Genomic DNA, 64,247 nt, shown 5'->3' on the forward strand with positions numbered 1-64,247 from the left:
CTTTTGCATCCCACTGTAAGTACTGCAAAAACATTTTAGAACAACTGAGGTACAACCATTTGTGAAGATGGTAGAAGCTGCTCATATAAATATTTTGCAAGGGAAAAAGTGGAGGAAGAGAGGAAAAGGAGTCAGAATATTTATATTCAATTCCACCATCCGGCTGGGGTCTTTCTGTGTGGAGCTTGCATATTCTCCCGGTGTTTGCATGGGTTCATGCAGACATGCAGTTAGTGGGGATAGGTTAATTGGAAACTCTAAATCGCCCATAGGGTGTGAATGTCTGTGTCTCCTGCGACAGACTGTCCAGGTGTACCCTGCCTCTCCCCCTACGACAGCTGGGATAGGCTCCTGCCCCCCCACGAATCTTGAAAAAGGATAAGCAGCAGAGAATGAATGGATGGATGGATATAGGGAGATGCTGATGGCACAGCCAGAAGCTTCTGGATATGATCCACCAGCTAGCTGGGGTCTTTCTGTGTCCTCCCTGTGCCTGCGTGGGTTCTCTCTGGTTAGGCTTCGTCCTGCAGTCCAGACACATATATGTTAGGTTAAATAGGTGCGACTTGTGAGCGTGAATGTCTGTGACAGACCGGAAATATATCCACAATGTACCTTGCCTCTCGCCCTGTGACAGCTGAGATGAGATGGAGAACAGCAAAGAGTATGGATACAGCATATTGTCTCTTTGTCCACAAACTGAAGCAACAAGAAACCCAGCAACATCTTTTTAATATTATATAGTGTTGTGTGTAGTAGACCCATTGTTTGTTTGTTTTTCCACAGTGCTTGTTGTTGGTACAGATTGTCCACATAGATTTTTAGCATTTTACCCATTAACTTTCATTTCCAGTGATGTGTTGGATGTCCCCTCATTCAGAAATATCCCAGCCAGATGGTGGATTTGAACCCAGGACCTTCTTGCTGTGTGGCTAACCAGCTCCCAGTCTTAAACTCAATATTTAGGTATCCTGTGAAGAATCTGTAGTCTGGTACAGTAAAGTAGGCACTTAAAACATAAAGGGAAAGAATGAGAAACACAGTTGTAAAGTCATTTTAACAAAGTATCCAAACATTTTGACCACGCTGTGAGAGATTTGTCATTAGATTGCTCTCTTCCCCAGCGTGTCGTTTGTCCCGCCTTCTTCCCCTCATGTCAACCGGTCATGGCAGATGGCCCCGCCCCCTCTCTGAACCTGGTTCTACTGGAGGTTTCTTCCTGTTAAAAGGAAGTTTTTCCTTCCAACTGTCGCCAAAGTGCTGGCATGAATGTGGGTGTGAATGAGGCATGCGTTCTGAGTGCTGAATTAGAGCAGAAAAGCACTATGTAAGAAGTCCATTTACCATTTTGGTGGAAATGACTCTTCTGGCAAGTAAATTAAAGGTTTGGAATATGCTAGAACCTTTTGCAGGTATATTTAACTGAATTTAATTAAAATTAAGCGATCACTATTAATTTTACTCAGTGAATTGACAATATTTCTGTCTGTTGGGGTTTAGAATCAGTTGTATAGCGTACAACCAAGCATGCATTTTCTGTTTTCAGTCCCTGCAACACTTTGATAGTCAAATGTGGTTTACATGCATTCAGTAAACTTTATGTAAAACCCATAGACATGAGAATTCACACGTGGACTGCAACTTCAACATCCCCGAGCCGTTTTTTGTTTTAGCTGCTGAAACCGCTGCAAGCTCAGATTTAATAGTGTGAGTGCAGAAACACAACAGTGAAGCTGTTACACTGTCGGAGTGGAAGTTAATAATCTAATGTTTCGTCTCTCGTATACAACAAATTGTCTCATGTCATAAAAAAATGACTCCATAACTTAATTTGAAGCCCTCCAGGATGAGACGTTTTTGCAAAACACTTCTTGACCTAACTCGATTTTAGCCAACCCGTAAGTGGAATACAAAACACTTACACAGCAGAAAGTTCAGACGCATGGAGCATTTGTCAAATTAGTACATTTTTGCACTTTTTTGCAGCTTTTTTTATTTGCTGGAGGGAGAGCCCTGCCATTATGCCATTATGCTATCTTGTTACTAAGCGGCTAAGTGGCTTCTGTAGCCATATTCCCTCCGACTGGGCTTATTATAAAATTCCACAGCACCCTGTTTGAATTAAGAAACAGCAACGAGCAGAGATAAAGTTACTGTTAATGATATTCCCTGACTTGCTTAATGGGGGAGAGGACTTTAAAGTGCCTTAAGGAAGACGAGACTATTTTTCATTCCAGGGGTCCAACGTTTAATTATTTATCCATACGTTAAAAAATGCATTATTAACTGCTGAAATTACAGAATCTGCATCCTTGCCAGAAAGGCACTCCAGCTTTTCAGATATTGTTTTTTTGGGTGATGCTGGGGATTGCTGGTTCAATCCTAAGACCAGCAGGAATAATCATTAATAAAGCCACAAACTCCGAAATGCACCCAGCGGAGCAGCTCAACAGACTTTAGCTGTACCGAGAATCAGTCTCTGTATACCCGTGAGACGTTGTTTCTAGGAAATGTATATTTAAAAAAAACAGTCATTTCAGTTCAGTTCAATCAGTTTTATGTATATAGCGCCAAATCACAATAACAGTCACCTCAATGTGCTTTATATTCTAAGGTAAATACCTTACAGTATTAGAAAGAAACCCCCCAAATCACATGACCCTCTATGAACAACCGCTTGGCGACAGTGGGAAGGAAGAACTCCCTTTATAACAGGAAGAACCAGGGTCAAGGAGAGGCAGCCAATCACCAATATAGGTTGGTTGAGAGGCAGGAAAAAAGAGTCATACAGAGAGAATCTCATCATTAACACATCAACACTTGAAAGATGATCTGTCATCTCCATATCAGCGCTGTTTTTGTGTCTTTGGGCTCTTGGGCTAGATTAGTACACTGGGCCTTAGTGCAGGCTCTCAGACAACTTTCCTTTGATTGGCTGCCCCTTACAAAGAGAAGGTTTAAACAGCACGGCTGCTCATTTACAAAGTCACTGCTCTTTGACATCACTCAGACTCAAGAATAGAAAAAAACTGTGCAAAACAGACTTTTTAGATCTGTCTGAACCCTAAAGATTTGACTCGCATACACTCACCTTGTTATGCAAAACTTTGGACATTGTTTGACATGAGTGTCCAACATTTTAAATTTATGTATGACAGACAATAAGGGAAAGCTCACACATCAGGTGGTATCACACCTGCATACACGCACTGTTTTGCTGTTAAATTGTTTGCTTGTTTTTCTTGGCAGCTGTTTTTGGTGCACTGACATCAGGTGGCATTTCACTTGCATTCAACCTTCAAACACCAGTTCAAATATTCAGCTGGAATTTCAGCTAAACTCTGAGTTTTCAGATGTCAAGATGTGAGATACACCAGCTGGTGTTTTAACTGTTGTTCACTCCTTAAATACCAACAGTGGTCACGCTGAGTTTGTGCTATTCAAACAGTTTAACTTTCAGGTAAACTGATGTGTTAAAGATTTTTTTCAGAGCTCACTCATTAAGACTAGAATAAAACGACTGCTTTGACTCCGGCTCTTTTATAAACCATCTCGGTTGTAAATATTTCACAATATTTTAACCCCTTCAACTATTTCTGGCACTTCCAGCTCCACCTTAAATTTGAGTTTCTGTCATTATTTGCTGATCAGCTTAAATTTCACATGATTTTTTTCCATCTCTAGCTTCTGCCAACATTTCATCTCTTTCCTCTTCCTCTTGATTGAATGCCAATTCAGTTTTGTTCATATAGTGCAAATTCATAACAACAGTTCCCATAAGGTCATTTAAAATATAAGGTAAAGATCACACAGTGTTAGGCACAAATGCTCCATGCATTCTTCAACTATTTTCATTACTTATATACAAACTGTCAGTGCCAGAACCTGAAGTGTTTAAACTTTACATTGTAATTAATTATATTCTTTAAAGCTGCTACTAGAGATACTCAAACCCATTTAGAGCTTCATTGTCAGCTAGCATTTAAAATGCTTTAACTCCATTTGGCACCTTAAAGAAACAATATTGACTTTATATGCTGCTTTTTGGTGGGAGCAAGTGCAGCATTTCTTGATGTATTTATTGGAGATTCTACATACAAATTATTGTCACCTATATGCACAACTCATTTAATCAAAGGTACGCAACATTTCAATCGAGCTGAGGTCTGAAGTTTGACTGGATCATTGCAACATATTGATTATTTTCTTTTTCTGCTACTCTGTTGATTTGCTGTTGTGTTTGAGAGGTCCTGCTGCACGATCAGTTTCAGCTAAGCTTCAGTCGTTGGACAGGTGGTCTGACATTTGAGTTTAAAATACTTTGATGCAAACATTTTCCAAACGTAAGCAGGGTTGCCAGGTTTGCTTGTTTTTTTTAGAGCAAGCCCTCCAAATAAGCCATGCTTGTTCAGTCTTATTCTAATTGTATTGTCATGAACTTTAACATTTAACATGCTAACTGACCCCCTTAGTGTCTGAGATGTAGCTCTCAGGGGTTTTTTTTTTTGCAATTTCTCTGAGTGACTTTGGACTGAATTTGCCGAGACATCCGGGAAGATTGGCAAATGTTTTCCACGTGTAAATAATCTTCCTCACTGCAGAATGATGGATGTCAGACTGTTTGGAAATGGCCTTATAATCCTTCCCAGATTGAAGGGCAGCAACAAGTACTTCTGTATGATCATTGCTAATGTTATTCCTCCTTGGCACCTGAATGCTCCAGCAAACTGCCAAAACGTCTGCTTTTATAGAGGCGCTCACACTTGCTGATGAGCAGTTAAGTGCATTTGATTAGCAGCACCTGGCTGCTGCTTACCCTCTTAATTCTTATGGAAGCAGTAAAGTTGTACTTAGATTTTCACTTAGACTTTCTGTGATAATCATAATGAATACAGTATCTACTTTTAATACTTTTCGTACTGCTGCAATATTTTTCCATGTACAGTAAAAATAAAAACTTGTTTCTTGTGATGAGAGCACAGATATGCGTTGAGGTTGTTGCACTAACTGAAGAATTTGCAGACCAGAATCATCCGAGTGCAAACTTCCTCTTGGGCCAATAGGCTTCTTCTCCTTCGGTTTGTACCACAGTAACAAACTAGTCTGTTGGTAACCACACTCCCCTGCAGTTACACTATCGCCATTCTTCACTTATGTAAATTACCTTCGGACACGGTGTCCCTGCCACTGACCAACAGTTAAGAGACAGTAACCGGCTGTGTGCCTCAGGGAGCTGTTGCTCAATCCTTGTTATGCCTGAGCCTCATGCCAGCTCTGGGACTGTTAGAGAGAGAGCGAGGGAGAACGAACCTCCCGGCCGTCTGCTGCAAACGCTCCCTCAGCTCTAAAAACCCCTCCCTTGCATGTAACTAAGCAACAGGCCTTCAAAACAGGAAACAGAGCAGGGGATTCCGTCACGGCGGTCGAGAAAAAAGGAGAACATTGACGGGAGACAGGAAGTCTGACTGTAAGAAAGAGCGGGCATGGTGGTGGGGTGTGGTGAGGGGTCACCACTCCTCTGACAGGGTGAATGTTGAACAAAGTTTTTATGGTCCAAAAACTCCAAAAATGTTTCTGTTTTTACTCCCTTATAGCTCAAACAGGTGATAATAAGAGTACAGGGTTCACTCAGTACCAATGATTCAACCAGGTGGTGAGACATCTGGCTTCCAATGCTTCATTCTTAAGCAGTTATAAAGCAGAATTGTTCATAGAGTGTTTTCATGGTGATATAATACTTTTACACTCTCACATTTTTGTTTGATCTCAGCTCTGAATACCTTTCTTTTCATCGCTCTCGTGTCTTTTCAGGCCACTGTAAAGCTGTGCCAGTACCAGATTACTTCATGTCCCTTGAAACCAGTTTTCTGGTCACAGTCTGAACTCAACTCTTGGTCACAGGGACTATTTTTAATGTTTTATTATTCTACATCAAGAAACACTTTATAAAATAGCAGTTATGAAAGCACATATGGTGACAGGGGTGTGTGAGGAAGCTTAAAAACACAAAGACCTACAGTATTAATTTTTCACTTTCCTTCCAAATTATTTTTCCAAAACAAACAGGTGATTGAGCAGTGGGAAAGCTGGTATTTTGGGCCAGTTGTTTCTCGGTTTTTGTATAACTTACAATGCCGCCCAATGTTCCATCATGTTTTTGTTCAGACCCAAATAAAGCCGGGCTCTGGAGTTTGAGGGTTAGAACTGTGGAAAGAAAATCCAGTCGAGGTCTTTTCCACCTCGCCGTGTCCAAACCACGTCATACCAGGCAGAGCGCTCGCAAAAATTTGGCAGCGGCCGCGCACGGGATGGCAGATGACAAAAATCTGTGGGTTTGTGATAGGGAGACCACCCCCAACCCCCTGATCGGATTTACCCCTCCCTCTTAGACCCTTAAAATGATATACCACATGAAACTCTGGGAAAAGCAGCTCGGCAGCGCTCCCAGCAGGGAACACAGGGAGACGTGGGGTCAAACATGTATTTAAAAGTTTCCTGGACACAAACATGATTTACAGCCTGATTAAATTAGCAATGTGATTGTGTCACTCATTAGCCGAGAGATTGCACCATAAAGAAAATGTTCAGCGCGCTGCTTTGTGTTTGTGTTTGTGCTGTCCAAACGAAGACACGCCGCTGGCTCACAGCGAAGGTCACACAACCGTGCAGTGCGAAGGCCTCCCTTTAAATGCACTTTAAGTCCAGGGATTCAAACCTGCTGCAGTCATGTCGTGATTTCACATGTACACCACCTTAAGACTTTTAACTGGCTGGCAAACAACTCAAGTGTGCCACAGGGACTGTTCCCTTGTTACAAGATGTTCATTTGGGATTAAAGTTTGAGCCAGCTGCTTGCTGCCAATCTTTATTGCCCAACAAGTGCCCTGTGTTTTACTGCTCTTAACCCTCAATATGCTACTATATTACAAAGTCAATCTTTACATTAAAGAGCAGCCTAACTGCAGCTGAATATCTGTTTTTAACTCACCTACTGTGTTTTGCTTCCTTCTTATGTTGCTGCAGTCAGTGTCAGTGCATTGTGACACAGCAAATGAGTGTGGTTAATGAAACACCCGTAGACCTTAGATAGATGATGGACACAGACACCGTGACATGACCCACTGGTTTTTGACCTCCTGGATTGTAAGATTTTGGCTGTTGGTATGATGTTTTTGTTAGTTTGTTTTTAGCCTGAAGTAACCATGTTTGGTTGTGTGGGTGGATGGTTGATGGGTGGATCCTGAGTTATGCATCCATCGACAGTTTGTTAGTGCAGTTTCGCACACATCCTGACATATCATTGATCAGTGATAACATTTTAAAAAAAGCTACTAAAGGTAAAGTCAGCAGGTCTAAATTGGTGATTTGAATTGTCTGAGTAGGTAATAAGGGCAATCCACAAATAGTGTTAATAGGTGTGGTTAGTTTTATGGGTCATTTACAAAAGTTGTGCTGTTTTCTAAACGCAGTTTAGAGTTCAAGTTCATTTCAACATCAAGCGTAAAAAATAAGACGTGCTTTTTTCCCGGCGTTAAATATTGATGTAATTAACAGTAGATTGCGTGTTGGAAGCAGTGATGCATCAACTCCCAGAAATACATATGCAACAGGTTCAGTTACTCTGAGTTCCCTCCTCTTACGTATAATCTTACTGCTGCGCTCTCTTCGTAAACACCTAAAGTGCTCTTTTTTACGCCAAAACCCAGTTTGGTCTGCGTTAGCAATCTGGCCATATGTTGACACCACGGTTATTATAGATAACTTAAACGAAAAACTAAATGTGAAAAAAACATGTTAAAAAGTAAAAATAAAAGCTAGACTTTTGAAGAAAATAAAAACTAATTGAAATTAGGAAATATCCTTAATTTTAGTATTTGTTAGTTAAAATATTTTCATCAAAAATTGCTTCATGAGAGTTTGATAGATGTATTTATTTAGACCAGTAAGACCTGTACTGGTTTTCACAACTGGAATCACAACAACAGTTGCCTCAAGGTAAAGACCCTACAATAATGCAAAGAAAACAGAGAAAACCCCAACAATTATATGACTCCCTATAAACAAGCACTTTGGCAACAGTGGGAAGGAAAAACTCCCTTTTAACAGGAAGAAACCTCCAGCAGAACCAGGCTCAGGGAGGGGTGAAAAAGACATGAAACTAATAAAAAATAAACTAAAACTAAACATTTTCAAACACTAAAAACTCAAATTAAACAAGAAACAAGAAATCCACTCTGGGAATTAACAGAAATTAAACCAATTTTTTAAAGTCAAAATGAAGACTAATTACAAATTACAAGACTGTAATAACTCTATTATTATTATTATTATTATTATTATTATTATTATTATTACAATGTGGCTAGATTCCTAATAATTTCATCTTTCATGACATGACTTTGGCAGGTTTTTAACATGGGAGTCTATTGGGACTGACCCTGCTGGAGCTAGCCTCAAGTGGCCATTTGAGGAACTGCACTCACAGGCACCTCTATGTTGTTTTTGTAGCCGGGGGGGGGGTTCCTGCTTGGTTCTGCTTTACCAGTAAGGCCTTCGCTACTACACTAAACTAACTCATAGTAAAAAAAAAAAAAATGTTGGATGTCTGCATATCACAAAAATACTCTAAGCCTTGCCAATGGCTGCAGAAATTCATGAATTCATCAGATACCCACCTTAAATATAAAATGTTGTCCACATGCTAGAAAGGAAGCTCCACCTTAAATCAGAGAACTTCAAAAGGGCTTCAGAGGAAATAAATGCCTTGTCATAATAAAAAACCAAACAAACTTGTGAGCAAAGATTTTATTTAGAATCAGATCTGTGTTTGAGACCTGGTTTTTTTTTACCAATGTTTCAAATACCAAGATCTGATGTGGACTTTGATGGTGTCTTAACATATTTGAAGCTTAATTCGGAGCCATCCCATAGAGCTAAAACAGCTCTATGAGTCCATCCGGTCAACATATGTTGCGTCACTTTGCATCAATAGTGACAAGTAGCTTTGCTGATATCAAAGCAGTTCTTCTGTTTGCCATGCTCTGCCTACATTATCAGGGCAGGATGTTGGCGTTGTTTCTCATTATCTGCTGTATTCTTTTTTCAGTTGTGGCTTTGGACCCATCCGGTCTTTAGTGGCCTGTTACTAAGGCTGGTCCACAAACCAACAACAGGCATCGCTGGAAAAACTACGAGCCCCAGCACCTCGCTGACGTAGAAGAGTCCACGAGTCAATCAGCAGCAGAGCTATTTATTAACTGCGGAGTGGTGGAAGTGTTTACTGCAGCACATGTTTCAGTTACACATAGTTGTGGAGTGGCAACCCGACCCCCCTTTTTTGCCCCAGTTAGCCCCCCCCCCCAACAGCCCCACGAGAGCTTTCCATGAGGTCAAAGAAACGAGTGGGGCTCTTTAAATGACTGGAGAGCCACCGAGCCACGTCCCCGTGATGAAACAGACGGCTAGGGTTTCACAAGTGCCGTCACTCCCGCAGATATTCTGGTGAGGAGAGAAAGCTCAGCCAAAATGAGATCCCAGTGGGTGAGGAGGGAATATTGCTTTGGATGTGGGGGCATGCATGCCATGATGTTGCATAATGGAGATAAATGTGGATTAAGAGCTGATTTCTAAAACTGTTTCTCTAACAGCCAGTCGCACAAAGTCCCACAAAGTGCAGGGAAGGAGTCGTACTGTGAGGAAAATTGTGCATGATGTAGTTTGCACCTTGACACAGATAAACTAATGGGTGCGGAACACGCACACAGAAGTAGTGGAGTTTGCACCTTCTGCATTTAATTTAGGAAATGGGCTGCTAACTATATGCAAACTAAGTGAGAACATATTAATTGGCCTATTTTTATTCTAAATATTTCTCTCTGGTGAAATTGAGGCTTTTTACTCCCACTGGTGTTAGTCAGCTCAGACCGACATATCTAAACAGTTGTCAAATGGATTTCTATCAAATGCTCATGTTTCTCACAGGATGAAACCTGTTGACTCTGTTGATCCTCTCACATTTCCCGCAGTACTGCCATGCGATTACTATATCAGAGTTTTTCCTGGCTTAGAGCAGGCCTTTAGACAGGCGGCTGTGTATGTATGTTAGTACAAACAGTTCATGTACAGTAAAGGTAGCAAGTTTGTGTTACCTTGTCTGACAGGAAACTATGCTTTAGAACAGCCTAAAACCTCCTTTGTAGTTTTGAGTGAAATGTCATGACTATTGCCATGAAATCTGGGTGGTAAATGTTCAGACAATGGTTTGGTGAAATCTCTATTTTTTTTTTTTTTTTTAAAGGTTTCCACTCTGAGGAGAGTCTGCAGGATGGCAATATTACATTTTTTCATCTTTGCAGTCAGAAAAAGCAAAAAGCAAATATCAAACAAAGTTATCTGTTACTAGAGTTGCTACTGGCATCAGTTACCATATCTAACTGTGAATTTAAAATGCTTTGTCTCCCAAATTTTGAAACCAGTTGCCTTATTTATGTTAATACAGTATATTTGTGAACAAACTTTTAAAAATGGTGGAATGTAGCTTGGTTGAGCTGCAGTTTTGCTCTTGCACACAGGACTAAAGGGTAGAATCAGTCTGATATAACAATGTCTTGAATGCAAAAAGCATTCTGCAAAAGCCCCCTTTTCTACACACCAACATATTAGATGTGTTACTCGTCGTCACGGTGAGAAATCTTTCAGCAAAGCACACTCCAGGATTACCTGAGAGATGGGTAAAGCGTTCCTGGAAAGATAATGCTTCAGACACTCGAGTTAAAATGAAAAGATAAAAGAGTGACCTTTAAATAAAGGTGCACCATAACACATCCAAACTGAGAATGGCCTTAGCCTGACACCACCAGTATCACACCAAACAGGGCCTGCTGATATGATTCTGTAAAGTAGCTTCCCACCTCCAGGGATGGACAGACCGTTAGAGAGCCTCATGTGACTGTTGTCGTCACAGAAACCTCGGGCCTGCTGCCAGCTACTGGAAGGTCCAGACCTTCCAAAGATAGCAACAACCCAGCCTGCGAGTGCTGAGGATAGGGAAGCCGAATAAGTCTACACCGACCACGGAGCGGCCTGTGGAAAACTCTATGAACATTCTCAGTTCAGCGTGTCAAATGACTGGGTATAGCACTTGATTTTTATATAGTGCTCCTATGCAAGTCCTATGCAAACACATAATTATATGTGTTTGTGCCCCGCAGACCTGCATTCTGTCAGGGAGGGGGAAATGGAAAAACAATTATTTGCCTTTGCAATAACTTCAAAAACCCACGAGAGGCCTAAACAAGATCTCAAGGATTTCTCATGCTTTATATGTTGGTCATGAAAGTGCACAAGGTGGTCACTATATGTTCTTGCATGTACCAGCACACCTGCTCTGCTGCTTCTGCAGCGCCATCTGAAATTCCACAAGCAGGCAGCCTTTAACTTAACATCCTACGCTAACCAGATGATGAATGGCTCTTTCAGGGTGAAAATGGCAGCAGTTTAATGTAAAATGCTCGTGAGGATTAGACTGCACATAAATCTTGATTTCCATGTGCAGTGTCTTACAGCAGCGCGCTGATCACTCCTTTGCAAGTGACGCCAAGAGGAACAGATTCAGCAGATAAAGTGGGTGGAAACTGCAGATTAACGCTGTTTATGCTCATTTAGTCAGTAATAGATGACGAGGGCACAGTTTGAGTTGCACGTTTTCTTTTAAGATCTGTTACCTTAACATTTCATAGCGTGTTGTGCTGTGCTGTGTCATTCCAACTCAAGTTATTCCACTGTTTATATTCAACAGGATGCTCGCCCTGGCTCACGTTGTGCAGGATTAGCTTTTGCATTGGATGTTTCATTCCAATCACTCGGAGCTCGGCAGTTTGGCGTGGCTTGTTTTACTCTCTCGGATCTTTCGAGGTTCTCTGCCAGCTTCTCTAATTGGCCTCTTTTGCCTCTGGAAACCCCCAGTGAGAGAGAGGATCTCCGCTGGACCCGTGCGGTGGTCGGACGCGCAGATGCGTCAGAGCGAAGGAAGGGCGGCGCGTCGGTGCTGAGGTGATCCCCAGCTTTAAAAGCGCACAAGTTCTCTGTGCGCCGAAGCAGTGCGTCACGGAGACCCAACAGAGGCAGGATCCCCCAACAAAGAGTCAGATATCTCAGCACAGCGACGAAGATAGCCTTTCTTAGCGCAAACGTCTGCATCCTAGTCATGACCTTATTCCACGTGTTTTAACATTTCGTCGCTTATTTTTCTTCCCCCCCACTTTGAATGCATTTCCCCCCTCCTGTATCTGAAAGAATAGAGAACCATCGTTTTTCCCTTCCACCGAAATAATTTGTGATTTCTGATCGTGGTGAAACAGCGAGAGAGGATCCTGAGCAACAGCTGGGGGAATTTATCCGCTCCACTATATGGATAAGGAATCGTATCCGCCTGCAGCTGTACTCAGAGTTTGATCTCAGAAGTTGCTCTGCTCAAAGGGGAAAATGAAATCTGCTGAAGAGGGTGAGTTTGACTTTTTGTCTAGGCTTCCCCATCAGAGTGTTTAGTTTATATTTTATTTATTTATTTTTAATCACAGCGAGGTGCGGCTATAAACGGGCCTTTTTTTTTAGCTTCGTGTCAGTGCCTGACACTTTACACCCGCATGCAACACATTAAACTGGGATGTGTTGTTGAACCGTGGGTCTTATCTACACTATCTCAGTATATTGTAGTTAATTACAGTATTAAAGCAGCGGTGCAGCTATTTAGTGAGTGCCCCTCCCTGCTGATTTGGACGAGGTGGGCGTGGTTCTGTTGCTGTGAATCTCTCATGACTAAAAAGTGCGCCCAATAATGTTAGTCGCTGAGGACTGACAGGGCATTGTGGGTAACAGTGTGCCAGTGCTTCAGAGGACAGTATTGAGCAGAGTCGTTTGATGGTGCAGCTAGCCCCCCTCCCCTCAAGGCAAACTGTCAGGATGTCAGCTAATTTTAGAAAACACACACTTCAGTGCTACTGTATCACTCACCACAAGCAGGATTTTAAATGTAGGCATAATTTTCTTTTATTACAAGGAGTCATATGGTGCTGCATTGATGTCATAGTCTTTATGGCTGGGCCCCTAATTCTCTCTAATTTACAGCAGACAGGAGCTGCGGTGACTGCATATGTCTGTCTGCAGCCGCCGTCTCCATGCGTATCAATGTGCCCTGCTGTGGTCACACTCAGCCGGCTTCATGCACCATATAACCACAACTGCCTTTCCCATGTCAACCCCCCCGCCCTCTGCACCTAATTGTGACCTCAGCCATCACCACAGATGGGCAGAGTTTCATGTGTCCCAGCGGGAGCACTGGCACAACACCACAAGCTTCTCCTGGCTTGGTACAGCGTGCACCTTTACGGCATGCAAATAAACGAGTCATGTCCCTCCTGTGTTTATTTTCGATGGCTGCTACAACATGAAACGGGCCAACAAAAGCATCAGTGTGTTTTCATAATGTTACAGTTTATGGGCACCGTGTGCATTAAGTGGTATAAATCTGGCAAATGTGGAGTGGAAAAAAATTACCTGGTTTTGCTTTTGGTTATTTTTAGACTGGAGTTATTTTTGGCTCCTTTATTCGGATTTCCCACCCAATTTGCTTTGTACAATTTGGGCCATTCAGAAAGAGTTTGTATCACTAGCCTCACTGGCGTGTTTTGAGATCCTTTTCAGATGAGGCGATACCTTTTCAACTTGCAAACCTTCTGCCTCAGGAAATGGTCAAGGCCAGATCCAGTAGGCAAGCTGTTCTTATGCCATTACAGCCAACGCCTCTGCAACAGCTCTCATAAGACTTAACTTTGGCATCGGTCCCCCTCACAGTGAGTGCAGCCAGTGAATGTGTGTTTGATTATCATGGTAACAAACTCAATCTGTTTGCTTTCCAGATGCATATGGCTACACGCCAAACGTCAGTCTCTCTCTCCCATTGGGCAACCCTTGTCTTCCCTCCCAGTACCACAGCCTGCAGTCCAGCCCTGCCATATCTGTCTCTGTCAGCGAGCCTCACAGTTATGACTCCCAGGATGACATGAGAGCGGCCGGATACTTTTCATCCACAAGCATCCGCCCAAACGGAGCCCCGACCTTGGAGAGCCCTCGTATCGAGATCACAGCTTACGGTCAGTTTCCTGAGGATGAGGTGGAGGAAAGCAACCTTCCTGTTGCTAAGAGAGTCAACTCCATAGTGACACTGACCATCCCTAGTGCAGATGGCTACCGTGACCCCAGCTGCCTGAGTCCGGCCAGCAGCGTCTCATCACGTAGCAACCTGTCCGATGCATCCTCCTATGAGTCAAGCTTCTCCTACAATTACGACAACTCACCCCAGAACTCCCCCTGGCAGTCTCCCTCTGTGTCCCCCAAGGGCTCCACCCTCACCCTCCCCAGCGACGGCTGCGCCTCCGGTGGCTCTCCTCGTCACTCCCCCTCCACGTCCCCTCGCACGAGTATAACGGACGACACCTGGATGGGACAGCGTGGCTCCAGGCCCAATTCCCCCTGTGGTGCAAAGAGGAAGTACAGCTTAAATGGCAGCGGAGCGCCACAAAAGCACTTCCCTTATTCACCCAACCACTCCCCAGGTCTGTCCCCACAGACATCTCCTCGCCTCAGTGTCACAGAGGAGACCTGGCTGCCAAACACCAACCAGTACACCAACTCAGCCATCCTGGCAGCCATCAATGCCTTGACCACAGATGGAATGGCTGACCTCGGAGAGGGAATCCCCATGAAGGCCCGAAAAACCAGCCTGGAGCCCAGCACCACCATCAACCTGAAGGTGGAGCCTAGAGGTGAGGAGCTGAGCCCTAGGGAGCTGTGTCAGGATGAGCACCCAGCAAATCGCATGTCCCTGAAGAAGGAGGGCTACTGCGGTGGGTTTCTGGATGTACCACAACACCCATATTCCTGGTCAAAGCCAAAGCAGTATGTCAGGTAAGGATGGTGGTTTACTCAAGCATGAAAAAATGCATTTAAATGTAAAATTCTTTTAGTATTTCTGGCATTTGATCAGATGTGTTGTTCAAAGACCGTTATTCTTTCACTATGCCTGGAACCGGAGTGAATTTTGAGTAAGGATTAGTGTGTTTAAGTATCTTTAAGCTACTGGCTTTATCACATGCTCTGGCGTATCGCAGTATCCACATTCTGCACATTCTACCTTGATAAGCCCATCTAAAATAAGCCCTCCTCTTGTTACGGTGACATGTTGAACATGTATTTTTGTTTTGCCACTACAGCCCGTCTTTGCCAGCTCTCGACTGGCAGCTGCCATCCAGCTCCGGGCCGTACAGCCTGCAGATCGAAGTGCAGCCCAAGTCCCACCACCGAGCCCATTACGAGACAGAGGGCAGCAGGGGAGCAGTGAAGGCTCTGGCGGGAGGACACCCAGTCATTCAGGTCTGCTAGAACCAGTGCTTCTTATTTGCATTTTGACTTACAGTGACTTTATGTGAAGAATAATGTTTTTCCTTTGTATCATATGAGCATTTTAATATGCAACGCAATCTAGAATTTCAAAAGAAAGTGACTTGAAAAACAAAGAGATTCACATTTATCATCCACTGACTGGGAACGAAGCTTCGGTTTCCTGCGGTAATCGGAGCAACACATGGTTCGGCCATTAGGCTCATTTTTACTCCGGCTCCTTACCTCGTCGCTTCTCACCTCAACACCTCCCTCCTCTTGTCTTTTACCTCATGTGTTAAAAAAGATTAGAGCGACATGTGTTTCATGACCTGCCTCTTATGTTATTTAAAGATGTCACATTTCTGAATGGAATACCATAGGTATGCTATTAGACAGACCAGTCCACTCAGGGAGTCAGTTCCTGTCCAGACGAGGGTGACTCAGATTTTTCCATTGCGTTTTCAAGTGCAACGCAGACAGTTACGAACTAATGTAGCATGGCCAGTAAGAGCTTAGTCATGAGCTTTAACCACAGTAGCTGTGGTGGTCGAGTCCAAGAAGAAAAAATGTGGACATCTGCAGATGTTTTGGTTATAAACCCATCTGGTCCCCCCAACCATTACGCCACACCGCTGACCTCAGTGTTTGAATAAATAAAGGGTCTGCAGAGAGGCGTTAGACAAAGCGAGTGTAAGGAGTTCTCTTGGTTTTATTAACACCTTCTGGCTTTTTCTTAACACGTTACAAAAAGTCAACAAATTTACTAGACACTCTTGTGTTTTTCCTTCGCTTTTGATGAAATATTTTTTTAGACTAAGCAGTTTTGCATGTTTCTTCGGGCATCAGGGAATTCTTACATTGCTAAAGAGTGATTTTAATGTAGCCAGTTTGTGAACTGCTGTTTTGAAGCCCTGACGTTGGTATATGGGGCATTGCTTTCTTGGTTTTTGTTTGTTTTGTTGTGATGAAGACATGCCCATGTTTAGATTAGTTGTCGGGGAGTGCTAACTACTACCTTGGTTAGCAAGGTGTATCTGCATTTCACTGGGATAGAATTAGATGCAAACTGTGGCATGAAGGTTTCCTTCCCTCACAAACTGACTCTGACTCCTTTGTCTGTTTTAATCCAACCAAATACTGAACAATATGATACGGCGCCCATTACTCAAAGCAGCCTTTACTAACACGCAACATGAATACAATTTGAACTGGTTATAAAAAAATCCCGTCTCCAAACTTGCCCATTTAATCCAGTGGCTATTAACTCATCAGCCTCAAGTGGCCATTAGAAGAACTGCAGTTTTTCTGCTGCTGAGGTTGCTGTTTGATTTCATGTCCATGCAACATGTTCACTCTCAACACATTTGGACTTAAGTGCATTAAAATAAGTGATAATAAAATAAGCTGGACTGGATATTGATAACTATGTGATATAAAGTTTTATTTTGTATCATGAAAGGGAAAGAACTAGCAGCATGCTAGTCAAAGAGCCCTTAATATATCTATTTAACAAAGAGCTTATACAACTGTGTATTTATCTGAGAGAGAATTTGGCATTTTTGTTGAGTGCACAAATAGTGACAGAAAGTCTGTCAACACAAGTTAAAACTCTCGACCTTTGAGTGCGTCACGGATGAGGAGGAGCTAGCTGTGGCTTGTGATGGTGAGGATGGAGGAGCACCAGGAAACAATATACAAATACTCAATTTTAGGATGTTTTGTTTTTTTCCTGTTGCTAATTTTGTAGTTGAAAAAGTTTGCCTGTGATTGATTTCGTGTAACTAATCGCAAACAGCATTCGTCACAGTTGGTATTAAAAATAGGATGTAGTGACGTCTTTTTTCCTGGAGTGATCTTACTAAAAGGTTAAAAGTAATAGTGTTTGAATGGAAGTCCTCTGTTTGTTGGACAGAAATATTACATTTGTATGCAGCGTTGGAATAGAAAAATCTGGAAAGCAAAACACGTTGTATTAGCCATAGTGTCGCAACTACAGCCGCACATCTGTGCGAGGCTCACCATGAGAAGGTGCTAATGATTTAATGACAGGGGTCTGGGTTCACCTCAACTGAAATAGAGAGTGTGTGTTCTCTTTAAACCTCCCCCCCAACTTTTTCTGCCAGCTACCACCCCAACCACACAGACTTCCCTTTGTTTAGGAAAGTTCCTCTCTGTACGGCTGACATCATCGCGCCCTGCGTCCTGCGGAGGCGGCAGCAAGCTAAACCACACACGTTTCTGGCAGGCTGTGATGGAGATATTGGAGGGAGCCTCAGACAAGGCAGCTCCATCTCTGCGACTTCCTGATTACACGGTGCGCGCAGCCTCTGCCGCGGACGCTGGCTGACGAAGCCTCTGCGGCTCGTCCCGTCGCTTTTCTGACTCAAACCCTGCCCAGACTTTACAGAGTTTATTCTGGAAGGTCCTGTTCAGTGTGGTACACGTTTTCTCCACCTCTAGCATCAGCACAGTTAAGCTGGCTGTTTTCTGTTCTTTTTCAATGCCATCACTGCTGCCTGCCTCAACCACACCCGCCCTTGCACCAGCAGCAGACTGAAGAATGCCCCTCTGAAGTGCTGCGTTCAGTCCTCACCGCAGCTTATGCTCAGGGTTTCAAGCTGTACTTTGGTGGAGAGGAAATGCTCTGTATTCATGTCTGTGAGGTCCTCTTTTTCACCCTGACTGAAGTAAGCTTTTATGATCTGACCAAAAAGTACCCAACATGCTCTTTTGAAGTATGTTTTTGTAGATTTAGATGCTGTTATTTTGGCGTCATGTGCTTTTTCTTGGCCTGTGTAATTAGCAAATGCCATCTGAGACATACTGGGTTATCTCTCTTTGAAAATAAAGATGGAGGATTCCCATTTAAAACCATTTTAGAGTTGCTGGGGCATCACAGGAATGGAATGGAAGCGCTGGTCGCCCTCACCCGGCCGGAGTCTCGGCATTCCTCTTGTGGGTGATAATGTGAACTGGGGAGGCTTGGCTGCTTCGCCAGCGTCAAACTGCCAGAGTGAAAGAGAAGTGGATTTACATGAAGCTGTATCTCAGTGATTTTAATTGCATCAACAAATCATAACTGTTGTCTGCTTGAATTGCTTTGTAAAAACATATGATTCAGATCACGGAGCAGAAAAACTAAAAGGGAAAGGTTCCTTAATTTCATGATTGCTGCTTGTGTCTTAAAATGATGGATGATGATGCTGACATAAATTACGAGCATTTCTAAATGGATGCTTTGTAAAGGTTTGGAAGCAAAGAAACCAAAAACAGCTGAAAGCAGTCAGATGATATTATCAAGTTTGATTATTTCTATTTGTCTAGACTTTGTTGCTGATAATAATTCAAAGCAGATAATCAGTAATCTGTAAGTAATTACAGTTTGAGAGTAACTAACCTCGCGAGCAGACTACCTCACTTCATCACACTCCTTCCTGCTGCCTGAATAAACAGCATTGCTAGGCAGCAACCCATTTCCTTACACAAATATACGGGGCTTTTGTAGGCTCTTAACCCTGACAGGGATCCTCCTCCAAATCACATGTTATGCCTCCCCAGTCTGAGGCTTTCACTCTCATTGTGGGCGCTGCTCGCCTCGAGTGCTCCCCTTATGTAAGTGAAAAATGCGGTCTTCATTTCAACATTTCCACACTGATTGTTTCAGCCGACACTCTTTTCCAAAGTGCCTTATAATTAGTCGGGGTTGAGTGTCGGCCTCTATTACGCTTTGACGGGTTTGTGGATGACGATGTGCGTTTAGTGCTCGTTTTATAACACTTTGCTTGCAGACTCAGACCAGTTTGACTCTTAGAAGCTCTTAATCAGTCAAGATAAAGTGCTGTTCTGCGTGATAGCATGCAATAAAGTCTACTTAGTTAAACTGTATTTTTGAATACATTTGAATACTAATAGCCCATAGAGAGAGGAAAAAAACGTCCCAATACTTGACCCTGAATGGCCGACACTAATTCAAACCTGATTACTGGAGGCATTTCAAGTGAAGCAGAATTGCTTAATGTAATTTAAAAGATGGAAAAACTTTACGACTGTTTAGCCAAACAGGAGCAAGTCCAGCTGGGATGTTTTGGTTAAAGATGGAGGAAATTTAAGAGCCTAAAAAATTACAGATTGGAAAAAAAGAGCACTTTAAAAAAAAAAAAAAGTTCATTTTTATATTAATCCACATGTTGATGTTTGCTGAAACATATTAATCATGGTTTAAAAATAAAAAAAAATGTTGCTTTTCTCTGTTTAGTTTCCTCAGTTTAAATTGACAGTGGTGTAAAATGTCGAGCCTCACTCATATTTACTTAGATGTAAACATAAAACTAATGTTAAATATTCTGCTGTAATTCTTCTGCTGCATTGTATGGATAACATACATAACTCTCTGACAGAGTGTCAATAGTAGCCGCTGTTCTCAAATTTCAGCCTGCGGGTTTGGGCCTCATGCCTGCACTCTGCAGTCTGGGAGGTTGAGGTCATCCTGGCAGGAGGCCTCTTGTCAGGCAACACCTATGAAGGTCTGGGATTACTTTAGATGCTCTGGGACGAGCCCACCAACTGTAGCAAGCAGTTAACTTGACCCTGATTGTCCCTGTTTGGGTCTAAACGGCTCGACCTTGACTTTTCCAAAACACTGCCTCAGTCATGTCACAAGGCGAGCATGGTGCTCACAAATCACAAAGCTGCAGACTGTAGGTGTATTTTACCACTCTTTGGCCCCATGAGATTGAGCCACTGTTAGATCAACATCTTGGCAGACCTGACATGAACTCGTAGAGGAAGTGGGCACAGGATGTTGGTAGTAAATTAAAGATGAAAAGGGTGATGATTACACGGTCCTAAAAGGCTACTTTGTTGGAAAGCCTGACCTCTGAAAGACCTGCGTTTCGTTCTGACAGTTTGTAAGCTTGACCGCACATGTCCGTCGTTTCTTTGTCTCTTAGCTTCACGGCTACATGGAGAGCGAACCCCTGACTTTGCAGCTGTTCATCGGCACAGCTGATGACAGGCTGCTGAGGCCACACGCCTTCTACCAGGTCCACCGGATCACAGGCAAGACGGTGTCCACCCCGAGCCACGAGGCCATGCATAACAACACCAAGGTTCTGGAGATCCCACTGCTACCAGAGAACAACATGCGGGCCATGTGAGTATCGCCAGACTAAAAAAACAGCTCAAGACTTGACTTGGACATCCAGTCTCAAATTGTTTAAGAACTGGCGTGCACTGGAATGAAGCACTGGTTTTAAACTGGGATGAATCTGATTGGCAGTGAAACCTTTTAAAGAGTCATTTGAGACAATGGCAATGCCAGTCTCAAGTCATTAACCAAGAAAGCACATTTTGTACAAGCCCATGTCACGTTCGGTCACTGACAGGAAATCCAAGTGAAATCTGCTGTCCCATGAGAAATTTCCTTCAAGTCCATCAAGAAAAGTCATGCCATGCATTGAGTCAGCTGAAACAAGTCCAAGTCAAATCTTTTAATTGTCCACGAGCAAGCTGCAAGTTAAGAGTGGACAATTTCGTCAATGTTCCCTCAAAGCTCTCGCAATCAAGTCCTTTGACTTGTTTGATTTTGCTTTCAAGTCAACATTCGACTTGAATATTTTAACGTTTAAATCTTAAATGAATGACTTAGATTTCACAGCAAATACACAACGAGTCCAAAAGACTTGAAATAATAATTCTTGCTATGATGGAGTTCAGTGCAGCCAGTAAACACCAGCTGCTGTGGTAGCTGTAAAAATGCATCTTCACTGTTATCATATTAAAGGGATACTAAAATCAAGGGAATTTATTTCAACAGAGGCATCAGTCTGGTCTGGTGAGAGGGGAATTTCACTCCTCTCGAGCTTCTAAAGCCTCATCAAAGCATGTTAGATTGCTGCTTTTTGATTTATCTGTGCATGTCTTTGAGCTTGCATGTCTCCTTTAGGGCTTTAGTTTTGCTCTTGAAGTGTTACTCTCTGCACACAGATGGGTGGCTTTTCCCATTTTATGAGCTTCAGAGATCAGATTACTGGGAAGTCTTCGGGCTGCTAACAGGGGACCCGGGGTCTCTGTCTGTGCTGCAGGTAGTAACATCCTGCTACCATCAGCACTTCCCCTGCTTTTTAATGGATGTAACACATAAGCTCCACTTATACAACGACTTCACCTCGGGGTTTCTTCACAGTACTGACAGAGTACACGAAGGGTTTTGTGGTGGATTTGACATGTGCTCCAGTCCAGTGTGACGTATATATGTTTCATAATGCGGTATAGGATACAGGCGTTATTATATCCCTGAAATAGTTAATCATGATGATTTAGGAGGAAAAGTTTAAAATTAAATTGTTAAGCAACACCAACGCAGATTTGTTTTTTGCGGCTAATGAAGCCACAAGAGTCGAGTTGGTATGAATTCAATTAACTCTTCATAAATTAGTGCCTTAAAAGAAATAAAAGTGTCTTTTTTTTGTCCGCGTCTTCTAAAAAAAATGAAAAAACCCCAAAACTCACTGACGAGATCCCTCAGTATGTGATTTTTTGCAGTCAGTCTGTTTGTCTAGGCAGAGAGCAGAACAGCTGGGGTCCTTAGCATCAACACCTGATTACTTCACCAGTAAAGCAGACCCTGGTGTCTGCCCAGAAGAATGTAAGGGAGTGTCCGAGTGTGTGTAAAAGTTGACATTAAGTAGGCTTTGAGGAATGCAGCATCAAGTAGCAGAGCGATGGAAAAGCCAGAAACCGTTTGGAAAGGCCTGAGGTACTGAAGTATGAAAAAGTTAGAGGAGTTCAGTGAAGAAGGGGCTTATTAAGTGTCCGATGAAGACTTTGACTCCTCAAAATACATCTTATAGCCAATTCCTGGTGGTGAGATTTGTGCAGGGGCAACAATATTTAAGGAGCCGGCTCATGTGAATCAAACAGATTCATGAAAAATTGAATGCTTCCAGGCTTTTTTTCTGTAGAGCTTCAGTTTTACCCCAGAGCAGGTCCACTGAGGCGTAAAAGCTCTGCTGGGAGTGGGGATGTTAATCTTCTGTTGACAGCCTTCTTCGGGGCTACAGTGATGAAGTCCAGAGTGAAAGTCTTTGCTACATAAATCCTGATTAAGTGTGAGATTATATATGTCATAAACGGACCCAGCAGACTCTTTGTCTTGTGTCTTTGCAAACACAGAATCGACTGCGCGGGAATCTTGAAGCTGCGTAACTCGGACATAGAGCTGAGGAAGGGGGAGACCGACATCGGACGCAAGAACACGCGTGTGCGGATGGTGTTCAGGGTTCACATCAACCAAGCCACGGGGAGGACGGTGTCTTTGCAGGTGGCATCAAACCCCATCGAGTGCTGTAAGTACATCCACTCATATTTGTCCTGCTTTGAAAATGCCAAACTTGAACTCATCAGCCTTCTACAGTCGTTTAAAGGGCTCCATTAGCGTGCACACGGGTAGAAGCGTAAGATAGTGTCACTGATCCCAGCAGGGAAACTCATTCTGTGCATTTAACAGACTCTAAGTATTACAAGCAATGAGCATCCACCATGATGCATCATTTCCAGTTGTAATTTTCTAAAAAGTAATTTTGTTAATACCGGTTCATTTGAAGACTTTATTCCAACTGAGCACCGAATTCTAACAAAATAAAGTAAATAAAGAAAATAAACTACAGTCTCCAGAGATTTCCTTCTAACTGTGACTGGCTGCTGGCTCACAGGTATGGTGTAAGAATCTCCTCACATACCTGCAGTGCAACAAGACATCTAAACAAGCTTGTCCTTCAAAATAAAAGCACTACAAGTAGAATTATGATTTAAAAGATGCAAAATCAGTGATTTTTTTAAATTTCTTGAAAAATTATCTGGATTATGTGATAAATATAACGATAACAATTAGACCAGTTATTTTTTTAAGTTCCTTTGATAGGCAAATTCACCTAACAAGTTTGTGATGGCAGGAGAAATCATAGGGAACTCATACAGCCTAGCACCCTTTTACCACAAGGCGCAGTGCTGACCACTGAGCCTTGTGCTGCCTAAATGGCTGTCACACCCCTCTAAAGGGTCAGAAGTATCCACTATATTTAACTTAATCAGTGTGAGACAACTCTTCCGTGTGAATGGGTGCTTTGTACCAGACAAATATCTCAACATTTATTGGATAGACAGACACTCACACAGCTGCTGACGGGGACGCAGACAAGCTTGTTTTTGTGAAATACTGTATCGTGTTCCAGTTTTAGACTTTTAATAATTCCTCAAATCAAATAGAGTGAGATTAGAAAGACAACAAAAGTCCATGTGACTGGTGGTTGTAAGTGGATGCTGCTCGATTCAAAAAGATCACAAGACCGAAGGACTGGGCAGTAGATTAATCAGAAACGATGAGAACTGATTAATCCTTAATTGATTAACCAAACTGACGTAAGCTTCTCAAATCTGAAAATGTCCGTTTTTTCTTTGCAAATCAAATTTTGTTATCTGTTTCTCGACCAGATCAGAGAATATTAATGAGCAACGTTGGACTGAGTCAAAATTATGAAAGAAGAGAAAAACTGTAGATTCCCTGATAAAGATAAAAGGAAAAGATGCAGCCATGTAACGAGAGCCACTGAATGCGGTTCATGTGATAGTGAACTACACTTTAATGTAATAGTATTAACCCTGTAAAAGCTTTTTAAGCCTGGCTCGATAAACCCCATTGACTGCACTGCACTGGAGTTGACCTTTCAATGGACCGGGCTAAATTCAGGCAGATCAGCCACTTCATGTGGTTCTGGCACCAAGGGCTGCCACACAGATTAAGTCTTATGAGGTAAATGAAAGACAGTAGTTAAACCATGAGCTCAACCCCTTGAAATAGACCATTGTTAGTTTTTGAATGACTGCCACAAAGCAATTGTTTTTGACCAAAATTCGCCTGGTGTGTGAGCGAAGCTGAAAATGACACACAGGCGAAGAGCAGCAGAGAGATGTGGGAGAGATTGATCGTTTCCAAAGACAGGGAATTAGAGTTTTATCAAAATCAGAAAACAGCAGCATCAAATTACAAAAAGATGATTCTCATGTGAGGCAAATATTCAGCCTCTGTTTATGTATCCAGGTCAATCAGAATGAAATTACATGGGCTAAACTTGGCTAAGACATCAGCTTTACATCTAGCTGAAGACAGAACAAGGTTTGCGAGTATTTTGTGGCGTGTGATAGAACGTTTTGGAGGGGGGAGAAAAAAATGAAGGCAAACAAGGAATGAGAAAGACAGGCCAAAAGTTAAGAGTGAGGCGTAAGGAGGATCAGGAGAGGAAATATTTGAGAGGAAACATCCTCTATAATTTAAGGGAAACACAAATAAACACAACATGAAGCCTCTCTATGCTTACTGCCAAACAGGGATCTTAATTTTAACATGGAGAAGTTGAGGTTTACAGCTCTGTGAAAGCTGTCTAGGTAGTGATTCAGCCTCGGTCTGGATGCTCAGGTCTGCATGGGGAGTGGGTGTGTATTAGCTGAGCGATGAGGCCCGGTTTGTTTTTTCCCTCCCACAGCTCAGAGATCAGCCCAAGAGCTGCCGCTGGTGGATAAGCAGAGCCTGGAGACGTGTCCCGCCCCCGGAGGGGAGAGGATGCTCCTCGATGGACACAACTTCCAGCACGACTCCAAGGTGGTGTTCGTGGAAAAGGCTCAAGGTAAAGCCGGAGGAGATTTGGGAGTTTGCGCTGTTTCATCTCAGTGCAGCAGTGTGTGTATGTGTGTGCGTGTGTGTGAGTGTGTGTCTCCCTTTCTCTGCTGTTGGAGAAACCCCAGGACTGCTCCTCCCCTCCCAGCTCTTCTCCTCCCCCCGCCGTCAAAATATCCTCCATTCTGCCAGAGTGCCACATGTGGTGCACATTAATGCGCTGTATTTTTAACCCAGCAGATTTACTTTTGCAGAAGTTTCCATTGCCTGTTCAGCAGAGGAATGGATCACAAATGCAGCATGTGTTGCGTATGTGTGTGCGTGCGCATGTAGGTGGGTGGCTGTGCACGTGGTGTGGACACTTTTGTGTGTGTGTGTGTGCCTTGCATCAGTATTTGTTTCTCTTTTTCTTACGTTAAGCCGTTTTGGTTAGGAGGGAGCGGGGACTGCTCCCAGATGTTGATACGACAACGTTTACAAACAGCAATTTCCTTGATTAGCTTTAGCAAAGCAACGTGAGGTACAGTTTGGGCCAAGGCTGAGCAATGTAAACACGTGTGATCCTATCACGACGGTGACTCATTCAAAAAAAGAAAGAAAGAAAGGAAGCCTTTTCATTGTTCCACCTGTGGAAGAAGGAATTCAAGGCTGCACGGGCACACAGGCAGCCCGCCTCCAGCACTGTACGATGGAGTAGTGAGATTGTTTATTAACACTCGGAAGAAGAATCTTTTTCCTCTCTGCGCAAACTCTTTGTTTAACTCTGATCTCATGAGGTGAAAAGGGCAGATCAGAGGCAGAACTAATGTCATGTGATGAATTAGAGCTGACACCAGAACCACTTTTTGGAGCACGACATGAAACTCTGGGTTGAACAGAAATGAAAAATATGCAATATCCACTTTGTAATAAACTGATGTTAGCCTTGGAGTCTCATAGGAATTGTCCTGACACCTATACTTTTCATGTTATACACGCTTCCTCCATATAATGTAGTTAAAAACAACAGTGGATGCGTTTTCATTGTTATGCAGATGATACCGATCTATATTTATTAATGAGATCTGATAACAAAAATTAGTTTGTGCATGTCTTGAAGACATAAAGGTTCGTAATAACCCCAAACAACCTCATAAAAATTGTGTCCTACTGTTGTAAAGAACCTAGGACTCATGTTTCACCAGGATATATGTTTCTATGCAAACATTAAACTAATATTTAGGACAGCTTTACTAAAACAGAAACATCCTCTGCCATCCTGTCATGCTGAAAAAAAAAATCATGCATTTTTCTATCCCTAGACTGAACTATTGTAATTCATTATTATCAGGCTAACATAAAATTTCCCCGAAAAGCCTTCAGTTGATTAAAACCCTGCAGTTAGAGTACTAAGAAGAACTAAAAAATAAAGTTCATGTTTCTCATATTAGCTTCTCTTCACTGGCTCATTGTTAAAACCAGAACTGAATTTACGTGCAGTTGTCACACAGTGTGTTGCTAGCTAAAGGTCCAGCTCCTGTATTTCACAGGGAGAGAAGGGAAAGAGAGCAAACTTCACCCAGAGATGGAGAAAGATAAGAAAGACAGGAAGAAGAGCGCTTGATAAACTTGAAATTTAAAGTTTACATTAAGTCCTCCTGTTTTTAAATCTGATATTGGCTCTGTACATTACGTATTTTTCATTTGTGAAACATGCTGCAAAACAAACCGGGGACTGTAAATTTGACTTGAATTTAATAGAAAGGTCCATTCTGTTTTTTAAATTTAGCATTAAAGTGATGCATAAAGTGAGTATAGCATTACTTACTCACTTAAGGCAGGTTACAAAACAAGGCTTTGCCTGCAGTCCTGGAGTATGAGCTGATAACAGCTGATCTCAGTGCTAGCCCACAGCAGAGCTATCAGTTGACACGTCTTTGAACATTTTGTAGGCACATTTTCTTTAAGCTGATTTACCCTGCTTCTAGTTGCTTCAGCCTCTGCAAGCTGCTTCACAACCCACCTCTTCGTTTCAGTGCTGTGCCTGACTGAATGAGTGTCATCCTTGTTATCGCTGATGTCTGTTTTGTTGTGTACCGAGCTTTCACCCCCCTGCCTTATGCTTTCCATATATTCACATGGAAAAGATGGATGTCCCCAAATACAATAACACCACAATAATGTAGATGGAAATCTTCCTTTGTGTAAAGTGATACTGGCTGAATTTTAATCTAACAAACTTTCTTCCTTTATCTCACATTTCAAATGTATAGCCATAGTGTATTAAATAATTTAAAAAATATATAGCTTGTTGAATATTTAGATAAACCACATAGCAGGTAGATATGAAATGTGGTTGAAAGCTTCAGACACAAGTGTGAAAGTGCTGTCAAACTACTGTCTACTACCAAACCTTTTCATCAATACCAATTATCTCTATAAATGTAACCTTTTTAGCTCTGCCTCCTGGCGTTTCATCCAATCAGTGTGTCCTGCTTGGCAAACCACATATTTTTGATCCTAAATTGAGCAAAGCATTAGTTCGAACAAGCCGTGAAATCTGCCTCAGCTGTAAACTCGCCAGATGAGCTGCTCTCAGAGCCGCTCCACAGTAGCTGATCGTCCAGTTGATATTGAACTGATATTTAAGATACGCTTCAGAGTGGACTATTTTATCTGCTTTAACCTGCCGTCAATTGCTGGACATCTATAAGCAACTTGGCAACCCATCCCCAGCCCAGCTCTTCCTTTCCATGCTGTCTCTGACTCATTAAATGCATGTGTCATCTCTGATGCTTGCTCTGCTTTGAATGGCTGGTTTGCTGCTGTTTCTGCTGCCTCCTGTTTTCCATGTATGAAAGAGCAGGAAGATGCAGTGACCACGCCTTATGCTTTCCACGTATCCTCTCGAAAGGGTGGAGAGGTCCCAGAACAGAACCATGTTGCTGAATATAAATTAATAACAATTTGGCTGAAGCGGATCTGACTGAATTGTGTGTTTCTGTTTGACCCAAACTCTGAGCTCATTGTAAATACATTCATCTGGTTCATTTACAAAGGAAACAAAACAGAAACGTCAAACATGTTTGGGTCTTTAGCTGCTCTGGTTCTCCTTGAGCTTTGAATCTAGCCGTCTTTAGGGCCTCGTGGACTGATGCTTATGGGTGTGCTCCCTTGTTTTTGATGAGGGTTTCCCTGCGTCTGGCACCAGCATCAGATTCCTGGGCAATCCTACCATGGAAACACCCTTGAGCCAGGCTTCCACAACACTGCCCCCCCTCCACTTCCCTCCATCCGTCCACCTCTTTATCCAAGCTGCTTCTTTGCCACCAGCTCTCAGTTCATTAACTCTATGAGCTGCGATCTCCCTGTGGATCAAACTGGTTCTTCTTTACAGCTGCTCTCTGTATAAACACACAGATAAATAGAAACAGTAGACTAGTAGAGACGTCATTACTCTCTGGGGTGAAACGGCATCACTGATATAATAAGATACTAACTAATAAGGCCAAGGACTAAAGGCTCAAATCTGCATATTTAAAAAAAATATACAAGTCATCTCTGTTTTCAAATCTTCATGTAGAACATGTACGCTCTGGAAAAGTTATAGACTTTTATTGTTTTTTTACTCGTGCCAAAGCGGAGCTCTGAGAAACCATTTAACAATCAAACTCATAAATTCGGAGTGGTGGATTTTGTTGCCATAAAGGGCTTAAGCATTTATTTTTACCGATGGACAATTTTCCTGCAAATCTTCCAATAAAGCGCTCTCACAAAATAACTTTCACAAAGCTGCGGTAACAGAACATGCGGACGCTGACAGATGCAAATATTCCTGAGAGTTGTGTTTTTGCATCCGTCCTGTACTTGCAAGTGAATACGTCTGTGTGTGTGTGTGTGTTTTAGTCAGAGTTTCCCCTGCAATTATAGCCGGGATGAGTGACCCTGCCTTGAGATGCCAACTTGCTAAAAAAAAATCAATTTGTTTTGGTTTTTGTTTTAATGTCCGATGGATTTTTTCCCCTCTTGCGGTAAATAATGAAAAACTTCTGGAGTGCGAACGTGACAAGAGAGGGTGACCTTGAGACCTCGTGTTTTTTGTGCATGTGCAGTTTCATGTTTTTGAGTTTGTTTTTGTTGCTGCCCATGACTCACGCTCATGAAGGAAATCCCTGTTTTCCCATAGAGACCTGCACACTCTGTCACCTGCTCTTTAACACACAGTCTGAAAACACAAACTGGCTTTGCTTTATCTTGCCTGCATGTCCCGCCTTTAGCAGAAATGGCCAAGATAACATCGGTTCAGCTGCCACTCGTGACTACAGCCAATCAGTCATAAGAGATTACTGTATGGCTTTGGTGCTGCAGACATCAGCCTGTAATCTAAACCTAACTCGATCTCACCTTGCTTTCATTTGCAAAATTACTGCCCAGGAGATGCTTTCTGTGATAAGTCGCAGCCACTCCATGTGGGAAATTAGGCCCTGCTGTCCTCTAGTCACCTCTTTGTGTTGATTAGTACTGGAAGACTTCATATGTTGTCAGCAGGAGTATAAACTGTACCTTGGTTATTTAAAAAATAGATATGCACCGATAAAAGTAGACACATTATGTTCCGTTTATGCTGTTGTAGTGTGGATGCTTATGTTAAACGTGGGCAAACGTAGACATATTGGAGTCAGCGTATGTACTAATAATCCCTGTGAAACAAGGCTTTGGGTTTCAGGCCGCTCTAAAAGCTTAGGCTCAGACAGATTTTTCTACTCTTGGCTCTGGATGATGTCAAAGAGAGCGGATATCTCTAATGTGGTTTTGTCAGAAGCTCCACGCGCCTGTGCTCAAAACTTTTTATGTTTTATGAAGGGCTGCTAATCAGAAGACTGGATACCCTTAAAAAGAAAGCTATCTTTAAGGGCGATGATCTGAGGCTGTGCGCCGAAGCCCAGCTAAAGATAAACAAGGATTATTATTCTGAGCTGCGACTCAAAGAAAATGGAGCTAGAAGTGAGCATCGCAGGTCCAATATAAGGTTACAAAATGTGACAAGTTTGTTGTTAAGTTATAAGATGTTTCATAACCTTACCTCATAACCTCATTACCAGCCAGGATCTTTCTCTCTCTCTCTTAAACCTTCATGTTTAATCCCAACCAGTCATTGGAGATACGCCCTCGATGAGCTTGATTCTGCTGAACATTTCTTCCTCTTAACCCTTTATTGGCCAAGGGACCATATGTGCTACCCTATTGCATCTGAACAATGAAAAAGAAAATAGAAAAAAGTTCTCCAATAGCATGTTAGGGTTGAGTATTTGAATTTGAATGAGAACTGCTGTTGCTTGGGATCCTGCGATGTGGAGAGTTACGCCCCTTTATGACCAAGTTCTAAGTTTTGTTGTAGTCTTGTTTTTGTTGTTGCTGTTTTTGTTTTGGTTTAAGAAGCTGGTTTGATTTTATTCTCCCAACTGTTTTTTTTATCTGTTTTAATCATGCTTGGACTGTATGACTAACATGATAAACAAACCTCTCAGACCCACTTACTAGTTTCCAGCTGCATCACATGGTCTTCATTTAGTAAATGGTGTTGACTAATGAAGCTAAAAAAGGATCTTCTTGGGGTTTTTTCTGTCTTCAGTATTAGATTTTAGCGAGGCCTGCTGCGTCACCTGGATGCTGACATTTTCCCCCCAAATTTGATGATAACTGTATAGTTCAGAAAGCGTCCATTTGAAACGATAACAACTGGACTGTTTCACAACTGCAGTTATCTGAAAATAATGCACACCGTTGATTACTTTCACCGGGTCCCTCCTTTTATTTGCTGGAGTATTTTTAATCAAGTGTGGTTCTGCACAGTGTTTCCCTTCAATGATTGATAATAGCGAGAGATCCTGGAGGAAATCCTTTCAGAGGAAAAACCCCAAATGAAAAGAGCACTTTCACATCTGGCCTGGTATTCTGGAGAGCTGCCTGGTCGGCTGCAATCAGCATCGCTGCGAATAACAATTTCCCTGATCCATCAAACCTACAGCTATGTTTTCCTTGAACCATCTTCCTCACCCGTCGCTCTTTCTGTGAGCCGACGAGTTGGAGCTCCGAGCAGGTAGAAAAGCCGAGCTTTCCTCGTCTGACGGGAACACCCAAACAATTTTGTCTAATCGTTCTTGGTCAGAGCAGCAAGTAAGACGAGCTGAAAATTGAACTTGACCGCGCTGTGTTGCTGTGAGATGGTTTCTAAAATTACCGGCAGAAAACTGCAGACAGCCCTCCTTCTTTAAACTAATGAGAGCTGTGAGCGAGATGACAGTAGCGTAATGACAGTAATGTACCTTGGGGTGAATGAGTTTGTTTTAACTTGCACGCTCTGTTAGCTGTGCTATCTTTTGAGCGGTGGTTTGGTTTGGAGGGAGGGTTCCTTTGCTTTGGTGGTGCGCATGGTCGGCGCACTTCACTTTCATTACATTAACAGAACAATGGCTGTTCAGCGGTTTGGCTGCTTCGGACACTTTTGAGAACAATGGCTATTTTTCATAAACAAATCAATTACAGCCACATAAACAGATGAGATGATGTTTTCATAAATTATAGGGTATGATTTCTTAAAAAAGAAAGAAAAAGACAGCTTTTTTGAGAAACTCCAGAGATTGATTTCTCTAAGAAACGGGTGACGTTGTGTAGTGGCAGGCGCCGCTGTAGCTTTAAGTGGTGCTCTTGAGGGCTGGATGTCAGTATCTGCTGCCATTTATCAGATTTGAGCTGGCCTCAGTTTGCAAGCAGCTTCCAAAATCCAAATGTTTTCAGGGTGGTAAGGAAGAGGTCTCAGTCGTCTGTCAGAGGACAAGGGAACTCTTTCAGTGTGCCACATGGACTTGGGTAGAGCATATGTTTATATTTACTGTACGTTATGAGGGCTTGGGCACATGCCACCCCGCTGTTTCACTCTGGGCACCAGTTTTACTCCACCCAGCCTCAATTAAGACACACAAGGAGCTGTTTGAATCTCTTTCTAAACACAACATGACAAATAACTGTATTGTATATTGTTTGATCCCCCTCGGCTGCCATGACTCTTTGCAGCACACCACCGCTGTGTCATTGACTGCTCTGTGTTATGTCTGCTCTGAGAAAGTAATGATTTGTGTAGACCGTTGCTAACAAAATGTGAATTGTACGACTTCTGAGAGGCTGGGACGGTGCCAAGGCCGGTGGAGCTAGGGCGTTGTGAGAGCTGGGGAGGGGTGCTGGGTTTATATGGTCGAGGTGGTTTTAGGCTGAGTTGTTTAACTTAGATAATATTGGATATCATCCAGCACAGTGGGCCAGAGAGTTAGAAACCAAATTGTGCTCGCTGAAATTTGGTGGGAGGGGAGCTGGAGAGAAACTGCTGCCGAAGTTTTTCATTGGATCGGTGCAGGCTTTGCGCAGATGTTGCCCTATAACTCTGGAACATTCTGTGGTTATCAATTACATTCTGTGGTTATCAATTATCCGGTACAGTCTTTTCAAACAAAGGCATCCCACGCATTCAACTTTTCAAAGCTCCTTCTCTCTCTTTTTTTTTTTTAGCTCTTGAGAAGTTTCCTGGCAGTAGGTAGCTGGGCACCGAGAACAAATTGCTCAATTCAAATTTTCTATCTTTGTGATGATGTGAAAAATGATGTGCGTGAGTCAGAGAGAGCGAGGGCAAAAGCAGACGGGGAGAAACAGACAGAGACGTTGAGGGAGATCTAAAAAACATGTTCATCTCCTGTGGATTGACAATGACTGGAAAGGCTTCCCTTCTGGAGAGCTTCCTGAAGTGAGGAGACAGAGTGGGGTTGAGAAAACAGACAAACGCGCAGATTTTAGTGTTAGTCACGTTAACTATTTTTAAAGTTTGTCAGCGCTGCTTACGTAAAGATATTCTTTTCACTGAGAACTTCCTGTATGACGAGCTGTTTTTCTTCTCTTTTCTGTTTATAGGGAGGTTTCTTTGCCATATTGTTTATAAATCTTATGTTTGAATCATAATATCACACACCAGTCTGTGTGTGTGTGTGTGTGTGCACTTCCCATAACTCTACACCTTGCATCTGTACCAGATTATCTTGAAGCTTTCAGAATGCTGTTTACATTTATTATCTCTCAGATTTCATTTTGTTTTTAGAATGAAAGTAGACCATTTATGCTTCCCTTCATTTCTCTCATACCTGTATCTTTACAGTGACGAATGCTCCTACTGAACATATCCAAAGTTGAATAATTAATTAACTATATGTAGAAGCAATCCCCTCGAGGCAAAAGCTAAGGCTTCGTTTCAGACAGTCTTTCTTACTTTTGGATCTTTATGATGTCAGTAGCACACAGCTCGGGCTGTGAGCACAGTGGCCCCACCCACAACTCTTTTGAGGGGCAACCAATCAGAAGAAAGTTATTTTAAAGGTAACACATGTAGTTTCAGACAGAGGATGAGCTGAGGGGAGGCCCAGTTGGAGATGATTGATGATTATTTTGAACTGTGAATCATGCAAAGCATCTCTAGTAGAGTCCAAGAAGAGAAATGTGGAGCCAGACATGAACATAATGAGCGTCCACAGAGAGAGTGAAAAATGTAGGTAACGAAAAATTTATTGTCATAAGCTGCCACTTTTTTCTCAGAAGTTTCATAGTGTTCCTGTCAGTAAGTTATAAATATTTCACGTAGGAGGTTGTCGTATATTCCCCTTCTGTCTTCCTCTCATACCTTCATGTTTCATCTAGAACGGTCACGAGGATGAAGATTTGAATGATGAAGTAGGTTTTTTTTCATTTTGTTTATTGTATAAGTGCTTACTTATACTAATTATTGTATTGTGGGCTTTCTTTCTATGATAATGTAATATTTACACTGGGTTTTTAAAGTACTAAAGAGACCGTGTAGGGAAAATTGACTTGAAATGGAATTAAAATATTTTACCAGTGAAAAAAGACAAACATACAACAAGTAATAGCAAGGTTTTATGATATATGTTGAGTTGCACGCAACAAGGTTGCACGAAGAGACGTATTAAGTGTCATCTGGAAGACAAGTCGAACCTGTTGATGTATCTGCAGCGTTCACAGGCTGCGTTGCATTGTTTCCTTTTTTCTTTTCTGGTTTGCAGCTCGTCAGAAATGTTCTTTCCATCCCTTTGAAGTCATTTCAACCACTTACATTTACATGTGTATATTGACTGTAGCATAAACATTATGCATTATTAAGCACTGTGTGGCTAATGGCAGCAGAAACCATGTCAGATGTTTGATATTTAGCAGAAATAATAAGTGATCTTTTAAATGTCTAACAGAGCAGGCTTAAAAAGAAAACTTTGCTCTAATAGCTCAGCCCCAGTTCCACATTCTTACTTACAGCAGGTGCACTGAAAAATTGACTAAATTATAACAAGCAGAGCCTGTATTGTAAAAACAGTATTTGAGACAGGCTTCTGATTGTTGAAGAGTTTGAAAATATGTCTCCAGAAGTGACAGCTCAGCTCTCAGTTGAGCCCCTCTCAGGTTTCCCTCGAGTTATTACCAAAGTGACAGCACACTCTATCTCAGCCTTTTTTGTTGGTTTTTCTTGGATGATAGTCCGTCTGTTTTATATGAAGGAGTTCTGTGGAAACATTTGGTAAAAAAAAAAAAAAAAAGACTTTTATTTTGTGTTTAGAGTTAAAGTTGAAATAATGAGCGTAAACTTGACACTCGAAGATTCAAATCGTCTGAGAGGAATTTGTAGCCCTATTACTCATTCGAAACGAATGCTATCGCTTCTTCCTGGAGAGCAGCAACCCTGAAACTCTAATGCTAAGTGTCAGGCATGTGCAGCAGCTATAAGAAAAATGAAAGTGAGATCAAACAGAGCAGAGAGAGGTCTCCGGCTCTCCAGTCAGTGCTAAGCTGCACCTCCTCCATCTGTGCCACCTCACAACTCCCGTCTACTCAAACACCGAGCGTCCCGTCCGTCTCCACTGAGCTGTCAGCTCCATTCAAACGCTCCACTTGTCAAACTGCAGGCATCATGTTGAGCGACACTGAGTCAATTTTCTTCAAAAAAAAATTTGGCCATGGCTGACTTTTTCTTTCTTTTAAAGTAAAGCTTTCAATTTCACAGCCCTTTAATGTCAATTTAGAGCCTTGTTAATGAGTCAGGGGTCTAAAGAAATCACAGCGGTTTCCCTCCGTCTAATAAATTGGTTGAAAATTATAGTTTTACTCACACCTCATTGGGCAAAATGACAAATCAAACCCGAGCTTTTTTTAGCAGGCCTGTGTTTCCAGCAGTTCACATGATGCCTCGTTTTATTGCCTGATGGGAAAACCTTTTTTATTGTGGCAGCTAAACAGAAGAAAAAGCACATTACCAGAAAAGAAGAGAAAAAAGTACCAGTACCGTTTAACAATCATTATATGGGGATAGCGGAAAGATTCCTATGAGAACAGAAGAAATGAGAGGTTTGAAAGTCGAGGCGAGTTGTCAGTTTCCAGTCGCCGCGCATTAACGAGCCAACCAGCTGCTCGAGCATGTTGGGATTCCACACAGCGATGAAGTCAAGCTTTCTCTCATCCACCAAAGATGTCGCTCATCTCTTTGGTATGACTGCTTTTCTTTTTTTTTTCAGGATTGCATCAGATTTCTCTCTGTGCGATTTTGCTGTCTCGAAGTCTGTCCCCGGTTTGTTAGACCGAGGATATGAGCTCATGAGCCGTGGGTCAGACAGTGTGACGTTCGTGATATCCTCCGCTCTCCGGAGCTGTTTTATACATCACTGATGTAACCGATAATAATAACAACACTCATTGCATTTCTTCATTTCTGCTGGGAGCCAAGTAGGTGGGTTATTTTCTGAACCGTCGTTGCTAAGTCTTTCTCTCTTTCCTGTCCTTTCTTTTAGACGGTCACCACATCTGGGAGACTGAGGCCAAGGTTGAGAGAGACGCCTCGAAGCCTGTAAGTGATACATGTGACACAGTGATCGTGACAAAGCTGATCTCATTTCAGGATTAAAGCGCTCTGTAAAGAGCAGCTGTTCCCAATCATTTATCTGAACTCGATGCCAAAATGTTTAGTCTTCGCATCTGAAAAACAATCTAACGTCTAAATTAAGAGAGCGACTAGAGCCCCACTCAGTGTGATGAAGAACAACCTGCCTTAGCAACAACAACGCAGTTGTTGTTTTTTTTATTGAATCACAAATCTGCTGTAAACTTATACATAATTAGATGGGAAGTTCAAGAAGTCTTTAAAATTTGTAAACTATTCTAGTCATTCATCTACTAGCTTAGCATAAACCTGTAAGGAAAGGCAAAATAACCCAACCCCTTAGCTAATACTACAAAAAGAATGTGTGTTCATTATTCAACTGTTATACTTTTTATATCTGATCTCTTGTTTATTTACAAGAAATATTTTACAGGGCTGGAAGAAACTAAGAGGGCACTTACCAAACACTTCCTGTTTCTGTACTGGACACACTTTTGCCTTCACAACTGCCTTAATTCCTCAGTTTTTCATAGCATAGATTCAACAAGGGGCTGAAAACACTCCTCATATATTTTTGGTCCATAATGACACGACAGCATCGCACAGTTCCTGCACATTCACGACATGAATCTGTTGTTCCACCACGTCTCAAGGGTGCTCTATTGGATTGAGATCTGGTGACTGTGGAGGCAATTTGAGTGCAGTAAACTCAATGTCATGTTCAAGACACCAGTTTGAGATTATTTGAGTTTTGTGACATGGTTTGTTATCCTGCTCAAAGCAGGCATCAGAAGTTGGATACACTGTGGTCGTAAAAAGATTGACAAGGCCACTAACAATGTTCAGGTGTTTATGTGACACTCCTGAAGTGTGTCGAGAAAGCATCCCCCACATCATTACACCAGCCTGATGATTGTTACCAGACAGGATGGATCCATGCTTTCATGTTGTGATGAGTCCGTGTGAAGTGCAGCCTTGGCTTCCTATTCTTAGCTGACAGGAGTGGCAGCCGGTGTGGTCTTCTTCTGCTGTAGCCCATCTGCTGCAAGGTTTCACATTCAGAGATGATCTTCTGCTTACTTTGGTTGTAACAAGTGGTTATTTGAGTTACTTTTGCCTTCCTGAGATCTCAAAGCAGTCTGGCAATTCTCCTCTGACTTCTGGCATTAACCAGAAGGCATTTTTTCACCCAGAGAACTGCTGCTCATCAGATATTGTCTGGTTTTCAAGCCATTCTCAGCACTAGATGCAGTAGATCAGCAGTTTCTCAAATGGCAGCAACAATGATGCGATTGAGAGTCACTTAAATCATCTCAGCAGATCACCTTGACCATGTCTACATGTCTATTTGTGCTGATGGTATGTGATTGGTTGATTACACATTTACATTAACAAGCAACCAAACAGGTGTACCTAATGAAATCCCTAATGAAGCATCAATACCAGCGTTGCCTTTTGTTCTGAATCAGTAAACTGTGACTGTAACAACAGCGCTGATTTCCTCAACCCAGGACAGAAGCTTCAGTGTTGTGTTTGAAATGTGTGGAAAAGGTGTTCAAAAGTTCAGCCCTCCACCTGTGGGGGTTTGAGCCTGGCAGTGTATCCTGTCTTGCGCTCAGACAGCTGAGGGAAAGACAGAGCCAGAGACGTGGTGGGAGTCTGGGAGATAGACGAGGGGATTAGAGCGTGTATAAATGTGAAGCTCTGCACCTGCTCCCAGTGTCTTCCCTCTGCAAAACACAGACACACACTCACTTAGAGTGGCTGCTGGGGCACATCTGGCTGCTCGAATAGACAAAGGGCCTCCCTCTCTCCGTCCCTCCCCACTCAGTCCAGTCTGCTGGATTGGTCCCATTTCAAACACTGACGCTGCTTTGGCCAAGTTTCATCTCAGACCAAACAACAAATCCACAATACGTCACCTGAACAGACTGACCTGCTCCAATGAGCGCAGATCTGGGAAGACGAGGGATGATTACGTTTTCTTTTTAAGAATTACTTATAATTAGATACAGATTTCTCATATAAACCTAGATAGATGGTCTTGACGCACTCACTTAGGGAGTCCAAAAATGCTCCTCTATGCTCAATTTGTCACATTTTTTTCCTTCCCACTGTTTGCATGATAGGAACCCGTTTTATTATATTAAACCTCCCAGACCTTGTTTTGCGATTTTCTTTTGCTTTTTGTGTTTGTTTTAACTCAATTTGCAATTTTATGATGTAACACACAAAATGCAGGCATAAAACTTTCAGAAATATTTGAATGACTTCAATTACATGTGACACCAGTGGAATCCTGCAAATACAGCTGCCTAACACAGTTTACACAGTACAATGGATTTCAGGGAGTAAGAAAAGTAGAAAAGCCTCATCTGGCTCCACTTAGCTTTACAGTGGTAGTGATTTAATATAACGTGTGTCAGCTCTCACCTGTACATGTCAGGCCCGGCCGTCCTCCGAAGCTCAGTCTTGCAGACGGATGACTTCCTCCCTGACTACTGAGCAGCGCCTCCAACACACTCGGTCATATATATTCCCACACACATGCACAGAAACACACACATGGGGCTCATGTGTCCACAGGCTGAACCCAGGAGTGTGGTCACTTCTGGCCTTCACTCTCAGCAGGAAGCTCTGCTGGGGAAATAAACTATCTGGACACTCCCAGGTTCAATTTATTCACTTTGACTGAGTTATTCATTGTGCAAACAACCAGAGTTCCCTCTAACCTTACTTCATGGCCTCTTTGTGGCTTTCGGATGACAACCAGATTTTTACATTGTATCTGCCGCCCCTTAAATTTAAGCTACAATATAGTGGAAGGGACTGCAGCCTGGATTTTGTGTTCCCCTTTCCCCCTTCTAATGGCCAACAGGGGGTGACACACATGTTGCCAAAATAATCAGATTGTGTAGCGGTCAGGGTTTACCTGTGATTGTCAAATTGGCACAGACGGGCATGTAGTGTTCTCGGTTTCTTTGTCACAACTACCTCTTCAAGATGACAAACAAGAGAAGTAAAGCCACAGTGACGACTTCCCCCTTTTATATGTACTAATTAAGAAGTTTAAGTGCAAATGCAAAGCTATAAGCTAATTAAATGGATATTTAAATAGATGGTGTGTTTTTAATGACAGAACTTGTTCTGTGTTGCAGAATTCGCTTCTTGTTGAAATCCCTCCCTACCGAAACCAAAGACTGTCCACTCCCGTCCACGTGAACTTCTACATCTGCAATGGCAAGAGGAAAAGAAGCCAGTACCAGCGCTTCACCTACGTCCCTGCCACCGGTAAACTTGTCTTTATAGTCTGCTATTTATAGGTTTGGTCACCGCTGTCCTTCATAAGATGTTAAACTCCTTTCATATGTTTGCTGTTACAGTGAGTCCATAGTGTGGTGGCTTACACATTTTTTTAACCATACAAAAAGTTCTCTGGTTCAATTTCAGGGGAAGCTCCAAATCCCTGTAGGCTCGTAAGAGCCAAATCAAGCCACCTACATATGCTCTTACAGTGAGGGATGCTCACTGCTCATAAAACGATGCTCATAAAAATGGCTAAAGTTCAAAATAGTCTGTCAGTCTATGTTCACTCTTAGCCAGAAGCTTTGTTTCAAGTTGCCTTTTTCTAGTCCTGAATCTGGTTGTGAGCACACAAGCCCCACCCACCTGCTGTCAATGTTTAGAGGAGCAGCCAATCAGAAGAAAGTCACTTAAAACATTTATCTCAAAGCTTTTCCGGACCCTTTTTACTAACAATAAAAAGTGTGAGCACCACAGCATTGGAAAAAATGTCAATTTTTTTTTATTCATTAAACATATTTTTTGTAGTGGCTCTATACCCCACAAATTAGGTCCAAATCATGAGAACTACCATCTTAAAGGGAGGGGGGAAGGGATCTAAAGCAACTTGTTTTAGCCTGAACATGAACTCTGGATGAATTTATTTTGAATCAGCAAAATATTCTCTGTGAATGGACATTAGCATAGTGGATCCACTTTATGTTGTAACTTCTTTTTCAGCAAGTTTTGATGTGATGAAGCTGCAAAAAAAGGGGAAAATATAGTGTGAATAAGGTAAAAACTGTCTTCAGATATATGTTAAGCCGGGGGTCAATAGTATCACTCACCATTTAATCTTGTTCATGTTTTAATAATTAAAAAAAAAACAGCTGCTTTCATTATCGTTTAGTGTAGAGTTGAGTTTTTGCCAATTTAACAAAACAGTCCCGTCAGCTTGAAACCCAAATAGTCAAACCATTTTGGTCACAAAGTAAAATAAAATATACATATATAACCCTCCATTAATCTCCAGACTTTTGGTTAATTTTTTGTTTTTGACTTTTTTGTCACCATGCCAGCCCCTCACTACTCTCAGTCTGCTCTTTTCCTTCCACATCACAGACTAATTAGAAACATTTTCGCTGGGATTTTACTTCTGAAGACGAGAACAAACAGTTTGTATTCCCCCCTTGTCTGGTGGTTTTCTAGGGAGGAACAAAGCAACGCTATTATTCCTCCATTGTAAAAAGAAATCCATAAAATCTGTTCTTTTCCATACCTGTTGCTGCATGAATGCTGAGGCAACTGGACACACGAGGGTGGGGAAAGGGGCATGGGAAAAACATGTTATTTGAATAGAGAGCCTTTTGCCAAGCTAAATATAAACATTGACCCACCAACTGAAATGTAAAAACCACTGCTAATTGCACTCCAGGCTTGGAGTGAAAATCCAGTGGGTGGTTCAAAGCTGCGATTCAGCTGAACTGGCCCGGCCCTGTACGTGGGCGACGGAGTGCCCCGCCGTGAAAGTGGAGCATTGTCCTCGGGCTGCAGAGTGTAAGGGAGTGGACAGACTGTGGGACAGCAAGTGTGGTCAGTGTCTCCTAGAAGGTGAAAGCTTTTAAGGCAGCAAGCCAGCAGGCTGAACAATATAATCTGCCAGTCTTCTAGAAAGGGAGAAAATCATTGAGAAAGTTTAAACAAATGGACAGACTGAGTAAAAACACAGCTGGAAAAAATGATCAAGGCCTCAGTTCCTCAATGAGATGTCTGGACAGAATGCAGTCATTTCCCAATCTTTTCAACCTGATGGTTAATTGAAAATAATACAAAGACAACCTTTCAGATGTTGAGGCTCAATTGTTTTATTGTTTGCTAAAAAAATACTCGTTTTGAATTTGATTACAGCAATTTGTTTAAGAAAAGGAGGACTGAGGGAGGTCTTTGCTGCACTTTTGAAAGTAAAAGTTCCCCATTTTTCCTAAATATGGGATTTTCACCCCAGGTGTTTTCTTTGTCATTGTTTTTTGTTTCATAAAGCGCCAAATGCCAAACCAGGACTGGATGAGCACCAGTTTGGTACCCGCACTCTTTTGCTATGGAGTTGTGCCATTGTAACGTGAGCAGGCTGACAGTTAAATGATGTAGCATTAATGAAGCCTTCACAGACGTGCGAGTAAGATGGACCCCCGATGTCATCACTGATCCTTGAAGGGTATTGTGTCAGTGTTTTCCAAAAACAACCTAAGATTTTGAAGTTTTCCCCTTCACCCAAGTTAATCTAAAAAGAGAAGGCAGCAGCATTTATGGGGTTTTTTTTAATATCTGTTCTTCACATCTGACCTGACGATCACAACCATTCACTATTTGGCGTTGTTTTCAGCATCGTCTTTGACTGAAATCTGGAGTTTTCTGCAGATTCTTTGGATCATTTGATGTTAGTATGAACGCAGATGATGAAAGGTTTAGATTGAAAAGCTTATTCTCATGTAGTCTTTCACAGTATCTATATTTTGAAAAGCAGTTTTTACACATCGCTAACATGTTGGGGGCTGTGTAGAGCTTTTTTTTAGCATTACAACCCTTTTCCAGTCTTTTGTCGTCCTCCAACATTTTTAAATGCATTGCTGACGTCAAATTCAAAATGCGCGTGATTTTTTTTTTCAATCACATTTCTAAATTTGATGCGTTTAAGCGAAATAATCAATTAAAGAAATCTGTAAATCGTTTTGTTCCGCTCTGATTTACGCCTCAGGTTTTTTGCTTCTGTTTTGAAGAAATCACATCTGTACCTTTTTCTCTTTTTTTCATCAACAGCAGGTGTTTCAACAGCTCACACAAAAACAACAGATTTATTTTGGGACACGTAGTACACACATGGTTGATCTTCTCACTCCGGAAACCCAAGGGCAGGCTCTCTTTTCTGGCAAAACAAACTATTTGCACTTCTTCTGCACCCTTCTTTGCACATGCATGCATCTACCCTCCACAAGCAGGCAGACACACTTCCTCCAAACAGACCCAAAATAGGGGTGCGTTTGCTATTTTAGTCGTGCGGTTTGTGTAACTATCTCATTGCAGTTCCTCTTTTACAGTTGTTGACAGGCGAGGCTTCACCATGCATGACACGTCCTAGTTTCACTCCTTTTAATCTAATTAGCCTTTTTATTTAGCTCGGGAACTCCCTCTGAGATTAAAAATATCTTTTTAAAGAGACAACCCCGAGAAAGATGCAGAATTACATAAAATCAGTAGACAGTCGGCAAATCAAACAAGCGTGACAAGAACAAGAAGAATAAAGCATAGGTTATTAAATATTTCAGCTTCTATTTCAAGCACATGCTTCATATTATGATCTAAAATATGCTCGGCAGAAAAAAAGTAGAAGAAATAGATCCAGTTTGATGATGCAGTGATGCAGTTCAGGGTCAAAGCTGTGCTGTCGTGTGCTTGTAACCGCACTGAAACGCTTGTTATATAAGATTGATGTGGTGTCATTGGCTGCAGCTGATTGATGGCCCGCATTTTGAAACTTTGTGTCCAATATGTTTCGCTGTGAAATCTGGACGGATGGCCAAGATGACAGCGACTGAAAACAAGACGTGGCTCATTTGAACTCAGCGTTGGTCCTCCGCAATCCTCCGACACCCCAAAGACCCAATTTCATGTGTTTGCGTTCAGTTAAACTTGCTTTGTCTCGGTGAGGAGGCAGTAATTTTCTTTGAAATTACTGAACCCTGCTGAGCACGAAGCTGCTGCTGCTGCTGCTGCAACATATATCATATCACACATGTACTGTAGTGGATATTAGCACCAGAACAGGATCCAAAGAAAACAGGGCTTTTATTATAGAAGCAGCCAGATTTTTCTCGTGTTGATGACTCATCCCTTTTTTTTACTTCTTTTTTCTACTTTTGTGAATGTTTTCTGTTGGGTGGGGGAGCTCAGGCCCTAACACAGAGACTCATTGATGAGAGTGTTTGTTTGGCAGTGTGTATCCTAGCCACAAACCCACTCACTAACTCACTCGCTCACTCACACTTGCAGGATGGTTGGAATATGTGTTTACTCATTTAGCTTTTCCTTCTGTTTTCCTTCAGTTCCAACAATAAAGACGGAGCCTCGCGATGACTATGATGCTCCTCTGATGTGCACCCAACATGGCCCTGGCTTGTCCTTACTCCCAAAGCCATATTACCCCTCACAAGTCATGGCCCCGATGATGACCTCTGACCTCAGGCCATGTGTTGTTGGCGGGCCTTATTCAGCCAGCCAGCAGAAACTTGCAGCCAAGCCCTCCTCCTCCTCACCTCCAAGCACCAGCCCTAAACAGCACGATCTCCCACCCTCACCCTTCTCAAAATGCCTCCCTGCGAGCCCGGCCGTCCAACAGCCGGGCTCGCAGTCCCCGATCCCGCACGTCTCTATCATTCAGGAGACTCCCGGGCGCTACCAGCCACCCAACCTCTACTCGCCCAGCAGCTGCTCCTCCTCCCCAACCTCGCAGGCCTCCAGCCCGACTGACGCCCCCTTTTCTCCAACCCACTGCATGACACCAGCGCAGCCGGTGAGCGGCAGCACAAGCCCAGCCGCTCAGCAGCACCCCAAAGTGCCAGAGAGGGCTCGCTCTTCCCTGCAGGAGGATGGCAGTCCCTCGCCACTGGCTGTCAGCATCAAACAAGAACCACAAGAGCTGGACCAGATGTACCTTGATGATGGTGAGACTTTTTTTACTTTTACAAGACTTTAAATACTTCTAATCCACTGCATGGAAAAAATTATAGAGCGAAATCCCCATCGAGCCTCCTAATTGATGAAACAATATGGTCTTTATTACCCTCCAGCACAAAACGACCGTACTATATCTCCAGGCACTGATAGCATTTTTGATTATCATATGACTCACTTATCACTTTTGCCAGGAAATTTTTGGCCATCAAATCACAACTTAGAAGTTTTTTCCTCTTTTTTTTGTGTGGAAATCCTCTGACTCATAGTCATTTAAAAGAACAGTTAAACATTTGTAGAAAATGTTTGTTTGCTTTGTTGCTGAGACTTAAGAGATAAGATTGATCTCATTTGTCTTTGGTAAATACAAAGTCATAGCAAGTGGAGGATTTAGGGTTTTATCATAGTAAGGAGAGGGGAAGCGTGGGAAACTACTAGCCTGGAAACCTGGAAGCACAAAATCCTCCAAGCACATCTAAAGTGCACAGACTACACCTTCTTTGTCATATAGTTTGTTGAAATAAAACATTTGCGCTTCAGTAATAAAACTTGTAGTGTAGCTACACCCAAGATCCAAAATGTGTTTCAAAAAATGACTGGTAGTCTCTGTGTGTTAATTAGAGCTTTTCAGACTCAGATCTACATGCCTAAGATGCATGCAGTCAAAAATATGTGGCACAACCAGCAACGTGTGTGTGTGTGCTCGTTTAGCTTTGCTTTTATTCTACTAGCTTAAGCTACAGTCGCACTAGCAAAAACAGTGGTTGAAACCACAACGCGATCAAAATTATAGTGACCATGTGCAATCAACTTGTAATGGCCCTGCTTGAAGTGGTCAGGGATAGGGAACTGGTCTGTGATGACTCCCAGTCAGTTTCACTCTTCAAAGCAGCATTGGTGTATCGGAACAGCGATAAAATGGGGATAAATTGGCAATAAGGCGGTGACAGTCTGCTTCAATCAGTTTTTTAATTAACAGGGTCAAGTCGGCACTTACATGCAATCTGTTTACAGTTAACTGTGGTAAATCTCAAATCTGTTGCAACACTGCCGAGGTGGACTCAACAACGGTGGACTGAGCAGAATCTGATGATGTGAAGACTCCACCGACACACTCCATCGTATTAGGGAACAGCTTAATAAAGCTGTTCCCTAATACTTTAAGTGTCGTGCAGTCTTCATGTCATCAGATCTTTGTCTTCTCCATGCATCTTGGAAGTAGGTGAAGTTTTGCCAGAAACATTTGTTGCAGACTGAGCAGAATCCACACATCAGGCATGACTCTCAGTAACAACTTGGGCCTGATCCAAATGAGGCAGATGTATAAACTCATAAACAAACAGATGCTGTAAGTTAATTTCATTAATGACCAGCACTCTACCAGCAGCTCAGGGAGTGAATGTTGTACGCGCTGTAAGCGCAGGTTTTACTCATGTTTCTCTCTGTGACAAGAGTGAGGCTGAAGAATGAATGTTTATGATATAAGGGTGAAATCTTCTGTTAGAAATTGTTGGCGGCCATGTGAGGTCCTGAGAACTGAGACTCAGGTGGAGCGCGGGATTTATCCAGAGATAAGGTGCTTTATTACAAAGCTTTAATATGTTACGCATACATTTGCTGGTTATGCATCTGCTAGTGTCGCTCCTGTCACTGGCCGATGGAGCAGCCACACCCCTGAATGAAAAGCTCAACCCTAACCTCACCGCCGCATCACTCACATTTAGAGCAACTTAAAACACGTTACATGTTACGAGTGATTTTCACATATTTGTTAGGTCTAAAAGTCAGAAAGTCTGCTGCTGATTTCAGTAAATAGAACAAGATGCCTCCTTTCCTGTACAGGGTAAACAGAAACAAATCCCCCATCAAAGCAAACTGGTTTCTGAGGAATTTTCTCTGTAATATTTCGTAAACTGGCAGCATTTTGTGCTGTTGCATTTTGACATTGTTTCAAATTAAATGTTTAGGTTAAGGGGCAGTAGATAGGAGGTTTCATTCAGCTTTTAACTTTGAGTTTTTGAAGAGGAAACTGTGAGATTGGGAATATTAATATTAATTTAACGAACTTAGCACACTGTAACATTCTGACAATATTCTAACAGATCAATTAATAACTGAGTTCTTTCTGACATTTGTAATACCGCCTATCAAGTAAAGTAAGAGAAAGAAACACGAACGCTGCTGTGTGTGCGGGTCTCAGTGTGGAAAACTCCTCTGCTCAGTATAAAAAGGAAAACCAGATGTATCCTTGTTCCTGCCTCCTTCCAATGCTCCGTTAAGTTCAGCTCAGTTCTGCTCTATTTCAGTAAAATCCCAGCATTACTGCAGAGCGGGAATACGTGTGCCTCGGCTCTAAACACTCCGAGTCAGCACTGAGTAAAGAGTTTTGGAGCTGCGCCCGCAACTTTGAACCATCCAGCCGTGCCAATTACGTACTTGTTCTGATAACATCTCTGTCTTTTATTCCAAATAAATAACCACCGGTAACTCTCACACACATATCGGGGGCAAAATAAAGCCTTCTTTTCAGTGGTAAATTTAGCACAATTTACAGTAAATTTTCCACCACAAACCTCAGTAACTTAGGCTTGTGTGATTCCTTACTCTGTGTCCTCACTTGGAGAAATAAATGACTGAGCAGAGCAGCTTCTCACAGCCGCAGATTGACTCCGACTGAGTCAGTGAGTTGGCATTTTGTCTGCCATTTATAGAGTTGATGGCGATTAATTGCAGACCTTTGCCTGCATTTGATTGCAGTCGGAATGAGTCAGAGAGAGACAGGTTGTCTCCTTCCACACAACCTTGCATGCAATCGCCTTGTGACAAAACAATTGGTCAACCAGAGGACAAGGATGCTGCACGCATCTGATCAGTTTGTCAGTGCAGCTATTTCCAATCAGTCCCACATGATTGGAAGCATTTTATTTTATTGATGTTTATTTGTTTATTTGTATTATTTTTCATTTTGCTGACATGTTTTTCCTCTAGCGTGACTGGGGCCTTAGCTTAGCTGCAGAGAAGGTAGAAGTCATACGAGACAAAGAACATTTTTGTAGCAAAGTGAAACAGTGTTAAAAATAATGACAATGATCAACAGCAGCCATTGTTAGTGCTTTTTTTAATCTTTGATGGATTTTTTTATGCTTCATCCTCTTCATGATTAACTATATTGATCTCTGTTTAAGCCAAATCTGCATTTGATGGTCTACACACAGCTGACTTACAAGAACGTCTCTGTTAGCCTCTGAGTTGCTTGAATTCCTTTAATCCCTTATTTCTCAGCCAAAGAGCTTTGCAACAGACAACATCAGGACAAAAATCTTCTATTATTAGTTCACATCACAGTAAGAATGCACTTAAGCCTTTTCGGCACGTGGCCTTTATAACCACGTTTCTGTTACACGAGCTTAATTTTGCAATGTGCTCTGAACTGCACTGAACTAGAAGTCCCCACTTATCTGGGAGTATATTCAGAGTGACATTCTTACATTCATTTACTTAACCGATTAGCCAACTTATGGTGGCAGGGGTGTTTGAGTCAATCACAGCTGTCATAGGGTACACCCCAGACAGGTTGTTAGTCCATCACAGGACACGTCTACCCCAGAGGAAATCCATACAGCCACACAGACAGCATGTATAGTCAACACAGAAAGGCAGTAGAGCTGTCCACCGCAGCAGCGTGCTACTGCATGCAATCACTGACATGCACTGACTTCTTCTCAAGGTCCCCTCACGTGGTGTAAAACTGCACTTTGTCAATCCTCAGTACAGTCCAAAGAACATCCACCAATGGCCCCACAGATACATTTAGCCAAACCCAGCTATTTTTCTTTGGGTAATCAGTACAAAACTGAAGTGTAATAAGTTTTTATGTCCACTACAAAACATCCTGCTTATATGTCTACAAAAAAAAAAAGAAATCCAAATTTCAGATCCACGTATCAGCGTCGAAATTATGAAAGAAATATTTAAATTCTCACTTTGGGCAGTACTTCCGCACTGTTACAGCTTGTGTCAGTTACAGCCTGCTGAGGCAGTAGATGGTAGTGGGAGTGACGAGACGGTGTGCCAAGATGTTTATCACTGCTGTTGCAATGCTTTAAAGTATTTCTTTCTTCGCTGCCTAAGCTCTGGTGGTCTAGAATTTGATATAATTGACTTTAAACACAGAATAAGACGATTCGGCTCAAACCTCACTGAAAAAATAAATGCCCTTTTTGCATCGCCCTTTATTTATGTCACAGAAGGCAGGATTTTAGTAGCGCTAACTCTGTGATCTCACTGCTCTGGCCCTCTGCGCTCACCACTGAGGTTTTGGGCGCTTTGTGCGCTGCATTGTGGTGATTGGAAATAAATTGGATAAGTGATCTTCCTCGGGGCAGAAAAAAACCCCAGTTTGTGGCTGTGTGTAAGGTCCACAGCGGAAAGAGTTCAGTAGATGAAGAAACACTAACCAGCAGCTATCAGCAGACGGAGCAGCGCAGCTTTGATCCATCACCAGAGCCCCCGCTGAATCGTCTGGCCGAGCTTTGTGATGATGGAGAGTGAGATGCTGTTGTTGGGCCTCAGATTGCGGCACTCAGACTGTTCTCATGCCACTTCCTCCGAACAGTCTGGATAAATACATTATCACTTCTTTACCCCGTCTGCGGTAATATTTGGCAGGCTGGAGCTCCAGATTTGATTTGTTAATGTGCTTTTTTCAGGTTCTAACGTTCCAGCCAGGTGTAGTTAATGAAATCAAAGTATTTAACTACGCCAACACAGTCATAATGGATATTCCTGAAGGGTATCCTTGTTAGACGTGTTTTCGCTGGCAAATTGAGGGAAATTTTGCTAAACATTCCTTCGTTATTGTGGCTTCTCACTTCATTAAACCTTTGGCATGGTTTGATACAGCTTTACGGCCTCGCTCAGGTGTGATGTCGAGCGTGCTTGTTAAACCACAGACATCCGTATCTGAGGCTTTTTTGCTCATACAGAGTCCTTTCTGAAATATGATCGCGGGTAGATTTTATTTTTTTTAGTATATAACGAGTAGTCTTTGCTCAATTTGATTTAATTTCACAGAAATTTAAACACTTATCCTGTTAAACAGCCACACTATGCTTCATTTTTAACTGAAAGTGGCACAGGTGGTTTTCGTCTCCCTCTTCCACTGGTACTGTTTTCGTCTTATTATCCGTGTTTGCGCAGCCTCTAATATTCATCAGGACCCCCCTCTGCTGCGCATTTTTTCACACCGTCCCCCGAGAGGCCACAAACATGTCTGTTCGTGGAAAGTCTGACTCGCGTAGTCTGGAGCCAAAGGTACAGTATAGGCTGCAGGGTGCTGCTGAGGGAGATGGAGGTCTGCCACACTGCTATAAAACTTGCTGACTGGAGAGGTTTGCATGCTTCCCTTTAGCTCAGAATGAGTCTGGATGAGGTGGCGAAAGCCATACGTTATACTGCACAGTAGTGTGTCCAACACTTTTGTCAGTGGTGAGGTAACACGAGCAAAGCATTTGAGCCCGATGTGAGCCAGCGCATTATGAAATGCTTTTTATGGCGTGTTGTGGCTTGTTAGATGTCAGAAATGTACAATTGATGACCAGAGATTTAGGCTATCAGAGGAAAAATATTTTGGAATAAATCTGTGAGTCATACCTGACTCTGTTAAATCACTCAATTTTATACAGTAAAAGGCAGTTTTACAAATTTTATTATGTTTAGAAGGAATTGTTAGCTTTCTTTTTATTTGTTTGTGCTCTATTCACCGATATTCACATCTGCCATGTGTTACTCATTGCTCATTTACTGGTGCATCATTAAACTCAATAAAAAGCACACACAAAATATGTTGTAATGCAGTGGAAAAGTCCCAGGGTAAAGATTTATCTTAATTATGTAAAGTTTGGTGCAGCGGTTAATACTGTCGCCTGCAAAACTGCACCTTTCCTCGTCGTGTGGAGTGAGTGCCCTGGTGTCCTTCTGCAGTCCAGAAACAGTTTATTAGATTACCAGGTGATTCTATGCACTGAATACCTGCCTGAGGTGATGGAGACGAGTGAAAATAGATGTAGAGACTACTTTACGAATTTGGTAAGGCAGTTATAATTGAAGAGGCGGTCTTTACGGTCTAAAAAGTTGCTGGGAATCAGTGTGTGTGACAGAAGAAGCATTGAAGCTACAGTGTAAAAGACACTGGATTTACATATGTGTCCTTTTGATGAGCTTTTAGGTTAAAGCACTCTATGAATGCAGTCTTTTTGCTGCTGTAATTGCTTTTTCTCTCCTTTGCCTAAGTTATACTGAAAGATGAATCCAACCTTTTTTCTGTCTCGTGTGCAGAGACAAACTAACATTTATTGATCGGCACTAAATGCAAAGTGCAGCTGAGGTTTAGAGGAATGTTATTGGTTTTACAGATACTTGGATTTAGATACCAGAAAAACGAATCTTTGTGACTTTGTTGGATCACCATGTTATTAAAATTCACCCCGATAGCATCCATCTCCTCCTTCCTGAGACATTTTCACTAAAAAACAAAAATATCAACCTAACGGTGACAGTAGATAAAAAGTCAGGCCATCGCCGGAGTCTGTTAGACTCTTCCTACGAGGGCCATAACTGCCTGCAAGGAATCTACAGGCGATCTGTCCAAGAGCTCTTGAGATATTTCAGTCTGGACAGAGCGGCTCTGGCGTCCTCCGAGGCTGCTGCTGGCATGGCTAAAGACGATTCCACATTTGAACTAACAACATTTGGCGAAAATGTCGACAACCAAAATTTGACAAAGGATATAAATACAAGATCACGGTTTCCTCTCCCTTTCTGTAATTCTATTTTATTTAGACATAAAAAGTTTCCAGTAATCTATTGTTCAGACATTTTAAAATAATACCTGAGTTTAAAAGAAAAACTTGGCTGAATCTGTGGTGAACTACAGAACCGCTCTGTGGGACTGACTTGCAGTAACCCAGTAGGAGCCTCATAATGTGGGCCAAGAACATCTTGTGGCTTGTGGCCTGGATTTGACGTGGCAGTAAACTGGGGGAGGGTTCGTGGTGTTTTCTGCCCCCCAACTTTTTTTTTCTCATTGTATCAGCGCAACTCTCCAAGCCTGACGTATTCCCTTCGTTCAGCGAGGCTGCTGGATATCTCGCTGCCGGATCGCCTCGTCTGTAGCCTTGTATTACTACAGGCTGGTTCGTGTTGGCAGCTTCCAGCCTTTAATGAGGCAAACAGCGCTGTCCTGCTAATTGTTTGGGAGTTCCTTGGGGTTTCCTGGTTGGAGAGCCGGGCTATATCAGTCCAATCCAGCTGCTGTCAGCCACCATGGGAGAGGAAACCAGTTCCTGGATTACTTCATATCAAACCCCAACATCCACGCTCTACAGCAGATGTAACGCTTGATAAAGATTGCCTCAGTATCTTCCATTAAATCATATTCATATTGATGATTATCTTTGAGTTTGGGTTAGAGTTAGATGCATGAACATGCCGGTAAAAGTATTTATTATTTAAAATAAACTCCTGATCTTAATCAAAAGATTAAGTTGTTGTCATGTGAAAATTTGAAAAATGAAAACTTGAGTAATTCAGTGACGACTGAACCAAAGCAGCATCTGCTGATAATGAACATGTGATAAGACTGAAAGCCTCAAGGCAGCTACTGAACAGAGCTCGTGTTTATTTTAGAGCCTGCCCAATACTCCAAGTTGTGGCTGATGCTAGTGCCTATATTGATTTTTGGAACCCAAAAATGATCCATCAATATGTCAGCTGATATTCTTTTTAGACACTCGAGCCGGGCCTGCTGTTGTCAGTTAGTCAGAGCATGTTTTGGCATTTGTTAGGACCCAGACGCTCCTCCCCATAGCTCCTCCTTCAGCTGCTACAGGGAAAATCGAGGCCTTTCAAAGTCAGTTGGCAGACATAATCCGTCCATCGTGTCCTGGATTTGTCTTGGGCTTGTTTCCTAGTTGGAGAATCTCAAAACATCTCACCTAGAAGGCGTCCAAGATTCATTCTAATCAGATGCTTCAGATCAACATACTCTGTTAGAGAACAACCCCTCGTGAATGAATGAATGAATTAGTCACTCATTTCAGCTGCTCCTTAATCACTCCTGGTTTCTAGTCGTACACTATTCACAGTTTAAGTCCATAGGTGAGGGACGAACAATAGTAAAGGTGACCAAACCATCAGTTTGTGTCCCCCACCTTACAAAGAAATCCCCAAGATACTTGAAATCCTCCTTTCAATGCAGAGCAGAAAATTGGCCTTTTCCATCCGAGAAAACTTATTTCACAAGCTGCCGTGAGCTTCACTCGGTAACCCTGTCTGCCCTGTCTGCTGCAAATAACCCACAGTCAATGCACTGATGAGTATATGCCTATACTGCTACAGGCTATCTTTAATAGATCAAAATATCAAATATATTAACCACTATAATGCTTCAATTCAATTTCTTTGATTTCTTCCACGAAAATCTTGTTTAGCAACCTCCCTTTCCAGATTATGGCGTAAAAACAAATTTAGTTCCCTCAAAGTTTTGATCAAAACCACATATTTATGTCCTTTTGTGAAATAAAATAAGGGCAGATGTTACCATGCGTCTCTGTGTGTTTGTGGACTTGTTTGAAGCGTCTCTGTCGCTCAGCTCTCTTAAGCAAATCAATGTGACCCACATGACACAGATGTCACACTAGTGCTGGGCCTATTTTTAGAGCTTTGTTGTAAACACACTTAGAGATCGATAGATTGACTTTATTTTTTCTTTCAATTAGACCCTCCACATCAAATGTGACACCACAACGAAAAGTAGGCCATGGTAACAGGCACATAAACAGTACATGCCGTGGCCTCACTGAGGCAAACGATAAATTTTTACTGCCTGCCCTTCCTTTGTTTCATATCAGAATAAACTGAATTATGTCTTTTTTACTGTTTCAGTCTCATGTGAAAGCCATTGAGCCAGATGTGGCGCATGATGATGCGTAAGAAAAATATCTGCACGGCATAATTCATCCATGATTTGGATAGTTACCGGACAGGTGATGACATGATGTGGAGGCCTGACGATGTCTTGATGTCCTAAATTTACAGCCGGCGGCCTGGCTCGACGCGCGCGTTGAGAAGTCGGTGTAATAACGTGCCCCTGAGGCCTGAACTCGGCTGTTATATCCTTCCACCTCCAGATGCACAGAAGGTCAAAGCCAGATCAAATAGAGGAGAGGAGGTCAGTCGGTTCAGTCGGGCCAGGAGAGCACACATGGCGGTGGAGCGACAGACTGTAGGAGGGTGGAGATGAGGTTTGGGAGTTTATTTCTTCAGGTTCAAGTATGTCTTCTGGTAACACCGGTCTCACATTCGCATGAGTGGTGGCAGTACGCTGTCCTGGTGACGCACGTCAAAAGCATCTCGCCTTACCATATGCACACAAGAACAGACCGTTCTGATTCTACTGTTACAACAACAGAACCTGAAGCTAAATTCTGGAGAGTTTAGATTGCGTGCAGCCAAGTCAAGCCTCCTTCAAGACGATTTCATGACCTCAGCTGCAAGATGGAGTCCACTGCACAAGAAGTCACTGCCGGTTTGCACTGATGAATCATTAGAGGCTTTGCAACGAATTTCAAATGAAGCACGAATAAAAGTAGCCGATGATTAGCTGTAGGTTTATTTTCCAGTCTTTTTCCTACATTTGCTGAGGTGATCAACTTGTCAACGTTGTTTAAGCACCAAAACTGTGCTGCTGTTATTGCGCAATGTTCGGCTATGTCGTTGATTTAAATTGTTGCTGCCGCAGTCATAATTTTCACGATGCCAAGCAGGTCTGACAAATGGTTCAATTTTCAAGGATAAGTAGAAAATCCTTAAATTTGAAAAGTTGTAGTCAGCAATATTCTGAGTGAAGAAAAATGCCTTGATTTATTATTTGAACTTCAGCACGTCATCCTGACCACACGCCTAAATGCACTGAGTTGAGTTTCTGTTTGACTGGCTGATTAGTTATTTGTGTTAATGAGCAGCAGAACAGATGTTCTTAATAAAGTGTGTGTATTTTCATTTTTATGGATCCGCTAATTCATTAACTGGCAAATCATTTCAACCCCGTTCATCAGCATGCAGCTAAAACCTAAAAGGTTCCTTTGCAGCCTTCTGTTTAATGTCTGCAAGATGATTTTGGTACAAAAGTGAAAGATTGGATCAAATACCTTTGACCTAGAAGAAGAGGAAATGTGAAGATTTTACCTCTAATTTTACATTTTAATAATGCCGGGGAAGCTTGTCGACAGGAAGTGATTTAAAGCACCTGCTGCCTTGCCTCCTTGCCTTTCCCCGACTTTGTTTCTTATGAGGACACATTGCTGTGAATCTCAGCCTCATATTTGCATAATAGCTTCAGTGTGTCCATGTGTTTCTGTGCTACGAGCAGGAGTTACCGCTGCTGTACTGTAGATATCAAACATGCCAAACAGACCTCATTGTTCCTTTATTAATCGCAGTCCGTCAGCGAGCCAAGCACATTTACTTCATGTCTAGACGAGCGTAACGTATCTCTCTGTAATTGTAAACAGCTTCGGTGAGAATCTAGATGATTTTGGCGTTTTGGTACGAAAGTTTTGCATCCACACATTTAGGTGATTATGACACACTTTTATTATTTTGTTTTTCACCATGACAGCCTCCCACGCACACTGATTCCTTTTTGGTGGGTATGTGTGTATGCTGACATTGAGCAACACATGCAACCCATTATATTTTTGCGATAGGAAGTGTGGGGTATTTCTGGTAGGAAGTGTCCGTGCCAGTGCTGGGTCACTGAGGAAAGAGCTGCTCTGTTGCCTGCAATGAAAATAGATGTTTTTAAGAAGGAAAAAAAAAACATCTTCCATTGTGTGTGTGTGTGGGGGGGAGGCTGCTGCTCTGACCAGCCAGACAGAGGGAATTCCTCTCTCAGCCCTCTGGCTTGGTTTCTTCAGGCCAGATCCAGGGGTCTTCCCCTTCCCCTCTCACATTTCTCATCATTATGAAAGGGGAGCGGACGTGGGCTTAACCTAGATGCTGGGTTAAACCGTAAACAGCAGACTAATGAGGGAGAAACTGACTTCCAAGTAATAAATGTGTTTACATTCACAGTTTAAAGAACGGTAAAAATCAAGACAGACGAAAAACAACACAATCAATTATAGTAACCAAAAATGACTGATGTCGGCGCATTCATATGTACGTATAGGTTGTTCTTGTGTAGCAGCTACAGTCAGTCAGACTGTGTAGCTGCTCTTTGAACACGGCACACCATCTGTACACAGCTGATAAAAACAGATAAACAAGTGCACCTGGAGGCAGCAGGATGTTGCATCATCTCTCCTGATAAAAAATGCCTGGGGACCTCCAGTGTAAAGTGATTCTATCAGACTGACTCAGAGGAAATAACAGGTTCTGTATGGCTCAGAGGAGTTTTGCTCACACTGGCAGAAATAGCACCTTATAGATGTACTAACAAGTGTATAATAGCCTTGTGCAATGAGAAAAGCAAAGTTTTACTAAGCACATTTACTTTTTCTGGGCTCTCTAGTTATCCTTATAAGGGCATCATTTTTTAAAAATGCATGTATTTGATGAACCCAACAGCTAACAGGCAAAGTTAGACCAAGACTTTAAAAAACAAAAACTTTATTAAAACCTTCATTTTTTTTCATAAAGCTTATAGATAGAGCTGGAAGCTTTGCTCCTATAGGCTCAGACAGCTGGGGAGCTTCATGTTATACTCTGTGATGTACTGAGCATTTCTTCTCCTCCTTTCGCTCCCCAGGTGTTTATATGTCACTGCTGCATGTGTTTTTCCTGTCTCCCTATGCTCTTTATTTTCTTCCTAACAGAAAAAAACCTCCTGCAGACCCAGGCTCGGGGAGGTGCCCCTTTGAGCCTGGGAGGCGTCTCCTAGTGCTGCTTAAAGGAGATTGTCTGATTGTAGGGGGTTTTCTCCGTTACTGCGTAGCTTCTTACGTTGCAGCACCTTTAGGAAGCTGTTGGTGTGATTTGGCACTATATAAATAAATTTGAATTGAGATGAATGAAAACTCTGTGTGTGTTAGATGTTATAAAATGTCAGTGTTTGTTTTTGTGTGATTGCTGAAACTATTTCAGGCTCATCTTATGCAAACTTGCTGCAAGAATTAAATGAACATTAGAAATTCAAAAGTAATAATAAAAATGAGCCAAGAATTAATCCGTGTGTTTTAAAGACTTTATCAGGTTTTATCATGAATGTTTATCAGTTGACATTTTTGTGCTGAACTTTACTGCACCAACTGTTTTTCTTGGTTTTTATTTGCTGGTTAAATCAATGCACTATAGCCTCTTTGTTAGGTTCAGAATAATTCCCTTCAGGAGCAGTAACCCTGCCAAATTAACACTGTGTGCATAAAGGTGACACACTGCACACTTTGATGAAAACACTCCGAGACAAAACTGCGAAAAGAACTGAAAAGTGACCAAAAAAACCCCCATTGCATCAATGTTTCAAGTTCGGACTGAATAAGAAGCGAAAAAGAGACTTAGAACGGGCCTTTTTAGGTATTTTGGAGGAAACCTGAAATCCTGATCATCCTTTTCTCTCTTTTCCTTTTGCAGTAAACGAGATCATCAGGAACGACCTGTCGAGCATCTCCGTCCACAGCCACGCGTAATTTCCCGTCACCACCACCAGTGACAGGATTTTTTTTTTAAAAAGGGAAGCACCAAATGAATTTGACATTATGCTCCACATGTTTGGACTAAGGCATGCAGGAAGCAGCAAAAGGAAACGCAAGGAGAACAATTCTAAATGTATTGTCCAGATGATCAGGGTCCAACGTGTGCCTTGTTTTTCATATATAATAACCTATCCAAGGTATAGATTACATGACTGACATGTAAGTTAAGTATGTAGCAACCAAACCTGCCATTTCCAGCCTTTACAAGAAAGTGTGCTTTTAGAGGACCAAGATTTGCTTTGTTGTTGTTGTTTTCTTTGGGGTTTTTTGTTGTTTTGGGGTTTTTGTTTGTATGGCTGCGGTTTGTAAATGAGTCGGCGCCCATGAGTTGTGTCATTTGTATATAAATTTGGATGTGTAGTGCTCCAGTTTGCATATCTGGCTTTACAGAGAAACCATTTAAAAGACAAGTGCCTTTTTGACTGGAAGCAAAAAGACATGGCCTTGGCTTCACATATTCAACCTCAAAATTTCAAATTAAATATATTTTAGGGGCAACTTAACTTACATTTTCCTGAACAGTGGATACTGTGGGAAAAAGTGACAATTAAGGGATTATGGCGAATGCAAGAAGATAGAGTACATGCAGTGTAACTTGCATGTAGTCAGCAAACTATGTTGTCTGTTATACTGTGATGTCTGTCTGGAGTTCAGCCTTTCATTTTGGAAATGGAAAGTTGGATTTTTCCCCATCATCATACTGTGCAGACATAATTTTCTTGCAGAGAACCAACAACAAGCACTTATCTACTAAACTAGTGGCATTTCCTGTCAATGTTTCATTAATGCAGGGGTGGAGCCAAGGACAGCCAAAGGTGAAGCCAACCAGGACTTCGAAAAACTATAAACAAAAAAAATGGCACTAGAGACATAGTCCTGGATGAACTGAAGCCGTATCCCAAAAATGAAAGTTTGCAGGGTAAAAGTTTTTCCTGACAGACTATAGATGTAGTTCAATTTGTATGTTGTAGTTAAATACCTTTCTGTGTGTCAGCACTATTTGACACATTATGGTAACTGCTGTATTGATTTCAGCCATGAAGTGGGCAGCAGCGGCGTCCTGACTTAAATCCTTAACAGACAACTAGCAAATGGCTAGTGTTTTGGGCAAAATTGGTTTCCTTTCAGAAAAACCAAAAAGCATGAGTGTCATTTTATTTCAATTAGGGCATACACCTTATGAACAAAAGCACTGGACCACCTGCACATTACACTTACAGGAGCTGCTCAGCCATTAAAACCCACACCACGAAACTCCTGGTACACAGTTTTTGCGCTGTTAATGTGAGAGGAGGTTTGGAGCTCTGCAGTTATGCGTTGGCGACTTGTACCCAGAATGCACAGCAAACCTGCTCTGTAGCTTGACGTGGTCTGACACACCTCCGCTTTGCAGTAATACAACTTATAGTTGATCGTGGAGGGAAGAAAGCAACTGACTTGTTTGTAAGAGTGGCATCCCCTTACAGTACCACACTCAAATTCAGTGAGCTCTTTAGAACAACACATTCATTCACAAATGTTTGCAAAGGCAGACTGCATGGCTAGGTGCTTAATTTCATACACCTGTGGCAATGAGACTGAAAACACCTGAACGATTGAGAGCTGTGTCCCAATACTTTCATCCATTATCGGTACTGTATCAGCAAAAAGCAAAGTAGAAATGGGGGTTTTGTCTAGCATGCTTGTATAAATAATTATCTTAGCCATCCACTGAATCCTAATCATTGATGACTATCTGTTGCAAGCCCGGCTGCAAACCAGTTTTTGTGCAATAGCATTAATAGGAAGTGGAATACTTCTCTTTGAATGGCTCTCAGCTTGTTTAAGAGGGATGCAAATAATCACAGAACTGGAGTTACATTTAGTAACCTCTATTTTTCTAGCAGAACTTCTTTTGTAAACACCACGACCATTTTAACAGCTCATCCATCAGTTGAAATTGTAATTATCTTATGAACTTTAGCTTCAATTTAGCAGCATAAGACTTTCTAATTGTAACTGAGTGTTAAATGAGCCCTCATAATGTGCTACTACATGCCTGCATAAGCAAATGATAAGTGACACAAAAAAAATGCTAAGCTGGAAAAATAAATAGTCATCTGTTTCAGCCTGGCCACCCCATAAACTTGTCTGGCTCAGCCACTGCATTAAGTTGACAAGTCATTTCCTCCAACCCAGCCGTTAACTGCTTTTTACACCTTTTTTTTAGTCATTTTTAATAAAAAAAAGAATACATACAGACTTGAAAAGTAACAAATAAAATGTTAGCTGCAGTAATACTGGTTCGACTTTTTAAAAAAAATCATCTCAGTTTTGATGAAGCTTGACTTTTATTACTCCCTGGAAGCTATGCAACATGCAGGTAGCATTAATCTCTGAGAGAATGTAAACATTCACCGTCATATCTCTAATCCAAAGATTACTTTGCAGCGGTGAACAGCAATACGAATATACACACATTTTTGTTTTTGTATTTTCATATTTATTCTCTTAGCATGAGCTCAACGTTTATTCACGTTTATCATACAGCTTGTTTTAGACGGTTACATACTGCATACTGTGGTTTACCTGCTAATTTGTCAGCGCTCGCACACTTGTTCCCAGTTTTATATGTATTTATGAGTCTTAATCTGTGTAACTGAAGAGCATGAGAGAAGCCATACTGAAATGTTTCAGAGGAGAAGGTTACTCTTTGTCAGTAACTCATAACTCTCCTTTGTCATATTTTGTGTACTTGTCAATAAATAAGCCTTCATCTCTTTGATCTGCGTTGTCTCAGTTTTACTGTAGGAATGAAATCAGCAGTTTTATATGTGCGTTATGTGTGTTGTTACAACAAAGGCGGCAATTTGTCTCATCGCCTTAGGTTAGAAAAAAGACTAAAAGAAATAATTAGTTTACATACTGGTAATATGGTAAAGGTAATGGACCAAAGGTTCCCTCGTAATAAGTTTGTTATACTGAACTTTGAACTACAGATCTGTTCAGAATTTATAATATCTGGCATAAATACATTTATTATTAATCCTCAATGTTTCAAAGAGCACAGAGAGTGTGTTATTTTAGCTTTCACAGCACACAATATCCTCTCCTCTTTTACCAAAGATATGAAAACATAAGAGCCAGCTGTTGGGATTCATTAGATAACTGTGTATAATCATTACAACCATTAAATGCTGCCCTCGCTGCTATATCTTTTTTTTTTTTTTAACTTTTCATAACTGTCATTTATAATTGTCAATTCTAACTCGACTTTAATTGTCAATCTGTGGATTCATAGCAGTGGTAGGAAACCTTGAAGTTCTGCATGTGTTTCCCACATTTGTTCCTGTTTTGCTGTATTTCTGCAGAGCAGAAGTTGCATCTCCACCTTTCCTGTCCTCTTATGTTGGCTTCTTTTGTGACTTCTTGATTAAGGCCAGACCCACGCTGTGATCCTTTTACCAGTGCCGCTGAAGCTGCTGTAAGAAGGTGGTGTCGCTTTTTGCATGCAAGGAGTCACAAAAGCCTTCAGGATAAATGTCTCGCTTGCTGGCTCAGAGTTATCTACATGGGAGGGGCTGTAATCTGAGTTTCCTTGCTCTGAAACATCCTCTAAATCGTGAGACGATCATGTTAGGCTCCACTTCACCTCGGTTTGTGCATAAAGATCAACCTCAGCTGATATTTGCTTTAAGCACTGGGTCAAATGTTGTTGTTGAAGGTAACTAGGTCATGTCAGTCATGTTCCATGTTACACATCATATACAAATCAGGTTCCAAGAGTGTATTCATTTAAATATGTTATGAATGAATTGAAATGAATGGAGGGCAAAGGGTGCCTTTTATTACGGTAAAAGTAAAATATGAACACTAAAGAAAAATTCTCAGTAAAAATATCTGTTAAAAAAAACCTTCTCAAACCTTGATACATTGCATGTGTGTTTTTTCCTAAGTCAGAATTAAATTTAAGCAGTGAAATAGTGAGTGACAGTGTTTATAAGTTCTTTATACTGAGTCTTACTATAGTTGTCAGTGTGTTTATTTTACGCGTTCGTGATAAACACACACTTATATATAAATTGGGGTGTTCGTGATTCAAACGAGTACTTTTGCCAACTCGCAGTATTTTTTATTGTATTTATTTTAGTTCTAACAACCAAATGCAGTGTTTATTTTACATACTGAATCCAAAATTCGGCGGTTGTGTTTGTAGTGTGGGGTGGAAGCCTGGATGATTCTAGCCCTCAGTGAGTTAACATTTAGACCTTGACTTCTTAAGTTTTGAGAGTGCCAGTTTAGGAAGCCAACGTATGACTGAGGACCTTTTTTGTTATTTTACAAGGAAAATGTTCCAGATTAATGTCTGCATCATCGATGTACTGGTTCATAGCTGTTTAGCCATTATTGCGGTGGCATTTCTTGCCAACAGATGTATTCATCAGTGTTAGGAAGGTTATAAGGACTATAAAGGTCAAGGTGAAAATAAAGAGAAAAGCTCCTTTCTCCTTCGGCTAAAGTTTGAGAAACCTGACCATTGACTGTATAAAAAGGTGGATGCTGGCACTGTGAAGTCATCACTTTGTCCATTTTGAAGTCTGAACTTTAAGTTTATAGCTGATGTATCTTCATTTATCTTCATTTTCTTGATCCAAAAGTGACCATGACATGTTCACTAGCATGCTATGCACATTATATACGGGGAATTACCCCCTAACTTTAGTAAGCTCGGTTAGCGATGCACATTAACAGATACCTGCAAAGTAATGGGGACATAAAATACTAGAACAACAATCCAAGCATGATTTCGTCTGACTCTGAAAATCTGATATGGAAACAGCGATGTTAAAATCACAGTGGCTACATCTCTCATATAGGCTACATTTATCACACTAACAGAGAAACATCATTAATATAAAGTGACATGATATAACCAGAAAAAATATTGATACTTTTTACAACAACTAACTGTTCTTGGGATTATCAGAGCTCTTGCGTGAAAGCAGAAATCAATCCTGCAACCATTAACTCCCTGACTTGTCCAGTGTTAACCAGTATCTGCTCTTCATTAACAAATGTGTTTGATTGGAGCTAAAAATAAATAAATAACATAACCATTCATTTCCAAAGCAGAAACATTTGTGATGCAGCAACATAAAATGTATATTCAGAAAGAAAAATAAAAGTACTGTTCTGAGTCTTGTGTGATAACCTGTGTGCTCCTTATAGTGCTGTCAGTGCAGCGCGCAGGATTTCTTTCTCAGTTATGGTCCACACTGACACCTTGTGGTCTGTGGGATTTCTGCTTTGCCTAACACAATAAATCTCAGCGCTCAGCTGCTGGTTTCTTCACATTTGTTTTTCCTTTATGTTTGAGAATGTCACAGCCAGTACCGTCACAAACATCCTTCACACTTTGCCAGTAGGAAAATCAGGACGTGTTTTGCTTGGCTGCCTTTAACCCACTTGCCGCCTTTTAGGGAAATCAGATGTCATTTGTACTGTGTGCGCTGTAAAGTCTGTCATTTTTGTTGGCCTTCAAGCAGCAGCTTTACACACCTGGTAAGCACAGACTTTGAGTTTCAGTGTTTTTTGTTGTCTGATTATATTCATAAATGTCATTTCATGTCATGTCTGTTATCGTCTTCTTATTTAAGCCTTATTTTTAAAGAAAAAGTTAATAATACACAGATTTTTAAGGTCACAATGTTACAACTGATTCTCAAAAATGCTTGTGTTTTGAAAACTCCGTTAGTACAGTAAAGATTCTCTTCTCTTTTTTTTTTTTTTATCTTTTTGAAGATCAAAATCAATAAATAAAGTTGCATATGTTTTTTTTATTTCCTGGTAGGACAACTAAGTTGAAACTGTATCAAAAAATATAAAAATGTAAATGATTAAAACACATTTTATTATACAGTAGGCATTTCTGTATTTATATAATACCCTAGCATTTATATTACAACATATAGACTTATTGGTCTCTTTATTAGGTACACCTGTTTAACTGTTCGTTGACGCAGATATCTAGTCAGCCAATCACATGCCAGCATCTCAATACATTTAGGCACGTCGAAATGATCAAGACCATCTGCTGAAGTTGAGAAGAAAGGTGATTTAAATGACTCTGAATGATGCATAGTTGCTGGTGCCAGACACGCTGGTCTGCTGGTCTTTCCCCATGAACATTTCTGGAATTTACAGAGAATAGTTTGAAAATGAAAAGATATCCAATGAGCGGCAGTCCTCTGGGCAAAAATGCCTTATTATAATAATTGTTATAATAATTAAAGCAGTGCTAAAGGGAAGGAGAAGAGGGAGGAGGTTTCAAATACATAGTGTACCTAATAGTGTTTGGTGAGTGGACATGTAAAACATTTGAATCTTTAAACCTCTATTGGCAGCTTTTCACTGATTTTTCTTCTCTCTGTTTTCAACTACAGTCTGGTAAGATGGAGAATTTATCCAGCAATGCCACATTCAACTCCAGCAAAGCTGACCAATGTCTTTTTGCACCTACTCAAATAGCGATGCTCTCAGTGATTGACATCTTTACTTTTATCATCGGGGAAGCAGTGGTAGGGAAACTGCTGTGGATCATCTTCACATCCAAGAAGGCTATAGATATCCTCAACTGTAATTTAGCTATCTTCCACACTGTGCATTATTTTTCATCCTTCGTTCATTTAATTTTCCTGTTTTTGCTGCCACAGTACCAGATAAACCTGCTCAAGGTTTTGCTTAGCTACACACAAACAGGAGGCGCATCAAGTTTGGTTTTCATATGCATGGAGAGATACGTTGCTGTGGTTTACCCCACATCTTACCATCTGCTGAATAAATACAAATTCAGGGAGATGTGTGCTCTGACAGTGTGGCTCCTTACTGCAGTTACTGTTTTCATAAGTAATCTATTTAATATCCCCTCTCAGACAGATCTGGTATTAAGGGCTATCCCACGTTTTCTGGTGTTATTCAGTTGCACAATGATGATCTACTACAACAGAAACATCTTGATAACGCTGATGAAATCAGCACCAGAAAAAGATGAGCTGCATCCTGCCAAGAAAAGAGCCTTCCTAACCATCCGGGCTACCACATTCATCAACTTGTCATGTTATATTCCAGCAACCATGTTGCAAATGTTCGTCTATCTGCACCAACCTGCATATGATTGTTCACTAATACCTCTGTGTATAACATTAGTGTCTATTGCAAGTCTCGGACATCCATTGTTTTACCTGTCAACCCAAAGGAAGCTGCGCCTCTGCTTAAAGAGAGAAATGAAAGCCAGATGACTGTCTATCAGTCCATTCTGGTCATTTAAACTCAAGTTAAGGGCATTTAGATAGATAGATAGATAGATAGATAGATAGATAGATAGATAGATAGATAGATAGATAGATAGATAGATAGATAGATAGATAGATAGATAGATAGA

General features: G+C 41.7%; 1 protein-coding gene across 3 annotated transcripts; it reads left to right on the forward strand.

The window, feature by feature from the left end:
* The first annotated feature begins 11,985 nt into the window (after positions 1 to 11,985).
* Positions 11,986 to 57,154, forward strand: nfatc1 (nuclear factor of activated T cells 1). 3 transcript variants are annotated; one of them, XM_005739768.1, is made up of 11 exons: positions 11,986 to 12,502; positions 13,917 to 14,964; positions 15,270 to 15,429; positions 20,388 to 20,590; positions 22,612 to 22,784; positions 24,978 to 25,118; positions 35,977 to 36,032; positions 39,224 to 39,356; positions 43,448 to 44,065; positions 53,019 to 53,062; positions 53,172 to 53,183. In XM_005739768.1, exons 1-10 carry the CDS (start codon positions 12,484 to 12,486, stop codon positions 53,036 to 53,038), a joined length of 2,571 nt encoding a protein of 856 aa, XP_005739825.1. In that variant the 5' UTR covers positions 11,986 to 12,483; the 3' UTR covers positions 53,039 to 53,062; positions 53,172 to 53,183. The 3 variants fall into 3 exon arrangements, with proteins under 3 accessions (XP_005739825.1, XP_005739824.1, XP_005739823.1); XM_005739767.1 differs by having other exon boundaries at positions 53,019 to 54,037; XM_005739766.1 differs by lacking the exons at positions 53,019 to 53,062; positions 53,172 to 53,183 and adding an exon at positions 56,706 to 57,154 and having other exon boundaries at positions 11,988 to 12,502.
* Positions 57,155 to 64,247: the final 7,093 nt, after the last annotated feature.

Source organism: Pundamilia nyererei, unplaced genomic scaffold (genome assembly GCF_000239375.1).
Source record: "Pundamilia nyererei isolate P.nyererei 1_Seehausen unplaced genomic scaffold, PunNye1.0 scaffold00093, whole genome shotgun sequence".
In the NCBI taxonomy this organism is placed as follows: Eukaryota; Metazoa; Chordata; class Actinopteri; order Cichliformes; family Cichlidae; genus Pundamilia; species Pundamilia nyererei.

Excerpts from the sequence above, each read along its gene's own strand:
- nfatc1 (XM_005739766.1), top strand. Across the intron at positions 25,119-35,976 it reads GTTCGTGGAAAAGGCTCAAG|ACGGTCACCACATCTGGGAG; the intron begins GTAAAGCCGGAG and ends CCTTTCTTTTAG. Across the intron at positions 39,357-43,447 it reads CACCTACGTCCCTGCCACCG|TTCCAACAATAAAGACGGAG; the intron begins GTAAACTTGTCT and ends GTTTTCCTTCAG.